Source organism: Tachypleus tridentatus, chromosome 10 (genome assembly GCF_004210375.1).
Source record: "Tachypleus tridentatus isolate NWPU-2018 chromosome 10, ASM421037v1, whole genome shotgun sequence".
Classification (NCBI taxonomy): Eukaryota; Metazoa; Arthropoda; class Merostomata; order Xiphosura; family Limulidae; genus Tachypleus; species Tachypleus tridentatus.
In genome coordinates, this window is record NC_134834.1 from 89,929,023 (window position 1) to 90,001,111 (window position 72,089).

General features: G+C 32.6%; 2 long non-coding RNA genes across 5 annotated transcripts; one reads left to right on the forward strand and one right to left on the reverse strand.

The window, feature by feature from the left end:
* Positions 1-5,289: 5,289 nt before the first annotated feature.
* LOC143229843 (uncharacterized) lies at positions 5,290-54,269 on the forward strand. Of its 4 annotated transcripts, XR_013016092.1 has the most exons (8): positions 5,290-5,789; positions 23,269-23,385; positions 24,357-24,541; positions 29,587-29,694; positions 48,656-48,808; positions 50,366-50,593; positions 52,184-52,331; positions 54,131-54,269. It is a non-coding gene; the product is annotated as an uncharacterized LOC143229843 (long non-coding RNA). The 4 variants fall into 4 exon arrangements; XR_013016095.1 differs by lacking the exon at positions 52,184-52,331; XR_013016093.1 differs by lacking the exon at positions 50,366-50,593.
* On the reverse strand, positions 47,596-48,663 carry LOC143229844 (uncharacterized). The gene is made up of 2 exons (XR_013016096.1): positions 48,176-48,663; positions 47,596-48,039 (listed from the first exon to the last, which is right to left on the reverse strand). It is a non-coding gene; the product is annotated as an uncharacterized LOC143229844 (long non-coding RNA).
* Positions 54,270-72,089: the final 17,820 nt, after the last annotated feature.

Below are 72,089 nucleotides of genomic sequence, written 5' to 3' on the forward strand. Positions count from 1 at the left end.
AACTGTTCCTTCCAGTTACTTCTGAGTTAGAGTGTATAACTCTTCCTTCCAATTTCTTTACACGCAGTGTGTAGAACTCTTCCTTCCAGTTACTTGTTACTTAGAATGTAGAACTCTTCCTTCCAGTTACTTGATAATTAGAGTGTAGAACTCTTCCTTCCAGTTACTTCTGAGATAGAGTGTATAACTCTTCCTTCGAATTTCTTTACACGCAGTGTGTAGAACTCTTCCTTCTAGTTACTTGTTAGTTAGAGTGTAGAACTCATTCTTTCAGTTTCTTTACATGCAGAGTGTAGAACTCCTATTTCTTTTTACTTTTTAGTTGGAGTGTAGAACTCTTCCATCTAGTTTCTTCTCACGCAGAGATAGAACTCTTTCTTCCAGTTCCTTCTTACTTAGGATGAAGAATTCCTCCTTCCATTTACTTCTTATTTTGAGTGTAGAACTCTTCCTTCCAGTTGCTTCAGACGAGAAGTATGGAACCCTTTATTCCAGTTACTTCACAGGTAGTGTAAAACTATTCCTTATAGTTACTTCACACGCATAGTGTAGAACCCTTCCTCTAGTCACTTCACAAGCAGAGTACAGAACTCTTCCTTCCATTTACTTTACACGCAGAATGTAGAACTCTTCTCTCCAGTTACTTCATACGAAAATAATAGAACTCTCTCTTCCAGCTATTTCTTAATTAAAGTGTAGAACTCTTCCATGCATTTTTCTCATGCTAAGTGTGTTTTACTCTTCCTTCCAGTTGCTTCATGCAAAGAGTGTATAACTCTTTCTTCCAGTTACTTGATAATTAGACTGTAGAACTCTTCCCTTAAGTTACTTCACTCGCAGAATGTAGAACTCTTTCTTCCTGTTACTTCTGAGTTAAAGTGTATAACTCTTCCTTCCAATTTCTTTACACGCAGTGTGTAGAACTCTTCCTTCCAGTTACTTGTTAGTCAGAGTGTAGAACTCTACCTTCCTGTTACTTGTTAGTTAGAGTGTAGAACTCTTCCTTCCAGTTACTTCTGAGTTAGAGTGTATAACTCTTCCTTCCAATTTCTTTACATGCAGTGTGTAGAACTCTTCCTTCCAGTTACTTGTTAGTTAGAGTGTAAAACTCTTCCTTCCTGTTACTTCTGAGTTAGAGTGTATAACTCTTCCTTCCAATTTCTTAACACGCTGTGTGTAGAACTCTTCCTTCCAGTTACTTGTTAGTTAGAGTGTAGAACTCTTCCTTTCAGTTACTTGATAATTAGAGTGTAGAACTCTTCCTTCCTATTACTTGTTAGTTAGAGTGTAGAACTCTTCATTCCAGTTACTTCTGAGTTAGAGTGTATAACTCTTCCTTCCAATTTCTTTACACGCAGTGTGTAGAACTCTTCCTTCCAGTTACTTGTTAGTTAGAGTGTAAAACTCTTCCTTCCTGTTACTTCTGAGTTAGAGTGTATAACTCTTCCTTCCAATTTCTTAACACGCTGTGTGTAGAACTTTTCCTTCCAGTTACTTGTTAGTTAGAGTGTAGAACTCTTCCTTCCAGTTACTTGATAATTAGAGTGTAGAACTCTTCCTTCCTGTTACTTGTTAGTTAGAGTGTAAAACTCTTCATTCCAGTTACTTCTGAGTTAGAGTGTATAACTCTTCGTTCCAATTTCTTTACACGCAGTGTGTAGAACTTTTCCTTCCAGTTACTTGTTAGTTAGAGTGTAGAGCTCTTCCTTCCAGTTACGTGTTAGTTAGAGTGTAGAACTCTTCCTTCCAGTTACTTGATAATTAGAGTGTAGAACTCTTCCTTCCAGTTACTTCTGAGATAGAGTGTATAACTCTTCCTTCCAATTTCTTTACACGCAGTGTGTAGAACTCTTCCTTCCAGTTACTTGTTAGTTAGAGTGTAGAACTGTTCCTTCCTGTTACTTGTTAGTTAGAGTGTAGAGCTCTTCCTTCCAGTTACTTGATAATTAGAGTGTTGAACTCTTCCTTCCTGTTACTTGTTAGTTAGAGTGTAGAGCTCTTCCTTCCAGTTACTTGATGATTAGAGTGTATAACTCTTCCTTCCAATTTCTTTACACGCAGTGTGTAGAACTCTTCCTTCCAGTTACTTGTTAGTTAGAGTGTAAAACTCTTCCTTCCTGTTACTTCTGAGTTAGAGTGTATAACTCTTCCTTCCAATTTCTTAACACGCTGTGTGTAGAACTTTTCCTTCCAGTTACTTGTTAGTTAGAGTGTAGAACTCTTCCTTCCAGTTACTTGATAATTAGAGTGTAGAACTCTTCCTTCCTGTTACTTGTTAGTTAGAGTGTAAAACTCTTCATTCCAGTTACTTCTGAGTTAGAGTGTATAACTCTTCGTTCCAATTTCTTTACACGCAGTGTGTAGAACTTTTCCTTCCAGTTACTTGTTAGTTAGAGTGTAGAGCTCTTTCTTCCAGTTACGTGTTAGTTAGAGTGTAGAACTCCTCCTTCCAGTTACTTGATAATTAGAGTGTAGAACTCTTCCTTCCAGTTACTTCTGAGATAGAGTGTATAACTCTTCCTTCCAGTTACTTGTTAGTTAGAGTGTAGAACTGTTCCTTCCTGTTACTTGTTAGTTAGAGTGTAGAGCTCTTCCTTCCAGTTACTTGATAATTAGAGTGTTGAACTCTTCCTTCCTGTTACTTGTTAGTTAGAGTGTAGAGCTCTTCCTTCCAGTTACTTGATAATTAGAGTGTATAACTCTTCCTTCCAATTTCTTTACACGCAGTGTGTAGAACTCTTCCTTTCAGTTACTTGTTAGTTAGAGTGTAAAACTCTTCCTTCCTGTTACTTCTGAGTTAGAGTGTATAACTCTTCCTTCCAATTTCTTAACACGCTGTGTGTAGAACTTTTCCTTCCAGTTACTTGTTAGTTAGAGTGTAGAACTCTTCCTTCCAGTTACTTGATAATTAGAGTGTAGAACTCTTCCTTCCTGTTACTTGTTAGTTAGAGTGTAAAACTCTTCATTCCAGTTACTTCTGAGTTAGAGTGTATAACTCTTCGTTCCAATTTCTTTACACGCAGTGTGTAGAACTTTTCCTTCCAGTTACTTGTTAGTTAGAATGTAGAGCTCTTCCTTTCTGTTACTTGATTATTAGAGTGTAGAACTATTCCTTCTTTTTACTTCTAGAACTATTCCTTCCTTTTACTTCTAGAACTATTCCTTCCTTTTACTTCTAGAACTATTCCTTCCTTTCACTTCTCACTGAGACTGTAAGGCTAGCTCTTCTTTCTGGATACTTCCCACTCAGAGTGTATGATACTTTTTCCAGTAGCTTCTTTCTCAGAGTGTAGGATACTTCTTTCCAGTTTCTTCCTACTTGGAGTATAGGACTGTTACTTCTAGTTACTTCTTACTTGTAGTGTAGTATATTTCTATTCAGTTACTTCCTACTTACAGTATAGGACTGTCCCTACCAGTAGCTTCTTACTTGTAGTGTAGTGTATTTCCTTCCAGTTACTTTCTACTTGGAGTATAGGACTCTTCCTTCCAATAGTTTCTTACTTAGAGTGTAGGACACTTGAGTTCCCTTAATTCCACATATCTTTGACGGTGAAATTCTTCTAACATGAGATAATTAAACAATTTTTAATTATGAAAAAAAATATGTAATATAATTTTGTGAATTTGGATATTTCTTGTTCATAACTGATATGAAATAGCTTTTTAATTTCTAGCCATGGTAATTTTCTTTATGTGCTATTTTTTAATATATATGAGGAACACGATTTCAAGGTTAAGTGTGTCGGATCTTAGTAAAAGTATAGCGGACAGGAAAATTATCAACAGCTTGATGGCTTTTGGCAAATGTTTTGTGGAATTTGACCGATTGAGTCTTAAATAAATTGAAGCTAACATTACTAAAATACCGCAAACACAAAGTAAATACATGTTTTCGAATTCGAGCGATTTTTCCATCCGCCTGAGTAGACACAAATTATACGACTAATTCGAGAAAAGAAATAAATCCATTTTCTCTTGAACTTGTTTTATAATATTTTTGATACTTTTCTGTAGTACTGGTTTCTAAGGTTTTACCCTTTGCAACAAGACGTGTGTACAATATCACATAGATAATTGTTGTTAAGAGAATATATATGATTGTTGCACTTTATTTTAATATTTTGATAAAAGTTCAGAGAAACGACCTTTACATGCCAGTTAAATATAAAAGAATATATTTTTATTCAAACCATGTTTCGCCTTTGCGGCTTCTTCGGAATTAATATACATAATTGAGTGATATTTAAATATTCTTAAAAATTATGAAACTGCTTGTAATGTTCTATTTTACAAGTTTTCTGTGACATGAGTTTAACAATGTGTGAATGTATTATTGTTGTTGTTGTTCTGTTATAGTATTGTTATGATACTAATTACGTAGCTATACAAACACGTAACATATATTACTTTAATAATTTATATGCAATAAAGATTTCCTGTTTCTTTTGACGATTGATTAATTGCGACCGTAACAGATATATAATATGTTACATCTAAAGTCGTATCGTTGATTTTAGTTTTTAAGGATTCGAAATTAAGCATCTAAGCTAACAAATCGCGTTCTTTTTTCTTCTTCTTTTGAAATTCTTTAGTATATAGTTTAGTACCGCTTGTTAGCGTGTAAGTTCATAGACTTATCGCTGAGGCGCTGGGCGAGTGGAAAAGGCAGTTTAAATAATCCAAAAATTGAAGTAATTTTAATAAAATAATAAAAAGTAATTGATGAGCGAAATGAAAGGTAACAGATATTTCTCTTTAGACTAAAACGTTAGTATTTGGTATATAAGTGTTTGTCTCTGTTTGCAATAAAAATGAGTTTTTGTTTGTTCCGAAAATGTGTCTGCACCTACTACCTAAATGCGCATGCGTACAAACCATCATGAGTATACTTTATTATACATTTTAGACAGTAATTTGTTAAATCCTTATAATATTGCTCTACAACCTAACTTTAGATATTTTAAAAATTTTAAGTACAGTAAAGTTTAACAATATTTAAACAACTGTGAAAATGTACACAAGTTAGTGTTAATTAATATATTTATCGAATATAGGCGTACTTAGTAAAGGCCTGATTCGTGTTAAAATTGAACTTTCAACAAATTTAATAATTGCCTTAGAAACTGTACTTTGGTTAGGTATAATTTCTGTGTGGTTGACATATTTTAAACATTTTAGTTTTTGAGTAAAAAATGAAACAATATATACGTGTTTTCGAACTCAAGTTCCTCTCGGTCGCTTGGCTGTTTCCGTGACGTTTTATAACTATGACGTAATACGTGCCAGACACGCTTCGTTGCGCGTCGACCATTTTGTTCCTTTCAGTGCTGGTGTTTTATGTAAATCTATCAGTGCTTTTTTCAGATTACATACTTTGTGAGACTATTTTTGTCTTGATATTGCTACTTTATGTTTGTTTTATGATAACATGGTTTACTGTGTTGCTTATGTATGTAAAAACGGTTCGGCATCGGGCAAAAGCTTCTTTTCGTTTCCGTGCAAGGAGAAGGAACGGCAAGGTGGCGACAGTGGGTAGGAATGGTCAATAGGAAGAACTGGACTCCTTCACACCATGCAAAGCTTTATCAAGATCACTTTGAACGCTTATGTTTTGTATCGGATCCCACTGCTTTGGATTCCGTGTATTTCAAGCCAGGCAGGTTGAGACTGAAAAAAACCATCGGCAGTAGACAGGATCGTCCCCACCATCTGATCTCAGCCTGCAGTGTTCAGGTTCCACCCCTTTGAAGCCATCCCTTGCCATCACGAAAAGAATAAACTTAAAGGTATATGTGCAGTATAAAGTGATAAACAATAACTAGTATAATATAATAATTTAAAAAGTACAAGTTTTTGAAGAATGTAACTAGACATACACATTTCACATTCATGAGCGTGTTTTGCATTTGTGGCACCTTAGTGTCAGTGAAATCTTGATTTCTTAGTCTAGACAGTGGACAAATCTATCCCAAATAGAGTATATTTGAAGTTTAAAAGCTGGTAGATCATTCTGTAGATGTTTTTGTATCATTTTTACACATGGAAAAGTTTGAAGAATACCATTTTTTAAATTTAACATATCAAGATAAATTGAAATAAGACTATGTCTTGAACATGTTGAAGTAATCAAGTACATTTTATGTATTTAAAAAAACAAACATTGTAGACTTGTAAACAATCAAATATAAACTCCATCACATATTTCCATAACTCATCATAATAAAATTAATCTTAACACAGTACTTTGACATTGTCATATTAAATGTAAATCTCATAAACCTCATAAAGCATGTTGTTTTAATATATAATCTTATTTCTTCAGTATCACTCACAGTTCCGCTACTCCTGCTCGTGGAACTGTCCTCATCACTAGAACTTGTCAGATCTGTGTCAAAAGTAACTGTTCTAGGTTCGTTCAGAGTAGGTTCGAATTGATATGGCGCCACTCGACACTGTTCAGAACACGAAGTCAAAACAGACTCCGCCTCTGTTTCTCCGTATGCACTGGCCATGTTTATTTACATTCAACGCGCTGGCGTTGGCAGTTTGTTTGGCAACTATTACACCACAGTATTTTTCCTAGCGGCAAACGTAAAAACTAAAACGTTCGAATTGCCGCTCGGAAAGGGCTCTTTCTGCACCAAGTTATATGTTTCATTTATTAGCACATATGTTTTATAAAAAAATGTGAACCTGCAAAATTAATCAGTATGAGTAGTTCTTTTGATTACAAAGTTTTCTTTTTCTGTAAAATTCACGTTTAAACCGGAGACCAGTGGTCTCCGATTAGAATTGTTTTCTATTATACAAGAAATCCTCTGTTTGAAGAAGTGCTATTGCAGTGAAGACACCAATTTGACCGTTTTAGAGGATGTTTACTATTATATATATTTATGTTGTATAGTTATCAGTTGGCGCACATTTGATGTAGCAAAATATTGTTATATTTGAAATTTATTACTGTCCTAATTAATCTTATTTCACATTCTTAAAAGTATATTAGTTTATATTTATAAATGATTTTTAAAGCATGAAGGCGTCGGGTTATTTTGAAAATGACTTGAGAAGGTCAAAACGTTTTCTGTGTTTTATTATTAAAGTTTTAATACCCATACCAGCCGTTCGTAGATACATTATTAGAAATATCTTTCACGACACGATTCATTCAGACAAGGCCATGTTATATCACAACAAGCGGTGAAGCATAGTAGTAAGTAATGTATACACCCTAATATACCTTAAGGAGTTGATGTTACATTACGTGAACCGTTAATTCAAGTAACTGGTTAACATTTTACACTTTAATAAATACTCAGATGGTTGCTACGTTTATGTAGACCAAGGAATATCTGCGCTAGTTGTCCCTAATTTAACTGTAAGACTAGAGGGAAGGCAGGTAATCATCACCACCCACCGCCAACTCTTGGGCTACTCTTTTATCAACGAAAAGTGGAGTTGACCACACTTTATAACGTTTCCACGGTTGAAAAGGTGAGCATATTAGGTGTGACGGGGATTCGAACCCGTGACCCTAAGATTATGAGTTTAGTACCTTAACCACCTGGCGATGCCGGTACTATAGTAAGTGAGGAGTTAATATTTATTTCGTCCCGAATTTCGTATTAGTATAGCCATGTTTCTCTCTGGATGTATAAAACAGCTCACAGTTACATCATAACACTTCCTTGCTACATTTAGTATTAAAATATTGTGATTGTTCGTAAATATAAAAATAGCCTAAATTTTGAAAATCATTCTTATTCGTTGATTTGAGACTATTTAAAAACATTGTAACCAGGTGGAGTGCTCAAAGACCCCTCATCCTTGACAACTTTATTAATTCTTAGTTACTATAGCACCATTTAGACTTTTCACATGATAGCTGGATATTAAACAATTCTACATGTTGTTTGTGTTTAGCTGAAATTTTAATTGTTTTTTTTATAATCTTTAAATTTATCATTGTTGTTTAATTGATTTATTTCCATATATAAATATTTATACATTCATTGTTTTATTGTTACAGACCTTCGTCATCTATTTCGCTACTTTCTTTTTTGTTCGGCGTTTGTGGATAGTTTTTTCAGGTTTTGTATAAACTCGCCACGAAATAAATGAACCTATAGTTTAATTTTTAAATATAAATCGAATCGTCTGCATCAAACTCGAAGTAATTGGTATTACTTACGCCATTATGGGACACACCAATGATGTGAAACGCAGCTTTAGAATTTACAACCATGACTTGGATGCAGAGATGCCAACCATTATGATTTGAGTGTAATCATTACGATTTTGGTGTATACATTACGACTATACGCTCATACAGACAAATATTACGACTTGTTGCAACTCTCAAATTATTATATATTATATAGGCCTGTACAATAAAGTGATAAATTGTTCCCCCAGGGCTTGAAAGTGGTGAAAAGAAAATTTCTAGTGAGATACAAATAAATTTTGATAATAAATAAAAGACATAGTCCAAATGGCTGCTTGCGATAATCGTGTTTGTGCTTGAAATAATAAAAAATATTTGTATCTCCGACGTTTACCAATACTTTGAGTGCGGTGCTTCTCCATATTGGGTACGTGGGGGAATCCATAGTTACGTCATCAGTGCTTGTTTGCCAATCAGCGCTCGCGTAGATGGGCATTTCTCGTTTTCTATGCGGCATAGAAACACCAATGTGATGATTCACAAGTGAAAAAAAAAAAAAGAGGCCTCGTTCACCAGATTGTCTTGTTTCTGGTAAATCTAAAAAGACTAAAATTGTGAATCAAAAATTTAGGAAAGAGTATAGTGCAAAATATCCGGTCATTGCATCAAAAGTCAGTGACGGTCATGCATTTTGTACAGTTTGTCACATCGATTTTTCTGTGGCACATGGCGGAAAAAACGATTGTTCCAGACATACAAAGTCGGCATCTCACCAATAAAAAACTGAGACAAAGACAAAAACGATGCAAATAACGACATTTATGAGTAAGGATTCAGAATATGAAACCACAAATGCAGAAGTGATGTTACCCCTAGCTTTAGCCTCTCATGCAGGACATCTATTCATCAAAATGTTCCCAGACTCTGATGTAGCGAAAAAATATGGCTGTGCTAGAACCAAAACTACAGCCATTGTACAAATGTTGGGTTGTGAAGATGACAAAATGTTTTGAAGCATACTTACTAACAGTGTTTACAGTTTAGCCACAGATGGATCCACAGACATGGATGACTCAAACTGTATCCAGTGATTGTACGATATCTGTACGGGTTCTGTCTACAATCATTACGCTCAGTCATTTGAAATAGTTGGCATCTCCGTGTATGTGGTCATTATAGTAAGTCCATTTTCTTTCGTATAAACATATTTATTTTGGCTTGAGTTGGGGGAGTATTGAAACCAAAAAGTAATATACACACGTTTCTGTTGCCTTTTCCTTTGATATTTTTTGTTAAATCCGCGTTACCATAACAACATATATCAGCCAACGGTAGATCACATTGTATCTCAATCTCTCGGTCTCCCCTATGTGGAATGAGATTAACTAGTCATGTGTAAAACACTTATCACCATGAATAAATTCGATATATTTATTAAGTAAGAATTGATAGATTTAAGCAATCACGCGTGTTTAACAAGTGCGTTAGTTTACAAGACGAGTTGCTGTTAGAAGAACATTTCTTGATCATTTCACGAATACATTAAGTGACGATGTTCAGTCTAGAAAACAGTAGTACACACCTCACTTTAAATTAACATATGTTGAACTGTAGCCAGTATTGGGTAGGGCAAGCTCGTTTAACTTTTGTTAAAACACGACTGTTCTTTAACACAAATTCGTCCATGACCTTGGCCATGTATTGTATCTATTACTTCTAATAAATCCGTGATGACGAGAAACTCATTTGAAGTAAAACTGTATTTCAGGACGGTGGGTATAAAAAAACAACAACTTTTTTTAGAATGTCAAAACGTTGTCCTGTATTTTATTTTCGAAAAAGTTTAAACACCCAAAACAACCGTCTTGAGATACAGTTCTAACATGTATGCAAACACCAGAAGCTTTATACTCGCCTACGAAATTTTATGACAATTTTCAGTAGTTTATAGGATTACGTAAATCCAGATTAATTGCTATTTTTATTTAAAATTTCGTTAGTTTAACATTATTTTTCCATATAATCAAAACACAAAACTATCACTCTAATGAGAAATAGACAAATCAATATAAACCTTCTCCTGGAACCCACCTGAGTGATTTGATAATTGTAATTCTTGAATGTTGGGTTCGAGTATTTCGGTGGATACAGCTCCTGACAGACCATTCTGTAGCTATTCGCTAAACAAATAAAACAATGAAGTGAAATAACACACCACAAAATAGCTTTACTTAGAGAAACTATCTAGCTACGTTTACTATGCATTTAATATTATAAAAGCCAACTTTTTCTTGGCAATAGCCCATAATAAGTACTGGCAGGTATCGAAAACAACTGACATTATTGTATCTTGTATACATACCGACTTACATAATCTGACATTGTTTTAGCATTAATAATCTCTTGGGAAATTTTATCGGTTATCTTTCAGAGAAGTTAACCAATGCCTTTCTATCTTACCAAGGGTGCGAAAAAGTACTTTTTAATAACCTTCTAAAATACTGTTAAAATATCAAATTTCACACTCAGTGACAGGAAGAAATAACTATTTCAAATTATGAATAATTACTTTAACAGCATTTCAAACTGGAAATTACATTTTTGAAGCTAAAATTTTCTTTTTAACCCATTATGTTGTTTCATATTAATATATTAACAACATAGTAAATAATAGTATAAAATATATTATTTTCCCTAATTTGTAATTGTGAAATACAGTCATGTGAAAAAGTTAGGACACTCTATAAAAGCCTGTGTATTTTTGTAACATTTTTGGATATATAGATATTTAATCTCAAATTCAACAATACTGAGAGATTATAGGAATATAAATAAACAATTAAAACTGAAGAAAAGACTTTTCAAGATCTTCTGTAAATGTAATTCTACAAAAATGCATATTCTAACTGAGGAAAAGTTAGGACACCCTACCCCTTTGGCTGAAATAACTGCAGTGAGACGCTTCTTGTTGCTATCTATTAGTCCCTGACATCGGTCTGAAGATAGTTTGCCCCACTCCACAATGCAGAATTCTGTCAGCTGTGAGATGTTTGAGGGTTTCTTGCATGTACAGCCCGTTTTAAGTCACTCCAAAGCATCTCAATGGGATTAAGATCTGGGCTTTGACTCGGCCATTCCAGGACTCTCCATTTCTTAGTTTTCAGCCAGTCCTTGGTGGATTTACTGGTATGTTTTGGGTCATTCTCGTGTTGCAGGGTCCAGTTCTGCTTCAGCTTTAATTTTCGTACAGATAGACTCACATGTTCCTCAAGTACCCTCTGATACACATTAGAATGCATGGTGGATTCTATGATTGTGAGCTTCCACCTCCATGCTTCACAGTTGGTATGAGGTTCTTTTCCTGGAAGGGTGTATTTGGTTTATGCCAAACATGTCCTCTGTTCTGATGTCCAAATAATTCAAATTTGAACTCATCTGTCCAAAGAACATTATTCCAAAGTCCTGGCCTTTGTCTACATTCTCTCTGGCAAACTTCAGTCTGGCCTTGACGTTTCTCTGAGATAGCAAAGGTTTCCTCCTTGCACACCTCCCATGCAAGTTAAATTTGTGCAGTCTCTTTCTGATTGTAGAGGCATGCACTTTCACATCAAGAGTAGCCAGAGCCTGCTGTAGGTCCCCTAATGACATGTTAGGGTGTTTGGAGACCTCTTTTAGCATCTTGCGGTCTGCTCTCGGGGTGAACTTACTTGAACGACCAGACCTGGGCATGTTGGCAGTTGTTTTGAAAGCCCTTCACTTGTTGACTATATTACGGACAGTGGAATGGCTGATTTCAAAATCCTTTGGGATCTTTTAAAATCCCTTACCAGACTCATAAGCTGCTACAATTTTATTTCTGAAAGACTCAGGCAGCTCTTTGCTCTCACCATGGTGCTCACTCTCACTTCAACAGTCAGGAACACACCAAACTAAATGTCTGAGGTTTAAATAGGGCAAGCCTCATTCAAAATGCTGAGTAACGATCTTCTAATCATGTGCACCTGGTGTAATACACCTGTGTGTGAGTTGACCTATTTTAAGTGGGAATAAATGTGGTGTCCTAACTTTTACTCGGTTAGAATATTTATTTTTGTAGAATTACATTTACAGATTTAGAAAAGTCTTTTCTTCAGTTTTAATTGTTTAGTTATATTCGTATAATCGCTCAGTATTGTTAAAATTGAGATTAAATATCTATATATACAAAACTGTTACAAAAATACACAGGCTTTCATAGGGTGTCCTAATTTTTTCACATGACTGTATGCTGTTAGTTTATTACGAAGTAGTGTACCCTGATGTTGCATACAAGTACATTATACACCACGAACACTAGGTAATCCTTATGGAACCTTAAATACGTAGTAAAGTCTTTAAACACAATCAAGTGTTGTTTACAACAGAAGTATTTAATAGTTTGTAAGAATATGCTTTAAAACCTTCAATATTTACTAAGAAATGTTGCTGTAAAAGTATAGTCTTAGAAACAAAGATGCCTCTCACTTGCTCAGCGGAAGGTTTTTTAAGATTATAACTCTTAAAAACTGTGTTTTGATATTTGTGGTGGGCACAGCACAAATAGCTTATTGTGTAGTTTTATGTTTAACAACAATAACAAAAAAAGACCAAGATTGAATGAGTTAAACTTTTGTTTTGTTTGTAAAATAATGTTAAATGTTGATGATGTTTTCAGACTTCCATTTATTTCTTCATAAGTTTAATAATCAGTTGAGATTAGTGGTTCTACTTTGTTCTTTTAGAGTAAATACACGCACGTCGCTGTACCTTCAGGAATCTTTAGTGTTTTGTCAATAGTAGCAAGTATTACAGTCTACCCTATACATGAAACATTTAACAGCCAATTTCCTTATATAATACTGGAGATAAAAGGACCAGAAGGGCTTCTTATCTCGATTTGTAAGTAAACCATAACAGTGACATGATGAAAAATTAAAAAAATAATTTTAAAAGAATTAAGGAAAAAAAAAAATTTTTCTACTTTGTGAATTGAGAATAATTTTTGCCAAGGTCACGTTTTACTTCCGATATCCAGTTCTAGAACATGTGATAATTTTATTCCGCCTGATTGTTTAGCTGTAAGATTGAAAGCTCGACTTTTGTGGTGAACACAACTCGTATGGCCAGTTGTGTGGATTTACTCTTGAGAAAAGCAAAACAAACCCAAATAAATATAAATTAATCATATAGATTACAATGATAAACACCTTTACAATAGAAAATATCTCATTTTTATTATTACATCATTTCGACTAATACCATCGATACTGTGCACAGAAACGTAATTATTAAAATAAGAACATACCCATTGAATAATTGGTTGCTGTGGTATTTGTTAATCAATTACTAATTTCAGTAGGTTTAACTTTAAACGCACAGTTATAAAGTTTATCTTTTAATTTATATACTTCAACAAATAAAGTTGAACTGTTTGTTAGGATTGTTTCATTATTAAGAGAGTTTTTTGACGTTTTAGTTTAACTAATCTTCCAGTATACTCATATAAAATATTTACAGAAAATGTTTCACTACTTCTATCAGCCACATTGTAATAAAAAGAATGCTTCTGTCACGTGAATTGGCATTCTTTCTTGAGTTGTTAGAGTTAAGAAACTTTATAACCAATGTGGGAAAAATATTTTACCAGAAAAAAAAAAAGTTTTCAAAATTTTAATTTCGACAAGATACTCAGTGTATTCTGTGTTGAAACCACAACTAATATATTTTACATCCTAGTGCTCAGCTGTAAATCTGAAGGTCTATAAAGCCCAAAATCTGGTTTTAGATACATAGAGTTTTGAGGGACATACTAACTGAATCTAGTATCAGTGTTTCTTTTCTCCACTCTCTCTCCCAAGATCTTGTGTACATAAAGTTTGAAACTGTGTTTATATTCTCACTCAAAAGTTATTGAAACTAAACATACCTTATGTGCACAGATATCAATACCATGGTTTAATATCCAAAGCTTTTTTTTTGTATGCATGTGTACTGATCCTACTTATGGTTAAATATAAAATAATTAGATATAATAGTGAAGCTTAATTGATACATTGGGTTGTCTGTGAATCATGAAGGGTCCTAAACTCCACAGATATTTTGTGCAAGCTATATTTAACAAAGGTGTGAGTTTACTTAAATAATGAAGAATAAATCTCTTATGTTTTAAAAAAAGGTTTTTTAATTATTGTACAATTATATGAGGATGCAAAGTACCTTAAAGAAGTTGTGACTGTATTATTCAGTCATAGAAAGATGCTAGTTCTTTTAAAGAAGCCTTGGCTTATTATTATTTAGTTAAAGATAGTTTGAAACATTCTATTCAAGTGCTAAAGTGCCATCTATCTTGTTTTTCAATTATAACCAGGGAATATGTTTGAAAATGTTCTTGAAATATATTATAGTATCTTGCCATTTCTGTTTTGTTTTTTTAATAAATGTGAATTTCGTATTCAAATCTTTTTTTATAGACTGGCCAAATATCAGATAGAAGGTCTAGTTTGAAGAGATTGATCTTCAAGAAACAGTAACAGAATGAAAATAGAGGAATAAAACTATATTAACTTGTGTTTAACAATATATTAAAACTGTTTTATTGACTTATAGTTTAAGAAATATAGTCTGCAGTGATGTTTCCAATATTTATTTAGCATGTAGTAAGAGAAAAGGAAACATGTCAGTAAGTAAAATTAAAAAATATATTATATACCAGACCATAGATCTGAGATTCTGTGGTTCGAGCCCCACTTCTATTTCACTTACAGCAAATTTAATGGGAAAAAATAGTACCATGTATTTCTACAGGGTTGGTGCTAAACACCATTATCGAGTTAGAGTGGCCCATAGGGTGGTGTTGGATTGTTTTTCCTCCCTTCATTCTATAATTTCAAAATTAGGAACAGCAAGAAAACATAGCTCTGAGCAGCTTTAGGGGAAGTTCAATAAGCAACAAACGGAGAACACATCATTGTCAATTATATGAATAGTAAACTATTGCTGCTATATACAAATAAAACTGAAAACAGAAATATCGTAATTTGGGTAAAAAGAAATCTTAATGTACTGGTAAACAACTTTTCTTTTTATCTTGGTTAACGTCATTCCTTTTTGTCTCTCTATCCTTAAATAGAACGCTACACATATCCTTGTAAATGGCTATGTGAGATAGTGGTTTCCATCATACAGTATTATAAATAACAAGTTCATCAAAAAGAATCAGTTACATATTTCAAAAGAAGAAATAGATGTTTTTGAACATTAGTTTAATATTTTGTATAATTATTCACTGGGTGTTGAAACAAGTCAACTAAACACCCAGAACTGTAATTTTATGAGATGTCAAAAGCATTTTATGTGTTTATTTTAAAAATGGTTTGTTAAGTTTCTTATGTTTTTAAATCCTGAATAAACTCGTGAATATTTTTAACCACAGAACAGTTGAGGTTATAGTAATAGTTACAACCGTAATTAATCTAATGTAACAATAAATTTTTTACAATCCATAAGGTGTAATGTATAAACTAACATTGAAACTTAAAACAGGTATTTGAACATTTAAATATTTAACAGAACTAGTTTTATTGTTAAATGATGTTAAATAAATTAATACTTAACCTGTGAGAAAATAATAAATACTTGGTTATTTTTATATTACACATCTAAGTTTCTAAAACATACTAAGCACACTTGTGCTCAAATTCATAAAACATGAAGATGTGTTATGTAACTCAAAGGTTTAATGGTTTTCTTACATTCAGCAAAACTATACATTTATGTTAGAAATATAAGTACAAGTTGTATGTGTTGACCACGAATGTCAGCTGGAACAAACATGAATATATTACGTTATTATACTCATCATACCCATTACAGCTGTATACTTTAGTATTTCAGGTCATGAACATCACTTGATACCTTATGCAAGAATGTGTAGTGTCAAGGAAAGCAGATTTACACACACTATTCAGTATGCAAGCTGTGTACAGTGTAAGGTTTAACAATTTTCAGAAGTGGATAGTGTACGAGTACTCCTGACAAGCCACACAGCAAGTACAGTAGTTGCATATGTTTAGCTCTGTTTTCATCACAAAGGTTGTGTTTAATACACATGCATTATGTATAATATTGTAATAGATGAGGTCATATGAAGTATTACTTACAGAAGTATTGATCATGAACTATATAAATAATCAGTGTTTAATATTAATTATTTTTACCATACTATAACAGATCAGAAGTTTCTTTAAAGTTCACTTTTTAGTATTTGTTGCCATTTAAATAAATCTTGAAGAGCAAGTATAATAGAAACAATGACAACTGACAGTAATAAATATTCTCACAAGGAGCAGAATTAAATTAATTAATTTGAAAAGAATACAATAGAATTACCTACAACTTGTTAACGAGTTGTGTTATTAATAAATTAATCTTAATCAATGAAAGAAATCACTGTAAGTCTATCAAGTTTCTCATCAGTATCATAAATATTAATATTAACAGTTTTAAGTTTATTTCTCTGTACTTCTGTATCATGATGATTCAAACATCTATAAGACAAAAAATAGTTCATGGTGAATATTGTATCTGTTTGAGGTTTGGTTTTTACTGTTTTAGGTTACTGATGATGTCATGATCAGAATATTATTTTTGGGAGCAGTTTGGTGAAATATAAATATTATGATAAATAAAAATGAAGTTAATAATTTGTATTATGTAAGGCAAGACTCATTTGATAGTTATGTAGTAAAGTATGATGACCAAATAAATAGGTTACAAGGTATGAAATGTTTTATGTATATTATTTATTTTAGTAACTGTATATATACTTGTATATCAATGTGACATATTTTATATCACACTTTAATACTTTATTAATCTTCAGTTCCACATGTTTTATTGTGAATGAATCTTGTTGACTTATTTAGTACCAGTTCTCTTTATCAGTCTTTTCATCTAATGTTGCACCAATTCTCTTTATCAGTCTTTTCATCTAATGTTGCACCAATTCTCTTTATCAGTCTTTTCATCTAATGTTGCACCAATTCTCTTTATCAGTCTTTTCATCTAATGTAGTACCAGTTCTCTTTATCAGTCTTTTCATCTAATGTTGCACCAGTTCTCTTTACCAGTCTTTTCATCTAATGTAGTACCAGTTCTCTTTATCAGTCTTTTCACCTAATGTAGTACCAGTTGTCTTTATCAGTCTTTTCATCTAATGTAGTACCAGTTCTCTTTATAAGTCTTTTCATCTAATGTAGTACCAGTTCTCTTTATCATTCTTTTCTTCTAATGTAGTACCAGTTCTCTTTATCATTCTTTTCACCTAATGTAGTACCAGTTCTCTTTATTAGTCTTTTCTCCTAATGTTGTACCATCTTTCATTATTAGTCTTTTCACCTAATGTGTTCCCCGTTAGTAGAGTGGTAAGTATAAAGATCTGCAATGCTAAGATCAGAGGTTTGATTCCCTTCAGTTGATTCAGCAGATGGCCCGATGGTGGCCTTACTAAATGAAAACACACACACACACCAGTTTTCTTGATCAATCTGTTAACCTACTTTTCATTAATTTCTCTATCAGTTTTGTCTATTGATACAGTATTAAGTTTTTATCACTCTTTTGCCTACTCCTTACCAGGTTTTTATTATGCTGTTTTAAAGATGTTAAAGTTCATAAATGTCAGTTTTGTCAACAGAATGAGTAATAGTTTTAGTAAAACATCAGTTATTCTGTGTTCTAAAGTAACTAATTACTTTATTGTTAGTCTAGTTAGCTAGCTGAATACCAGATTTCTTTTGGGTTTTATGGTGTAAATGCTGGCAATCTATGATTATAATTGATTATACTTACCATAAGGCATTAGTAATAGGTCTGTTACAGTTTTAAACACTACATGCTGTACCTAGTCCCTTATTTTCAAGAATTAGTTGAGCATATAATAATAGTATTTCAACCATACTGTGTTCACCATGTATGTTACTAAATATCTAAATATTTTAAGAACACTTCTCATTTCCTTCAGAAGTGTCACACATTTTGAATGTTGACATTACCAGTGTTTATACAGTATTTATACATATAGTGAAAGACTTAAAACTTCCAGTAACCCTGACAACAATTCCCATTAAACATACATGCTGACACTAATATTTGATTAATGGAACTGGTTTTGAAATTGAACTACTTAAATTTTAACAATACCTACAAGTTGAAGTAATCGTACACTAACTGATAGTTTAGACATTTAACCAGTTTCATGGTAGTATTCTAGAGTACAGATAATCAAGTACATGAGACAAGGTGTACTAAATGATAGCTTACATGTTTAACCACTTTTATAGCAGTGTTATAAAGTACAAATAATTGAAGTGACACGAGTCGAGGTGTACTAATTTATAATTCAGATGTTTAACCAGTTTTATGTCAATGGTTAACACACACAATGTTGCTTTTTCTTGGCTGTTGTAAATGGAGAATTTGTTTAGATTTAGCTCTCTTAACATAGATTTGGTTGACTGCTCACATAACATCTTTGTCTTTACTCATTTAAAGTGTTTATAGTTTTGGTACTACTAACTTTTAATGTAGTGTGTGTGTATATATATATATATATATCTATATATATTCAACATATTTGGCAAACTGTTAGTAAACCTTATAAGTGTTTCACGTAGAAAAATTATATTTTTCATTGAAGTACATTTAAAAAAACTGTTATTCTGACTATATTTAGTACTCTTGTCACTAGTCTGTGTGGAAAGTGATGTGAATGTTGAAATTAAAAATAATCCTCTTCATCTCAAAATCACAAATTTCATTGGCTTTATCTCTAAAACCTTTTAAGTACAATTGTTTGTTTTTAGTAAAACTATTTTGTCTGTTATTTTCTCTATACAATGTTGGTCAATTTGACCTATCTCCTGACAACCAAAAGTTAGAAAACCAGAATAGGTGTGGTAATTAAAGGAATTTGTCTGTCTTCTAATACGATTGTTGAATACTCTAGGAGAACTTGTTTACATGTAATACTTTTGTGGTGATTGTGTACAAAGATATCTGCTTTGTTAGCCCTCTTAAATCCTGTAGCTGTGTCATAATAGTTAAATACATACTATAGATGTATGTATCTGTTGTGAGAATACAGTGCTATATTGGAATGTTGTTTATTACTCACTAAGAAAACAAATCACTGGAGCATTTATATTAAACATTTTCAAACCAAATGTATGAATATTTCGAATTATGCTAAACGTTATAGATCCATACTTCAACAAAGTATTACAATAGAGATGGATTCAAGATGTTTTAAGGTCACAACTAGACATATACTAGTACTAGTGATAAATTTATATTTCCTTCATGGTTTAAGTTACTTATAACTACATTAGTAATAAATTTAGTTACAAAATTAATTAGCCTGTAAAACTCTGAGAATCTCATATGAATTATGATCAAGTGGTTTCAAAGAATATCCTTATTTCTGGTTCATATGAAAGTAACAATTAAAAATAAACATTTACAATATTATATTTACAAAATAAATGATAAACTGTAAACTTGAATTCATGGATTAATGTTTACAAACAAGATGTATGTTTTCAAATATTAATGTTTTTACTTAATCTGTTGTAGCACATGCACTTTTGTTTATTTTGGACATCAACATGATGGAATTCATCTGGGTCGAGTTGTTTAACTTCAGAACTATCTAAAATCTATTTTGTAACAATATTACAAAACTTTCAGGCATCGTAAGCAGTATTAAGGAAAAAAATAAAATTTCAAACCTAGAAATATTGTTAGAATCTTAAAAAAGTCAAGGCATGAACAGTTATTATTGTAATGTTTAATTAAATTAAATGATGTATTTGTTTAGAAATAATTAGATTTAAGGGAGGAAGAAACTTATTGTTTGGAATTTTAATTTGTGGCATGTTTTTTTTAATGCACAAAGTTTGTAAAATGTATGGGGCAATATTGGTAAGAATGGGCAGTTATCCTTTTCTACTTTATTTATACTAGTACATGAGTGTATAGTCTGGGATCAACATATTTATGAGGGAAAAACTGCTCTTTTGAAAGTCTTGTGGAACATCCCATCTTGATGTTGTCATTATAAATCTTACAATGCTTGGTGGAGGGCATCCTTTCTAATGCAGGACAAAATTAACCACTTGTGGTACCACTAGCATTAGGTAGAGTTAATTTCCCACAATATTTGAGGAGCTCTGGCTTTACATGAATGAGACAATTCAATTCTAATCCCAGTGGCTCTGATGATTGAATTGATTTTCTGATTGCAGTCTGCAGCTTCATCATTTTGTGTTAGGTGTGCATCTCAATCTGATTGGTTGAGAACATCATTCTTCTAGGACTAGAAGTATGAACATTGGTTTGAACAGTTTGAAGTTGTTGTTGATATCTCAATTATGGTCTGATATGATTTAACCACAGTTGATCAGTGACCTTTTACTGTGAACAGGATATATCGTTCACATTTCTGATGAAGTGGTTCACATGGCATTGTGTGGAGTTGCCCTTTCTTCCATAAATCTTGGACACTTTCTGCTGTTTATCATATGTTCCTCTTTGTTGTTCAGTTAGTGATGCTGATTTTGTCAAGGGTGATCAGTATACCTGTTTCAGATGTGGTGTAGTCTCCCTTTAGTGTATATATTCTTTACAGAGATGTTGATACACTCCATGGGCTCTTTTTTAGATGCATTTTGAAAATGGCTAATCCTGGTAATGTACACCATTCCCTTCACCAGGCCAGAGTGGGATTTTAGTTTTTATATTAGGTAAGGTATCATTTTGCAACATATAATTTTCCTGCCAAGAATATGTATTTCTAATAGATACTTACCACTTTTCACACTTTCTACCCTTCTTTCCCACTTAGTGTTTTTGTATCTGGCATCTAATCTCCAAGTGAGGTTAGACTATACATCAGGGAGAGGTAGTTGCATAAGGAGTGTATGTCACACTTCTGTTGGTAGAGGATTGTTGCATGATTGTATACATGTTACAGTACATCTGAACCACATTAAACATGTAAGGGTTGATGGAAGTATTGAGGCTAGTGGTGAGTGAAATGCCTAAGTGTATAGAGGGTATAATAATTGAGTAAAGTTTTTATGTTAGAGTTGATAAGTATCTATAAGAAGTACATTCTCTGTGCAGAAAAATTATAACATTAGACTGTTGGAAAAAAGATACTTTAAAGGAAATTGGGTTTTAATTTTCTTTGGTGATGTTTTGGGAAAATGCTTTTTTTAAATCTTCAAACAAACTAATGATAAACTACTGTAGGATATTCTGAAGTACATAAGAACAGAATGTAACATGAGACAGAAACACAATAAATAAACCATATAGTAATGACAACAAAACAGAGCTGATATTGCTAATTTAATATTTATGTAATATGTCACAAATTAGCACCATTATTAACTTCTTCTAAATAAATGTTTATCAAGAATGAGCTCTTCATACAATGAGAGGTAGAATAGAAATGTGTTAATCTGGAGATGAATACTGATTTTAGTTCCAATTTTGATATTAGAAATATTAGTTTCAGCTTAGTACATTAACAGGTAGCTAGGATTTCCATATTTAATAAATGAAGAAAAAGCATACTTCTTAAGCTAGTAAAGGAAACACTGGCTTTCGGAGGGTCTTGGCCATGACATAAGACCTGTGCTGACAAAATCTGGGGGTAATAAGGTGCTGTACATGGTGTAAAAGGAACAAAGGGTATTAGCCACAGTATGTTTTCGAACAGACTTAGACACAGATGAAAAATGGTCACTGTCCTATAACAGTATAACGTACAGGTGAATATCTGTAATTATAGTAATAGATTCAGTAATTGTGGATACTATAATAATACAGTGGGTGACATACTAAAACAAATAACGTATTCATACCAGAAGAATGTATAATATGTAAACTAAGTAACAATGCATATGCAGTTACTGTATTTGTTTTTTCATGTCACATTATTTGTTTTTAAAACTTCAGCTTCTGTACGATCTCCACAGACTCAGGTACTAAATAAACAGTAACAATGAACAAATGAAATGTAATGGATCTACATGAAAGATGTATTTATGTCAACTTCAATTTTTATTCAGATACACATACAAGTTATGAATTAGTTGTAATGTGATAACACAGTGTCAAAAACTGTAACCCTTGTTCCATAGTGTAATAACAGCAGCAAATTGCATATCTATCTGATATGAAGATACTACTCTTCAAGAGTGACTCATTTCTGATGAAGTAATAGTGTAGAATTCTAACTCAGTTCATAGTGTATGCTTTATTGTAAAAGTGCTGGTGAGAGTACAGGGAAAAAACATTTTATCATTCTGTTTAGCTATACAAGTTTTGTACATAAAGAAACAAGAATAAAGGTAAACCATTATTAATAGGAATAGATCTGGAGAGAATTGATCGAGATTTATGATTGGGATAAGTTTCATAAACTGTGAAATAGTTTGTGAATGAATGATATCCTAAAATACCAGAGAAAGAAATAAAGACCTGGTTAAATATCATTTGATAAGTTAATTACACATTACTTGTAATCCAATATCAACAGTAATTCTTAATCAAAACAAATGTTGTGTTAATTTTATTTTTGTGCAATTCTGTCAACATTCCTTGAATTAAGGGGTTCAAAATAATCTTTGACTTTCTTTTGAGGGTTACTGGCCAGTTCTGTTGTGTAGATGGATCCATGTGATTAAACCATGGACAAAGGGTCTTTAACTGTGTGGAACATGGTTAAAAACTGAATAAATTCATGGAGAACTTCTTTATATGCACACAAATTACAATAACTTACATAGTATACTTACAAAAAATACTTGTAGACCTTAAATACAATCTGATCCTTTTGTTCACCTTGAGACATTCAAAGATTCCATTTCACAGGAAAGTAGTTAGTCAGTAATATCTACTTATTATTCTGTGTGAAGTTAACTGAACTTTAAACATGAACATTAAATTATACCTTAATCTAGCTTCAAGTAGTTAACAAAGTCTTGGATTCTGTTTTCTTCATGATGTATTCATTTCAGCTTACGTCTTTACACCTATGGATGAATGGTTCAGCTGATGAGTCCAAGCTTGTCGTGTGTGACACTAAAGAGAAAATGTTGCCGAGTTGTTTGAAAGAAGTGTACATGACCATTTGTGTAAGTACTAAATATAATAATAATTAACATTATTCTTTTATGGTTGACACGAAAACATGTAAATTAAAAAAATGCATTTCATTGGTGCAATAAAAATTGCTGTTCATAGTTACCTGTATGAGTACCTTAGTATGTGTACCCACACATTAATATTTACATGTATTCAGATTTGAGTATATAGAACAGGACATTGCTAGGGCTGTTAAATTTATGCAAACATCATTTACAAGTCAGTGAACTTAACTTTGATAATCAACGCCTAAACGTTTTTAATGTTAACTTGTGATAAGTTCTCTAGGTATTATGAAAGTTGTACATAAAGAAAGAAGGCAGTAAAAATGTTACAACAAATTTGTGTAAACTTTAGATTAATCATTTAAATATTTTTATGTGGTCTATAAAACTTTATCAACATGTTTTTATTATATATATAGACATTAGAAATGTTACATGTTAACAGGTGAACGTAGCTGGATTGAGAAACTGTATCATCAGAATTGTTACAATGAACAGGAAAAAAATTATTTCCATAATGTTACATGATCTGTGTTTGATATAATTAAACTGTAAGTATTATCATTTACTAAAGATGTATACTTCTGGAAAACTTATTATTTGTTTTTATTTAGGAAGAAGTAGCACTTTTAAACTAAACCACTACCATTATTTGAATTTTGTGACCAGCTATTAATATATGTTACAGGAAATGACATGATTAACAGTTGTGTAGATGTAATATAGTTTATAAAATACACATATATGTAAATAAGTCTCTAAGTGTGCATTTTAGAAATTATCTAACTATGAAAGGTTGGAGGGTGTTACTGTATCTGAATAATGTTAAGAGAACATAATTAGTAATTATGTTAGCCATAATGGATACAATTTAAGTAAATTAAGGTTTAATGAAAGAGTCTTCAAAATAAGTTGTTCTATTTGTGACAATATACGTTAATGTTTTTCTTCTTTAGTCATCAGCTGTACATTTCTGGTTAGAATATGCACTGTTGGAGGCATGGAAGTGAAAGATAACATGGAAAACATTTGGAATGTTTTTAAATGGACAGTTAGTGCTATAGCTCTCAATGTAACACAAGGTGATATTGTCTGTGAAGTATACAGGGAGTTTGAGGTTACCTTTCTTGGTACTGTACAAGTAAGTGTATAAACTATGTAGACAAAATATAATTCTTGAAAGATCTAATATTATAAAGAGTTTATATATCCCTTGTTGCTTGTTTAAATGCTAGAAAAATTCTCCAAGATGGTAAGAAAAACAAGACCAGATTGGGTTAACATTGACATAAATTGTTGCCAGTTGAGATGTGTAATAATTACTTCTGATATATATACCCAGCTTTGCAATATATGTTGACTTCTGATAATGTTAATTTCTGTTGTTGTAAACATGTTCTTGTAAATGTTTGTCCATTTATACTACTTTTTGGTTGTTCTTTAGCTACTTCCAATATTTGAAATTACTCGTTCTAATTCTTATTGTTAGGTAAGCTTTATAGTTTACCATGTGTGTGTGTGTGTATTGTCTTTATTAACATTACAAAATGAAAAGTAATTTATTATGTAACATTAACAATTATTTAAACTAGTATTGAAACATCCCAACATCTCTATACTATAGTTGTATCTATAGGGTTGTCAAATGATAACTTTTTGTGAACAGTATTGTCAGTGGATATGTGTACTCACAACTAATTGTAATGTGATATGAATAATGAGTAACATTTGAGAACAAGAACCAGAACCAGTTTACCATTTTAAGTTTAACTAACACTTTATATTTGTGATAAATGTAATCACGGGTTTTAAGTTGAGAAGGTTTTATTCCATTGCTGCAGTCTGATATGCTTGTTATCAGAATCTTAGTATAAAATACACTTAATACACCATAAAAATATATCAAAAAATAACTTTACTAAGTTCATTCAAAAATACATTTTATATTTATCAATTCAACTCACTTGTTACTTATCTTCAGCTAACACTGATTAAATAAGTTTGTGTACAGAAAAAGTTAAAAAAAAGTGTAGTACAGGTAATTGCATTGAAACTAGAACATAATATTATCATAAATTACCATGACTGCCTCAGAGACAAATATATCAGAGCCATTCTGTTTACTCAGGTTCATATGTTAGGTTAGGTTGGTTCAGTGCATTAATGAGAACTTGTACATGCTTCTTAAAAAATAACATAAAACAAAGTTAATCATATGAAACAATAATTTATTAGTAGAATGTACAAATAAACTAATGTATAACATAACATTATTCAAGTGTTATGAAGCTACAGTAGTAATAACTGAAGTTTTATTTCACAAAATGCTGATTGTTGGATCTAGTTGTAATAATTCTTCATTCAGATGATAAACACACAATTCATCAAGGAGGAACAATAGATTCTTAATGTTCTACATACTGGTGTTATCATTTGATGTTAAATATGGATGTGGTAATTATTTGTTCAGATGATATGCACAATGTTTCTAAAGAGAAACAGCAGATGCTTACAGTTCTACTTACTACTGTGGTTTTAAGAGAAATTGGGATAGAATGTAACATTTTTAGAAAAATACTGAACAACCATTAAAACCATTATTATAGAACTTTGAGTCACAAAAAACACAAACTCAAGAAGTCTTGATACAAAATGATACTAATTTTTATTCCCAGCTTTTTGAAAGTGCTTTGGTTATAGGGTTTTTATCACTTTATAGAGTTTTGAGTTTATTATTTAAATTACTATTTCGTAAATTGACAAACATCAGTTAAATAAGCAACAGTTATAAACATTTATCATAAAAATTTTAACACATCTTTAATTTAGAAATCCATGTGACATATTCCAAAATAACAATTATTATTTTACAATTGTTCATAGTCTCAAGAAAAATAACTATTTCTATGCATGTGGCTTGTAAATCTGACACTGAATTAGTGTGTACAGTTACAGACTTCACAATGTGTGTATACATTGGTGCAAACACATTAGAAAGTGAAAAGTAATGTATTCTAAAACTGTTTTTGGTACAGTATTTATATTTGTAAGTAACATTATTTTAATTTAACTTTACATTGATACATACTAAAGATATTTGTATAAAATACATGTGCAAATATTCTTGTAGACAGTCATTTGTTGTGTTTGAAATTAGTTTTTTAAAAATACACTAAACATTCCTGAGGCTGGTACTGTTTTGAACACTGTAAACTTTATGTTCCTTAGATCAATATTTTAAATGTTTATATTTAAACAGATTTCTAAATATTGGCTTTTGTGTGTTATGGCATATACTGGATGCTTATTTGGTTTAAATTATATGTGTGTGATGTTCAAAGGCAAAAATCTGTCAGTTCCTTAAGAAATAGAATTTCAAATTACCAATATTCACATGCTAGAATATAAAACAAGAACTTCCTGTTATCTATTTTCCTAGATATATTTGTCTTTGGAAATGTTTGTTTACATATACTTTCTTCACTGTATGAAGTGTTTATAACCAGAGAAAACTCAGAATTTCCCTTACATGATTTTTTAGCTTTTATTAAGTGTCTTCATAAATAAACCCATTTTTGTGTTGCAGACATGAAATAATTATTTTGTTTTACATATTACACTTGCACAACTCAAGAGGCTTAGCAGATTGTGACATGTAAGTACAACTTACGTAAATAGAGAATGTCATTGTTTTCTATATTTATTTATTTATTGTTCTGTGTTTCAAGACAAGTAATTGAAATTGAAATTTTAAAATTTATTTCTAAACAGTAATAATGTATTACATATGCAATGTATTAGAACTCAAATGTGATTGCATTCTACAAAACACTGGTTCCTTAGAACAAAGGAAAGACAGTTGCACTTATTAAAGGTCAGTTTTATGCTATTTTATACCAACTGTGGTTACACGTGACTCACTGATTTTATTATTATACTTTGGATATTTAACTACAGTGGAAACTCACAATTATAATCAGTTGAAATACACAACACTGTATTATTATACTTTGGATGTTTAACTTAGTTGTAAACTTACAATTATAATCACTTAAATTACATGATGAGGTTTGTCACATTGACTTATCATTTTTTATAAACTTTATTGGCTTATGTTGATTTAAATATTGTTTACTAGTATATAACATTACATCTTCAGATACCACATGTCTACTGACTAACCTAGATATCATGATACTTATTTCAGTTTCTGTGACTCAGCAATAAAGACTACATTATAAAAGTTTACTTATTACACACAATATTTTATTAAGGCTTGTTTGACTGTTTGTTTCATCAATACCTGTAGTACAAGACATACTCAAGTTGATGGGTTAGTATGAGCTGATAATTTGTGTTTTGTATGTACAGTGGAACTTGTTTGTGTAAACAATTAGGAAGCTTTCATTGTGACTTAACACTGTGGTGTGTGTTGTATTTTTGCTCATTTTAATCTTAAATAGAAATACTTTCTCCAGCAATCAGAACTTGATTTTTCAAAACATGGAAACAAAGCTGATAATGAATAGTAGAGCCATGGCAACATATGTAAACATCTGTAATGAATGTTTTGAATTACACATATTTCATCTTCAACAAATCAATAAAGTTAATGAATTAAACAATCTTTAGTATAAATATTAATATAAAAATACAATAAACAGTGTTATAAATATTAATATAAACATATAATAAACAGTGTTACAAATCTTTCAATATAGAAAGAAAAAATGCAAGGGGAATGAGTTTGAATTTATATTGGGAGTTGAACTTTCTTTCATCAACAGTTTGTGATCATTACATCCATAAGTTATGATTAAGCATCTTTCAAGGAAATGGGTGGTGATGATGATGTTTCATTGTTGAGACTATATAGGAAAGTTAGGTGGAGTTTGAATTTTAACTACAGTTCTGTGTTCCAGGGTATGTATTGATAAGTGATGGGAAGTCTTATCTCTGTAGGTAGTTTTACATCTACAATCCCAGTTAGTTGTTAGTGGTATGATAAATAAGATTTCAGGTTATATCTACAGATATTTACTAGAAATAATTCAGTCTTTTATAAGATTGAATGAAACATCACAGAACTTTATCACTTTATTTGATGCTGTAGTTTATAAGTTATATAAACTTATATTAACACTGCACCTAAAATTGAAAATTGTGAAGTCTGTAATGTATATTAAAAGCTATGCCAACAACTATTTTTTCAATTGTTATAACTAGCCTGTTATAAGGTTGTATGTATGTGGAATTTTCAGCCAAACACAATATAGATATTTGCTGTGCCAAGTTGTTTGCCTATTAGCCTGTTTGATGTTAGATTTTATATATATGTAGGATATTTGTTGTGCCAAATAGGTTGTTTACTGGACTGTTTGCTTCTGAATGTTGGGTGTTCTTTAGGTATTGGCTATGCTAGGTAATTTATCAGTTTGGTCTGTTAGATTTTACACATTAGGTAGGTATGTTTACTTGAACAGTTTACCAACCAGGCTATTTGCTGTTCAATTTTACATATATGGTAGATATCAGCTGTTTAATATAGTTTTTCTACCAGGCTATTTGCTATTAAATTTTATATACTCAGTAGATCCTTGTGGTTGTACCTTGTTATTGATTGTACAGTTTTTCTAACGTTAATAGCTAATTATGAATAGTGATTTGTATATATTTTTATAATGTGTTTTTAACCACAACATAGCAGCTCACAGAACGACTTTGAGTTTTTTTTTGTTTTGTCAAGTACAAAATTTTAGCTCATATCTCCAGCATATCTTTACCAATATGAGATCTAAATATATGTTCAGTTTCAGGAGGACAAACCCTTTCAATTGATATATTTGACCATATCCAAGGTCATGTAGATTAATTTATTCTAATCCTGCATGATGAGTAATAAAATTGAACTGAGTATACATGTGTGTCATGCCTGATATTACTGGTGCACAAAAATATAGCTAACAGAAATGGGAAAAAATGGTTTCTTAGATTAATTTACTCCAATCCTGCCCGAACGAATTTCAAGTGCCAGGGCTGTAGAGGATGCCTTCTTGTTATTGGTTACCAAAGATTACTTATCTGTAGCAAAATGTAATATTTAAAGTAAGAACCTTCATAAGATGTTTATTGAAAATATTGATCTTGTATTTAATGTACTTTCAACTATTCATTTTCTTTATTCAGGCTGCATAGAGATGGCAAGCAATATCAAAGGATATTCTTATGTGGACTGTATTGAGCCACTGAAAGAAACAATATGAGAAAAATTTGTTAATTTTGAGAGGGAAGAAGGTATGTAACTTGCCACTTGCAAACACACAAGACTGGTCTTTTATGTTAATTCTAACTTATTTGTAACATTTTTGATATATATCAAAAACTGTATTTCTGACATCACTGGACGTTAGTGAACCTTACTGATTTTAATTGGTGACTGTATTGTTCATTCACTTATATGAACATGATTTCAATGTCTTTGTAAAATGTTTTTTAAACAGCTGCTACACCAATATACTACATGTACACAATGAATACATCTTGTATGTTAAGTGGGACAAATACTGTCTCTTTGTATTATATTTGATACATCAGATAATGTTTTTAACTGAACTAATTCTTTTAACAGTGATCTGACATAGAGTCCTTAGCCTAACTGATTTTATATGCATGAAGACTGACTGATGGTTAGCTATTACAAAGAGGCATATAAAACAACCTGGTAAATAGCTATGTTGCATAGTGATTTCCATCATACAGTATTATAAATAACAAGTTCATCAAAAAGAATCAGTTACATATTTGAACATAAGAAATAGATCTTAGGTATTTGAACATTACTTTAACATTTTGTATAATTACTCACTAGGTGTTGAAACAAGTCAACCAAACACTCAGAACTGTAAGCTTATAAGATATCTAAAGAATTGTTAAAAGCATTTTATGTGTTTATTTTTAAAATTGTTTGTTAAGTTTATTATGTTTTAAAAATCCTGAATAAACTCATGAATATTTTTAACCACAGAACAGTTGAGTTTCTAGTAATAGTTACAACTGTAATCTAATGTAACAGTAAATTTCTTATAATCCATAAGGTGTAATATATAAACTAACATTGAAACTTGAAACAGGTATTTAAATATTTAATATAACTACTTTTAATTCTAAATTTATTTAATATATCTTTACAGAAATATGGTACACTTTTAGTAAATATATTGTATACAAAAGAAATTTAGAATTTTTAACAAAGTATTTCTACTAAATATTTGTCTTTGAATTTGATCAGCCTCATGCACATTTTAATTAGACTGATTACATAACTTCTGGAACCTTCTAAATTATTATAAAAGATATTTAATGTCCAAACCTATATTTTATCTGCTGTTTTCTCAACCCTAATACAAAATGAGCTTGGTTCCTTTGACCAACCTTGTAACCACCACAAAAAATGAAGCAAGTTTAAGTTACCCTTTGTTTCTTCTTGAATGACTACAGATTGCTATAGAAGATTATAATTATTTATCTTAAGCAGCCTTAGGCTTGTATATTTAACACCTATTATCATTGAATTTTTTTATAATTTTTATTGTTTTTCGAACTGTTTGGCTATTAACCCTGCTTAACAGAATGAGAAACCACTTACCAAAGACATGGCTCAAGCTAAGATAAACTGTTGACATACATAATTCAAGTACAGCTCTTTTGCTTATCTTGGTGAGAAATTGTTTTATTTTGTTTTCTATTTAATTCTTGTTTTCTTACATAACTTGCTATACTCCAGTTTTTACATTTTATATATTTTTATAACAATAAGTAAAAAACATACATAAAAATGAATTTAGTGCTTACATGTGGGCCATGTACGTTTTTTATTAGCATCTGAAGGTTGATAAAAAGTTACTCATAATTTTGGCATGATCGTGGTTGGCACTGTACTGAATTTCAAATATTCAAATTTAGAACACAAAATATCAACATACACAAATAATACAATGTCCTGTAACTATTGTAATTTAACAGTCCTTTGAAATAAACTATAAGTGCTTTAAAATGTCCAAACCATTTTTAAGGTGAATGCAGTGATATCATCTGTGACTCTGTAGACTGAACAATTTAAAAGCTATTACCACAATGAGATAACATTATACACTATGCAATAAATTTAAACTTTCTGTTGATATTGTTGTTAATAATGTTGTAGCAAACATTATTTTTGTGAAAGACAGGATATGATAGAAGGGTTTGACTTTATGATTTATATTTCTGTATATCAAGATGATTGGAAGCTTTAAAATTGTCTCAATAATATATTTAGCAGAAATTTTAATTTTTATTAAATATAAGGAGCTCAGATAGGGTTTGAGAATGTTTAAATGAGCAATTTTGAGCAAACCAGAGTCATGTGATACATAGAAGCAAAGGTTAAGAATTTATTTAAATATTTTCTTTTAAAATTGAGAAATTAATTCTTCTGTAATATTAAAAATTAACTTCTTAAGTAATGTTTTTACACCACATTTATTAACATAAATTGATAATAATGTTTTTAATTAAATTTTAAATGTAACTCTGTAAAACCTCATGATATGTGAAATCCATCTTTACACATAGGCTTAAAAACTGTTATAAATATATTATTATTATTTCAAGTGTTAAGTGGAGTGTTACAAATACACACATTAAACTAAAAATAGTCATTTTAAATTCATATTTGGAATTAATGTTCAATAATGAGTAGGACTATAACTTTCATGGAACAACCTAGCCATAGTCTCTCTTAGTTTGTATTATGTATAACAAGCAAATATAAATTCAGTGTAAAAACTTAATGCAAGATTATTAATCATGCCTTATAGATTCAGGTTAATATTTAGGCTATATCTTGATGTTTAATTGACATAAAAGGCAATCAAAATAAAACTTATTACTTTAACATTATTATGTTGTATTAAAATATCTACTTTTGTATCATGTTGGTCAACGTGTACATTTCACAACTCTTTGCAGTGTTATGTGTTCAAAATTTAAATCATTTATGGTATTGTCAATGGACATGAAAATGTGATGTCAAAACATAATTAATAAATAAAATATGAAGAATATACAAGTTTTAAGTTCTTATTCTCATAAAGAAATATTTAAAATATAAAGAAATATTACTTTCAGTATCTACTTTTATTTTGTTTATCACAGTTCTTTTATTAGTTTGCAATAACCACCAAAGAATTTTGAAATTTAATAGAATTGATTGTAGCACATCTACTTCTTTCAAATCAGAAACAGAATACATCTGAAATTTCTAATGTTTTACAGAGAAATATTGAAGGTGATAAATGAATAGAAGGAGCGGTTGTATCATGATTTAAGATTTCTGCATCTGTATAAAGTAGTTGTGACAGTTTTTCTTGTATTTCTTATAAAGTATAATTAAGTTTTTTTATTTTTCACAAGATATTTTTACTCATTTATAGCTGTCATGATAATTTTCACATCATCCTGAATATTTAAAATACATTGATTTCAATATTAAAGAAGGAGACCCATTAAGAATCTAGTGTGTTTATTAATGAACACAAGCTGACAACTGTCTTACTCCAGGCATATGGAGGTATTATATTAAATACTCAGTGAGTTTCTTTTAAGTTAAACCTGGAAAGAAAGGTTTTTTTATAAGTAGAATGTTCAATAGACACAAAAGTAATAGCAAAAGAAATCAATTAAAAAACAAATTCTGATGAAATTTTAATGTAGTTGCTTTATTCAGTAAATTATTTTGAAATATATGCACTTTAGAATGATATTCTTGCTTGCTTTGAATTGTTATATGTTTAGATATATATATATATATATGTGTGTATATAATGCATAATTAGACATTTAGAAAACATTGCTGGTTATTAAATTTTCTATGGAGGCTTACAGTTTTGTTTTAAATGTGTTCACTTCAGAATGATATTCTTGCTTGCTTTGAGTTATCCTAGGGAAATACTGCTTGAAAAACTACATTGGCTCTATATACCACTTTTCTAAAGGTAAATGGTGGTCCATCCACATGTTTGTTAGTCTAAGACCAGAGTGCAAGTATTAATTTGACACACTTGATGTTTGGCTTTGATTTTTTTCTCAAATAAATTCAAATTGTATATAAATAAATTAGGTGTTTTTTGTATTTATTGTGTTGCTTTCTCTGTAAATTCTGGTACTATAGTACATCAGACAAAAGTTAACTGTTGTAAATCCATATCAACCTATTTATTATTCAAGTGTATTATTTTCTTAATAATTAAGTTTTTGTTTTGGGCTTTTCTATTAGAATAGAATATTTCAAATAATTAAGATATTTAAACAGTATAAAAGTGTATAATAAACTTGCAACAAATGTGGAAATAGAAGGTCACTAGCTATGCCTCTCTGATTACAATATGCTCTATTGGTAGCATGAAGGTAAAAGATGACATAAAAAATGTTTGGAGTGTTTTTGAATGGGTAGTTAGTGCTGTAGGTCTCCATGTTACACAAGGTGATATCATCTGTGAAGCATACAGGGAGTTTGATAACTTTCTTGGTGCTGTACAAGTAAGTGTATAGACTGTGCAGCCAAAATATAATTCTATATAATATTAGACTATTCAGGAATTTATATATCCATTATTGCTTACTTAAATGCTAGAAAGTTCTCCAGTATCAGTATCTTAATGATCATTTGTACATGCATCTTATTAAGTATCATGAAGCTGCCATAGTAATACTTCTTTGAAGTTTTCTTTCATAAAAGGCCCCTCGGTGTGAATGTTGTGAGGGGACCAACCAGGGAAGGATTTGTACTTTCAGTTTACCTCCTCTGGGATCTAAATATCCACCCATGTGTTTGCTGTGTGGGGTGACCCATAAAGGGGAGGAGAGGACTCTGGTGGTTGAGAGGTCCAAGCCTCAAACACTATTTTAACTTTGAATTCCTGTAAGTAGGCAGCTTTGGGGTGGTCCACCTTGGGTCAATTGGCTGGTCCACTTGGGCTTGGGTCAACCAAGAGCCAATGCTGGATGTTCTTAACAGGTGTTGTGGATATTGTATCTGATGCTGTTGTTTGAGTATAATGCTCACAAAACCCTAGCATTGCTGCAGTGTCCTTATTTGGCATTGTAGTGCATACCCTCATAGGGCTCCATGGTGGGTGAGGTCAGTGGGCACTGATATATTCTTTTTTTATTATGGATCCTCCAAATAAAAACTTGAATAAAACAGTGAAAAAACAGTCCCTAGGTAAATGGCATGCTCCCTGATATTACAGTGGTAAGTCTAAGGATTTACGATGCTAAAATCAGGAGTTTGATTCCCCTCAGTGGGCTCAGCAGATAGCCTGATGTGGCTTTGCTATAAGAAAATACACACATAGGTAAATGACCATGACTTGAAGATTCTGAGCAGCAATCTTCAACATCTGTAACACCTGTACCTCATTTTCTCATACTACATTCTCTTTCATACAAATCTTTAGGGCAAATGTCTCCCTTTTTCATTCAGAAGGGACTAGAGAGACTTTCTGGCTCTCCAGAGTTAGTCAAAAAGCTCAACACAGTGAACTCCTCTTGCATTCAAAGGTGATTTGGGATATACCTATTGAGGTTACACCTCATGCTACTTTGAATTTGTCACACGGAGTTATTGTTGAGAGGTATTTGAAGAACATCCTGAGTCAGAGATTCTCACTGGTTTCTCCACCCAAGTAGTTTCTGCAGTGAGGCATATCTCGACTCGCAAAGATGGGATTATGATGCTGACCAATGTCCTAATTTAAACATTTACATCACTGCATCCACCTGCCACAATCAAGGCAGGTTATCTTAATTGCAAGGTATGGCCATACATTCTAGACCCTCTCAGATGTTTCCAGTGTCAGCAATTCAGTCACTTGAAGATATCATGTCATGGTTCCTTGACATGCGCTCTTTGTGGTGGCAAGGCAATGTGAAATGCACCAGTTGCAATGGCTCTCACTGTACTACTTTCATTCTTTCCCTAAATGGTTGGAAGAAAAAGAGGTGCAGCATTTGAAAATGATTCAAAACATTACTTATCCTGAGGCTTGAAAGTTGCTGTCCACCACTTCATCTCAAACGTATGCTGCTGCACTTCCTTCCACTACTACAGTAGAAGTGCAGACAGATTTCTCTGTGCCTCCAAAAGAATCATTCTCAAACCAAATGAAAAGTCTTTTGACCTCTGTGGTTAAAAAAGTTGATGAATCAATGTCAACACCCATCTCTGCCCCCTAACATATATTCCAGCAAACCCCAAGATCCATTTCCTTTGGTTCTGAGTACAGGTATTTCCTCAGGTACATCTTTTTATCCTACCTCAAGATGCAAAATGATCCTTCATTCATGCCCTCAGTCACTGGAAACCTCTTCCAGCAACAAAGACATGCCCATTCGACCCAGGGCAGGATCTATGGAGGTCGACAGAACTCCCTCGAATAAAGACAATAAAGAACAAAAACGTGGTCATAAACAGAAGGGCTCTCCACTCAATTCACCTACACATAAATAAAAATGGTCACCTTGATACAATGAAACTGTTGAGGCTTACGTTCTAATGTGGATGACATTAAAGCACTGATTGCTTCCTACCATCCTATATGTGTTTTCTTACAGGAAACATTTCTGAAACCTGCTGATACAGTCACCTTTTGGTAGTTTTCTTTGTACAGAAATGGCAGACTGTGTGATGGAAGAGTACATGGAGGGGTGGCACTGTTGGCTTATCAGCATGTGCCCATCCTGTCCTTCCCACTTGACACACCCTTGGAGTACCATCACTATTTGTTCTCTCTACCTGTCTCCTGGAGAGACCTATGATCAATCAGCCCTTGATGCTCTCATTGAACAGTTTCCGTCTCCCTTTTTAACACTGGGCGACTTAAATGGACATCATCCCTTCTGGAGAAATACTGATACTGATGAGAGGGGTTGCTCCTGAGAGTGTATGATGTCTGATCACAACCTTTCTCTTTTTAATACTGGTTATTATTCTTATTTTCATGCATCTAGTCAGTCCTTTACTGTTGTTGATTTCTCAATTTGCTCCCCTTCACTATTCTCCCACTTTTTATGGATGGTTAACAATAACCCAAAAGGCAGTGATAATTTTCCTATAATTTTGAGAGAGATTGGATGTGGTCAATGCCACCTGCCCCACGTACCCCAGTGGAAGCTGTATGATGTGAACTGCCATTGTCTTTAAGCCATCAGTAGACCACTGTGTGGCAGCAGTAACTGACTGTATTATACAGGCAGCTGCTCATTGTATTCCTAAAACCTCGACACATTTTCCATGATATCCTCATTCATGGTGGAATCCTGCCTGCCACATGGCACAGAAGGCTCAAAGATGGGCTTGGGATATTTTTAGGTATTCCACACTGAATCACAGCAGGCCTGTGCACATACTTGGCAGGTAAGATGTCGAAATCAGAAGGAATCTTGAATTAAATTCACAACCAGCATCTCTTCTACCACCAGTTCCAAAGCCTTATGGGACAAGATTCAAAAGGTCAGTGGGTAATATAATTCTGTCTCCTTCTTGATCTTGCTCTCTGATGGCCAAGAATTAGCTGACACCTGGGAGCATTGACGATACTCTAGGTGAAAGCTTTTGCCAGGTATCTAGCACTTCTGCTTCATCCTCCACATTCTTAGCCATTAAGACTCTGGCAGAGTAGTCACCTCTTTCCTTTCAAGCTGATTATCTGTATGATTATACTTGCCCCTTTACATTGCTAGAACTCAAAATGACCCTTCATCGGTTGGACCTGACAATGTACACTATGAATTGCTGTGCCATTTATCTCCTACTTCTCTTGCTTTTCTTCTGATTGTTTTAAACTGGATCTGGCAGAAGAATGTTTTTTTCTGATGCCTGGTGCCAGGCTATTGTCCTACCTTTCTTTAAGCCTGGGAAGGATCCCAAGATTCCCTCAAACTACCATCCAACTGCTTTGACGAGCTGTCTCTGTAAGACCTTAGAAAGGATGGTTAATGCTCGTGTGGTTTGGTTCCTTGAATGAAACAGTCTACTCTCACCCACCCAGCATGGGTTCCGATGACAGCATTCCACCATGGACCACCTGATTTGAATTGAAATGTCAAGCAGAGAAGCCTTTCTCAAATAACAACATCTTGTATCAATATTCTTTGACATTGAGAAGACTCATGATACAACATTTATATGGGTTACCTTGCCATTTGTCCATTTTTATTAATTTTTAATGAACAGATGATTCCATGTTTGTGTGGGTTTTACACTTTTCCGTTCTTTTCTACAAGAATGTGGAGTCCCTCAGGTCTGTCTTTTGAATGACACACTTTTCAGAATAAAGATTAATGCCGTCACTGAACAACTCCCTCTTACTGTTGCAAACGGGCTCTATTTCGAAAACTTTAACATCTCATGTCAGTCGTCGAACATGAGGTACATTCAGCTTCTCTCTTTCTAAAACCGTTTGCATGCACTTTTGCCACCAATGGGCTTATTTTTGAAGTTATTCTTACTAGACTACTCATTGGTCACAGTTTTTTAACTCATTGTTTTCTTTTATCTGGGACTGATGCACCAATGTGTTGTCTGTGTAACACTCAGGTCACAATAAGCCACATTTTACTGTCTTGCCATTGTTATGACTCTCATCAACAGCACCATTTTAAACATGTTTTGTCCCAAGGTTTATTCGTAACATTATACAGTGTTATTGGTGATGGTGACACTGTACACTTTAGAAATATTTTTAGTTTTTTAAAGGCCATTGATCTTTTTAATGCTATTTAAGTTTTTTTAATTTATACACTAGATCTTTTTTAATGTGATTCCCTTTTAAGATTCAAAGTACACCTAGTTCGATTTGAAATTGGAAAATGGCCATTAAGTCAAATAACTTGAAACCAGGACTGGAAAGGCCAACCTTAGGTGACTAACGCTGGTGTTTGAACTTACCCATTAGTCATCCTGGTGAGTTATGATAATTACAATTATGCTACAGAAATTCTTGTGCAACTTGTAGTACTGTGATTTTTCTCTCACTGTTGTAGACTAGATGTAAAATTGGATTTAGTGTTATTTATGTTTTTAATTAAAAAATTGAACTTTGTTTTGTTTTGCCTTAATTTCCTTTTATGAATTTTAATAATTTTACTTTAATTTTAACTTTTTACCAGATGTTTGGTGCAGATAGCCTGGTTGCTTTGCACCATAAAACACCAAACCAAACAACCAACTTTTATAAAAGGATGATTCTTGGATTAAGTTGTGTTAATTCTTTGTTCAGATGATAACACATAATTCATCAAGGAGGAGTAATAAATTCATATACTTCTTTGTACTGGTAATATTGTTTGTTTAATTAATCTAGGTGTCATAATTATTTGTTCAGATGTCACCAAAGAGAAACAGCAGATCTTTACAGTTTTGTTAACTAGTGTGGTAATCTGATTGTTGAATCAGTTGTGTTAATGCTTTGTTTGGATTAAAAAGAAGCAACAGATACTTACAGTTCTACATATTAATGTAGTTTTAAGAGAAATGAGGATAGACTAATAATTTTAGCAAAATACTGAACAGCTATTAACACCATTATTATAGAACTTTGAGTGAGAAAAACACAGGCTTAAGAAGTTTTGATATAAAATATTAATTTTGGTTCTCAGTTTGCTACTGAAGAAGGAAGGTCCACCTTTTGAAAGTGCTTGGGTTATAGGTTTTTATCATTTTATATAGCTTTGAGATTATTATTTAAATTACTGTTCTGTATATTTAGAATCATCAGTTAAGTATATCACAGTTATGAACATTTATCATAAAATCTGTAACACCTCTTAAACTTAAAAAATTGTTATTTGTTGTATTTAAAATCAGTTTTCAAAATAAACTAAACATGCTTCTAGCTGATACTGTCATGAACACTGAAAACATTATATTCCTGAAGTTTACAAATTAAATGTTAATATAAAACATATTTCTAAATAATTTTTTCTGTCATGTGATATACCGGATACTTATTTTGTTTAAAAGTATTTCTTTGTGATGTCCAAACACAATGTTTGTGGTATTTTAAGAAATAGAAATTCAAATTTACAACATTAGCAAGCTAGAATATAAAATAAGAACCTCCTATTTTATGTATTGTCTGAGATATATTTAGAAAATCAAACAAGTTGGTTCTGCCACCTCTGTATGAAGTATTTATAACCAATCAAAAGTTCAGAATTTACCTTACATGATTTTTCAGCTTTTGGAAAGTGTCTTGATGAGTAAACCCATTTTTCTGTTGTAGACATTAAAAAAAATTATGTTGTTTTACATATTACATTTGCACAACTCAAAAGACTTAACAGATTGTGGCAAGTGAGTACAAATTTTGTAAGTAGAAAAGATCATTGTTTTCTGTATTTCTTTATATACTGTTCTGAAATTTAAAGATTTATTTGTAAATAGTAATAATAATATATATACATGTGTAATATATTACAACTGAAATATAATTGTATTCTACAAAACACTGGTCCTCTAGAACAACGGAAAGATAGTTGCAATTATTAAAGGCCAGTTTTATACTCTTTAAAACCAGCTGCGGTTGCATGTGGCTCACTGATTTGTGTATTAAAAATTGTTGTAACATAACACACTCAACCCTTTGTATTATTATACTTTGGATATTTAACTTAGTTGAAAAATGGCAGTTATAATAAGTTAAACTACTTTATGAGGTTTGAGGTACATTTGATATTTTTATTGTCTTACAGAGAAATATTGAAGGTGATAAATGAATAGAAGGAGCGGTTGTATCATGATTTAAGATTTCTGCATCTGTATAAAGTAGTTGTGACAGTTTTTCTTGTATTTCTTATAAAGTATAATTAAGTTTTTTTATTTTTCACAGGATATCTTTTACTCATTTATAGCTATCATGGTAATGATCACATCATCCTGAATATTTAAAATACATTGATTTCAATATTAAAGAAGGAGACCCAATAAGATACTAGTGTGTTAGTTAACGAACACAAGCTGACAATTGTCTTGTTTAATTGCATATTGCAGGTATTTGTATCTGTTGTGAGAATATAATATTATCTTGTAATGTTTTACATTTATTATTTACCTTTGAAACATGTTACTGGAGTGATTACATTAAACATTTGTAAACACATGAATATTTCAAATTTTGTTAAAAGTTATAGATCCAAAGTCTGAGAAATTGTTACTCAGGACAGAGACAGATTCAAGATGTTGTAAGGTTACAACTAGATCTTTACTAGCACTGGTGATAAATTTATATTATTTTCATGGTTTAATTTACCTATAACTACACTACTATTAACTTCAATAACAAAAGACTACCAGTAGCTCATTTGAGTTGTGATAAGTGGTTTGAAATGCTTTGTCCTTATTTCTGTTAATATTAAAGTGATTTATATAGAAAATAACAGTTTATGATACACATTTAAAATTTATACTTACAAAACAATGATAAACTCTACACTACATGTTTTCATTTATTAATGCCTTCACTTATACTGATGTAGCACTTGCATTTTTGCTCATCTTGATAATCAACAAAATAAAAAATCATCTAATAAGTAATCTAACTTCAAAACTATGAAAAATTGATTCTGTAACAATGTTATAAAAGCCACAAGTTTCACAAACAATATTAACTAATGAAAAACAAAATATCAAAGTCTGGACAAATTGTTAGTGCCTAAAAAAAAACCAAGCCTTGAAAATTTACACTGTCAATGTTTAATTAATGTTCTATTTGTTTATAAATAATTAGTTACAATGGTAAATACTTATTCTTCACACATACAACATGTTTATCTTTACCATTAAATACAATATTTTTATAATATTAAGAAATAGAGAAGTGTGAAGGTGATGAAAACTTTCATTACGATACTTCTGCTCACGTAAAACTTTTCTTTATTATTACTGATCTGTATATGCTCAAGGATTTTACTTTCCACTATCTTCCATACTTTCACCTTTGTTCATGTGTCTAACATGGTTGAGCTATGCTGTATCATGTAAATAATCATGCAACAACCTTCTACTGATAGGAATGTGACACCCACTTATGCAGGTAGCACTTCCTGATTTATAGTTTAACTTCTCATTAATTTGTCACTCAAGTGTTTAGACTTATTACTTGCCATGCTTTGAATTTTCAAATTTTGCTTAACTTTGTTCATAGTTTTGAACTTAAGTGTTTGGTATTTAACTTGCAACTTTCAAAGTCTAAAAGCACTAATGTGAGAATTGAATTTACTTCATGAAATTCTTTGATTACCAAGATTTTTCATTTTGAATTATGTACTCATTTCATATTCAGTTATGAACTTACACTTTATTGTTATGACTTCTTCAACTGGTACTAGTATTTGTACCCACAGGTGACCTTTATTGACAGAACATTTGGTACTCAGTGAAATAAAGTCATTCCTGCAGTGTAGGGGTTCTGCTGACTATCAGTCTTTCTTCCTTAATCCAGGATGTTAGATTAGAGGATGAAGACATGACAGGCTTTTTATGTTTTGTACTTTCATTTTTATATGACACACATCCTTTTTCTGAATACTGTATGTCCTCTCCCATTCATGTAATCTTAAATGCCCATACTTTGGTCTGTCATTCAGATTCAAATTCTGTAGATTCTTTAATCCAAGTTTGGTTTCAGACATAGATATTTCATATGTAGAGTATATCCATCTTTGTTTATCTTTAATCACCTGCAAATGTTACTTCACATTTTCAATTTGTCTGATGCTATCTATCATTCCTCTGAGAGGTTTTTGAAAGGTGGTCATTCTCTTTTGTTTTTTGTGGTAGCCCATTTGTTTTCTTTAGCTCCTATGTTGTTTGGATTTGTTGGGTAGATACATCCTCTTGACATGTATGAATTCACTATAGATTTACACACTTTTGTTCTTCAATCTGAATCAATTACAAGATATTTTGTTTTTCATTTGCTGGGCCACCTCCGTTTTTCTGTTGGGTGGTCAGAGCTTTTGATAGATTCTCCACTCCAAGGAAGTATAGTTACATTAATACAAGGACAAATCACATTCTCTAGCTCCATCATGGACAGTAGCCTCCTGGCACACTCAACTGTTTGTTGACAGTAGATATGTTTCATTTGACTCCAACTCAATGTTTGGTTGATACTGAGGTTTTTTAAACTCCTACTTCAACTGTTTCCAGTTCGTCTCCAGTCCATGAGACCATCAGTTTAAAAAGCACAATCCTGCTTGAAAGGTTCTGTTACATTTGGGGACTTGTTTTGGAAACTCTTATCCCCCAAGATCTGGCCCACATGATAATTCTTTATGAATTAAATATAATTAATAGCAACTTGCTAGAGAGCCCTTGGATTCTCCTATTTCCCTTTTCTTCCTTCTTCAAACAGAACTTAATGGCTAAACAGACAACACCACAGTTGGAGTACCTCTTCTACCTACTAGACTAGATTTACAACTTTTTACAGGTCAGGTTGGAGGGGTTGACCTGGATGCATGAAAATTATCTGGTCAGTTGTCCAAGGTCAAGTCCAAGTTTCATATCATTCTCCTGGAACAGAGATATAGTGTATAGGCTCTCTTTAGATGCATTCTGAAAAGAACTAATCTTGGCAATGTTACACCAGATCAGCATGTGATTCCAGCTTTATGTTAGGGGAGGTAAGGTATCATGTTAGAAATTATAATTTTCTTGTGGAGTAAATATGTTTCCAATAAATAGTTACCTCTCTTTACACTTCCCACCCTTCATTCCCACTTGGTGCTTTTTGTTATTGGTACCAAATCTCCAGGGAGAGGAAGTTGCCTGAGAAGGGTATGTCACACTCCTGTTGGAAGAGGGTATTTATATGATTGTTTACATACTACAGCACAGCTGATTCACATTAAACATGTAGGGGTAGATGGGAGTATTAAGACTAGTGGTGAATGAAACATTTGAGCATGTGGAGGGTAATAATAATTGAGAAAAGTCTTTATGTTAGAGTAGGTAAGTATCTATAAGAAGTACATTAACTGTACAGGAAAATCAAACAAGATGGTTCTGTTCATCTCTTCTGTCTTTGAAAATGCTTGTTTACATTTACTTACTTCACTCTATGATGTGTTTATAACCAATTGAAAGCTCAGATTTTCTCCTACATGATTTTTTTTGTTTTTGAAAAGTGTCTTCATAAGTAAGCCCATTTATGTTGTTGTAGACATTCAGTGAAAGGTAAGATGAATAGTGTTTGAAAAAATAGTTTTAAAGGTACAAATACAGTTCAATTAATAAGAACAGTTATTTACAGTGGTACTGATATAGTAACTTATAATATTCTTTACTTCAAAATGTGTATATAAAATTGTTTACATACTCCACTTGTAAGATTTGGTAAGGCTTAGGAAATTGTTGCAAGTGAGCACACATTTTGAAAGTAGGAGAAATCATTGTTCTCTATATTTCTTTACTGTTCAGTGTTTTAAGAGAACTAGAAATTTTAAGATACATTTGTAAATAATAATAATACACACATGTGTAATGTATTGCAACTGAAATGTAATCTTATTCTACAAAATAATAGTCCTCTACAACATAGGAAAATAGTTTCACTTATTAAAGGCCAATTTTATATTTTATATCAGTTGTGGTTGCATGTGACTCATGGATTTGTGTATTAAAATTGTTGTAATTGTATTATTATACTTTGGACATTTAACTTAGTTGGAAATTGGCAATTATAATAAGTTAAACTAGGTTATGAGGTTTGTCACATTGACTTATCAATGACTTATGTTGATTTAAATATTATACACTAAACCAGTAGTTAAAAAAGGAAATTTCAAACACTAAGGTGTTGAAATTACATCTTCAGATACCACATGTCTACTGAGTGACCTAAGTATCATGATACTCATTTCAATTTCTGTGACTTGAGGCTAGATTAGAAAATTTTATTAATTACACAATATTTTATTCAGGCTTGTTTGATTGTTTGTGTCATTATTACTTGTAATACAAGACATACTTCAAGATTAGGGATTGGTGTGAGCTGATAATTTGTGTTTAGTATGTACAATAGAACTTGTTGGTTTAAGTAATTAGGAAGCTTTCATTGTGACTTAACATTGTGATGTGTGTTGTATTTTGGCTCATTTTCATTTTGCATACAAATACTTTTTCAAGCAATTAGAACATGGAAATAAAACTGACAATGAATAGTAGAATCATGGCAGCATATGTAAACCTCTGTAGTGAATGTTTTTGAATTACATGTACACTGCTGGCCAAAACCTTAAGGTTAATGAACATAAAGAAAAAATATGCATTTTGCATTGTTAGACTCAACCACTTATTTGAGTAGAGCTTCGAAAGGTGAAAATAAGAAAAGGGATAACTAAAAACCTTTTTTAACATTTAATAGGGAAAATATGAATACCATGCAATTAACCAAAATACTAGCTGGTCAAACATGTAAGACATACCAAAAAGAAGTCCTAAACAGGGTAGGAAATGCCCAACAAAAGGTCTTAGCAGTGAGTTGCATGGACGTCATTGAGAATAACTTCAAACATTCCCTTTGGCATGGTCGATATAAACATTTGCAGAAGGCTGGCTGGAATTTTATTCCAAGTGGTGTAGATGGCTTTACAAAGATCATACATTTTTTGGAATTGACATCCATTTCTATGGACTTTCCTTATCAACCACCCCCAAACATTTTAAATGGGGTTCAGCTAGGGCAAACACGCTGGATGGTCCAAAAGAATCACGTTATTAGCCATGAAAAAGTCCTTTGGCCTGCAGGCTGCAGCATTGTCCTGCTGAAAGATCCAGTCATTTCCACACAAGTAAGGGCCTTCAGCCAATAAGAATGCTCTCTCTAACATGCCAATGTGGCCAGCTGCTGTTTGATGCCCCTGTATAACCTGATGCTCCATTGTTCCATGGAAGGAGAAAGCACCCCAGATGATGATGAAACCTCCTCCACTGTGTCATGTAGAAAATGTCTCTGGTGAGATATCCTTATCGTGCCAGTAATGTTGGAAGCCATCTGGACCATCCATGTTATATTTTTTCTCATCAGAGAACAAAACCTTCGTCCACTTTTCTACATCCCATTTTTGGTTCTTTTCAGCAAAGTTTAACCAAGCTGTTTTATGGTGTGGAAGAAAGCGTGGCCTTTCAAGACGTTTACGGTTTATAAAGCCTTTCTTTCGTAGATGCCATCTTATTGTTTTTGAGCTGCATTCTGTGTCCATAAGGGCCTTAATCTGGTTAGATGATCAGCTGGTGTCTTGCTGGACAACCTGTCGAATCCTCCTGCTCAACACCAGCAAAATTTTCGTGGGCCTACCACTTGAAATTCTCATTCCGTATCCCTCAGGGTCTTTTAAGAAATTTGCCAAAGCAGTTTCACTATGCCCAATCTCACTAGCGATGGTACATTGAGAGAGATCTTGCTTTTGCAGCTCGACAATTCTGCCACATTCAGACTCAGTCAAGTTTTTAGCCTTTGCCATGTTTTTACCCAATGTAACACAGGAGATGTCAGTGGGATGTGTTGACAACACTAATATTTGAACACAAATGACTAAATTGCATTACCTATTTACTGATTAAGGCTTTGTTTCAGTATGGTCTTAAAATTTTGACCAGCTAGTATTTAGGCTAATTTCATAGTCTTCACATTTTCCCTATTTTTCTTTAGTACTAGATGAGTCAATAGATGTTAGCGACACAGCACAGTTGATATTTGGGTTTGATATGTAACTTCAGATCTTCAAGTGAGGGAAGAAATACTTGGCCTTTGTGGATTACATGATCGAACATGTGGAAAAACATATCTGAAAAATTTCTTGAAATGTGAAAAAAATTCAATCTGGATTTAAAAAACTGGTTTCTGTCACAACAGGCAGTGCTCCTGCAATGATTGGGGCAAAATTAGGATTTATTTATCTTCTGAAGCAGCATTTAATTGAAAATAATGTGAAGTCCATGCTGCCATTCTTTCCATTGCATTTTGCAACAAAAATTTATGTGCTCAGATCTATAAAAGTGATTGAAAATTTTGATGGACATTGTTGTAAAAATCATGAATTGTATTAGAAGTGGAAGCTCTCTCATCCATCGACAGTTTGTTGAGTCTGAAGAAAAGCAGTGACTGTAATTTTGATCATCTTACTGATTTTGCAGATTTGAGATGGTTAAGTAGAGGAAAAGTTTTTGAATGATTTACTTCCTCATTTCCTCAAACAAAATAGCATCTTGTCAAAAAGGGTAAGATTGAAAATTTCCCTGAAATTGAAACTTTGTCATGGCAGTGTGATTTGCACTTTCTGTGCAACATGATGGTTAACTTGAATAATTTGAATACAAATCTTCAGGAAAGAGGTAAAATAATAAGTGAGCAATCACAGTCTATTCAAGAATTTTATTAAAGCTGAACCTCCTTGCAGAACAATTATAAAAGAATGATTTGACACATTTTGCAAATTTGAATAGTTTTCTAGAAGATAGTAAGGGCTATGATTTCTCTGATGCTAAACTGGATCAAAATTCTATCTTAAAATTTTGAATCACGTTTCTCTGCACATAAAAATTTGAAATTGATATTTGAATTTTTGCATAATCAATTTCAATTTGACTTACGAAATTTCATCTTTATTGTCTTTGAATAAGTGTGGATTTAAAGACGAGATACTTACTCTGCAAAATGTAGAACACATAAAAGGTAAACAAAAATGTTCTATCAGAGAGATGTGCCTTACTATTCTGATAAATGAGAGTCTTCCAAATTTAAAGATAGCAATTTCAAAATTATTTTCCACGTTTGGATCGATATGGGTATGTGAATCAACATTTTCTATGCTAGATTTTGTCAAGTCTGGATACAGATCTTGGCTTACTGACATAAATTTAGAGGCAGAGCTAAGATACTCACTGAGCATAGATATTAAGCCAAATTTCATGAAACTTGATGATGAAACCCCATCAATTTTCACAATGAAGGTTAGTTGAAATGCAATTATTTTGATTAAACTGATATCTTTTTTTTTTTAATAGTGTTGCAAACGTTGTTTTCATTAGCCACAGTTGTGGCCACTATGAAAAATAAGTTGCCCACTCCTGCTCTAGAGTACCATATAATCTTACAATTTGTTTTTTATTAGGGATAGTAAACTTGAAAATACACAAATAGATACTGTTAAAAAACAATCTAATCATAAAATATTAATGTGGTTCACTCTATTTTAATATTTCGTATAATACAAATATATAATATATATATATCAACAGACGAGAAATATGACTTGTCACATCTGAAACTTGTTACTCTGAGATCTACACCAACAAACCATTATACAAGTGATCGCGAAGAACGACCCTTTATTTACACGCTATGTACAATTCCTTAACAAAGTTTAAAAGATAAATTTTCATTTTTATTACATTACTTTTAACATCTGACTTTTCCCACTGTTAACCCTCACTTATAAGTTTTATATTTCTGCCATTTTCCTTCTCTCGCTTTCGTCATTTCATTACGACAATTGATTCACCAGTATTGTTACACCTCCAACCAATAAAAACTGTGAAAAGCAAGATTAAAATAGAATTATAATATTATTGAATATTTGTGTATAATAACTAAGGAGTTAAGTTATTGAAGTATAAACGGAACTGTGGGAAGAAAAAAACAAAATGTTATAGTAGAAAGTTTCTCACCTTACATTCTACGGGTACTTCGACCAGTATAAATTTAGGTATAAAGTTTTGTATAAATATTTTAATTGTAAATTCATATAAGGTCATTCGATAAATCTGAATTAAATTATTGAAATCAGAAACAAAAGTTAGACAATTAGTATATATCATTTACGTTACTCTAAACCCTGCGAGAGGCTTAGTAATTAGTGTTAGTAATTTAGATAGCGTTATTCTGAAAACTTAGAAAAAGTGAAGGTTTTCTGAGAAAAAAGAAAGATTCTTTTTACATCAAGTACTGCAGGGGAAAAGTGTTCGGATTGTGCTGATACAAACTAATTTTTTTATCTATTAAATATGGTACTTTTTATTGAAAAAAGTTTTTCTTTTAAACTTTATTTCTTAAAACTATATACATTGGATTTAAGTGGTGGAAAAGAGAAATGAAGACCTTTAACTAGGACTAATTTATACTGATTATTTATGTTACAATGAACTTAGGTTAACAATCAGGTCGCTAGGAATGAACGCTATTAGTCAATCAATTCAGCCTCAAATTTTGAACATGTTCACGTCGAGGAATTTGTCTTCGGTCCATTGGTTCCTCTTGTTTAGTACATCGATATAATCAACGCTGTTAACAACGATCTTAAGGTAAGTAGAGTACACATTGAACTGTTTCAGTAAGTTGTCTGTTCTGTCGATGTTTCGTTCGAAATGCTTAATCCAACGCTTTGCTCCACCAAACATGTTCGCCCACTATTCGTTTTTTTTTGTTTTTTTGTAGATGAGTGGTTGGTGTGTCGTGATCTTTAATGCCTGTATTCTTTCACTGCTAAATAACGGACGTCAAGCGTAGATAACCCTCGTGTAGCTTAGAGCCAAATTTAAAACAAACCAATAGTCTCTTTAGAGAAATTTGATAAGCTAACGAAAATTTCGGTTTAGTTCTTTAAATTGGAGAAACTTTGGAATAACCTAGAAGCTTGCATTCTGAAAGAAAGCAAATGTTAAGGTTTACTTTTTAAGTCCCATTTTGCAGAGGCACGACCTACAGGCAACAGTTCTTTTACTTATGGTCAAGTCAGGGCATTAGCAATCGGTGTGCTCGAAGGAAAACGATGTATGACGATTAATAGGATAACTATATTGGAGATGAAGAAACAATTTCATGTAACAACAGGAACAGAGATAAAGTTTACGGAATTCTACAGATTCCATCTTCATTACTTTAAAGCAAAATAAAAAAAAAAAATACATCATTTCTAACTGAAAAACTAAAATACATTGCTGAAACAACGATAATTTAATCAATACAAAAATACATAGAAAGTAAATTACTAACAATAAAACATGTACATATTTTAAGTGGTACAATTTTAATGAAGGTAACATGATATTCGGTGTTGGTTAAAGTTGTTTGATGTGGATGGTTTCTTTAAGTACTAATTCCAGATCAGTGTTATCCCTGCAAAGAACATTGATATTTTATAGTTCGTGTCCTGTTTCTTCACTATGTTGGTGTATAATCGAAAACCATGTGTTACTCAACTCTATGTGTATTTTCATGAACAAACCATATTCTATTAACTTTTACTACTAGATGGCGTTGGGTTGTATCAATGCAACAGCAATTATAGTATTCACACATGAAAATATGGAGAAGCCATGAACAAAGATAGATACAGATGTCTTTTTAGTCAGAAGAATTACCATGTACATGATATAGGGTTAAACATCAACTGGAACTAAAACATAATTTGTGAGTTATAAGAAAAAAGCAACTACCTGTCACCATATTGCTCTGTGCTCTTCGTTTTTTAACCTATCATTTTACTTCAGTTTTTTTTTATCCTACCATGACTTATAAGCATCTATCAGATGTTGAGTGCACACTCACCTATCAAATTTTAGACTTTAAGTAAAAATAATTATAAATCTATACAAACAGTTTTACTCAGAATTTATAATTTTGTAACATTTATTCAGTGTAAGTCACAAAGAAGTATGAAATTCATTCAGACTTTCATGTTTGTTTTCATGTGAACTTTGACCAGATTCTACAGTAGACAATTTACTTATTCATTTTTAACGTTTAATCCCAAAGCATGTGGATGTGTTTGTTAACAGTGGTCAATTTATTATTGATTTTTAACCCCTAATCCCAAAGCATATAGATGTGTTTGTTAACAAATCTTTATTGCTTGATAGACTGAACAACCACCAATGAAGACCAACTTTCAAAGTAGCTGTAGTCAACATCTGAATGTGATTGGACAGAGAACATTATGTACTTTTTTTTATGTATACTGTGAACCTTGTTGTCTGCCCATCCGTTCATCTGTCTCCTGTTTATGACGGCCACTTTTCGTGTTGAGTGTGAAAAGCTACTGATGAAGGCAAAGTTGAACATTAACTATTTAGATAACAGTAGAACAGGTATGAATAATGTTGACAACAAACAGGATATTCGACACTAACTTGTTATGAATTAATAACTCTATTATTCACATGGCCAAGCGTGTTAAGGTGTGCGACTCGTAATATGAGGGTCGCGGATTCACATCCCCGTCGCACCAAACATGCTCGCCCTTTTAGCCATGGGGTCATTATAATGTGATGATCTATTTGTTGGTAAAAGAGTAGCCCAAGAGTTGGCGGTGGGTGGTGATGACTAGCTGCCTTCCTTTTAGTCTTACACTGATAAATTAGGGACGGCTAGAGCAGATAGCCCTCGAGTAGCTTTGCGTGAAATTCAAAAACAAACATCATTCACATATCAACATGTGACAGTAACAGTATGTTACTGTTGAGTGGTTCTTATACAAATGTGGAACATCAAACAGAAAACCAAAACCCATTTAACACACTTACTCTAGAGTGTCACACTATCTTACAGTTTGTTTTTATCACTGCTAGTAAATTATTATCCTTTTAACTTTAAATGTTTGTTTCTCAACAGCATCTATTTGTGTACTTTAACCTAATTATAAAACATTTTGTGGTTCTTTCTATTTTTATATTTCATGTAAATCTTCAGATGACCAGTACGACTTTTCTCATCTCAAACTTGTTGCTCTGAGATCTACATTAACAAACTGTTATACACGTGAGCGTAAAGAACAACCCTTTATTTACACTATGTACAACTTCTTAACTATGTTTAAAGGAGGAATTTTCGTTTTTATAACTCTTCTTTTAACATCTTCTAACTTTTCACACTGTTATCCCTCACTTTTCAGTTTTATATTTCTGTCATTTTCATTCTATTTCGCTTATGTCATTTTTTTACAAAACTGATTCACCAGTATTGTTACACCTCCAATCAATACAAACTGTGAAAGACAACAATAAAATGGAACTACAATATTAGTGAATATTTTAACAAGACAATGTTAAGTAATTAACATTTTATATATGATAAACAAAGGAATGTTATACGTATCGTATTAATTTTTATAATTGTCTGAATCTAAAATACCAAAAGTGGGAATTTTTAAATAGATTTTTGTTTGTGGTGCCATTTGATAAATATGCCATAATGTATTTATTGTTTCAGTAGATAGATATAGATATAAACGCCATATTATAGTAAGATTAGAAAATATGACGTAATTCTATATATTGGATTTACAAAAAAATATATATCTTCATCATTATATCATGCTACAGTTGTTAATACATAGCCTATATTATGTTGTTGTATTATTAATTAACTTTGCTTTTTGTTCGTTATTTTATTAAAGTTTGTTAATTATAATTATATAACCCACAACAACAACTTAATATACTGTGATGGTTCACCTTGTGTCGTATCATCATTACTAAAATGTTTACGACAATTCATTTTCTAAATTCTCTCAGCTGTGTTTGGAACATTTTCTCACGTTGGATGACACTCAGTTAAGGAGCATTGATAATGTGGTGGAGTTTACAAGAATATGCAATATTTTGATTAAGTAGTCATTTTAGTTAAAATAACAATTTTAGGTAGGACTAATTTACACTATTTATGTTATAATTATATAGGTTGACAATCTGGTCACTAGGATGAAACTAGGATTAAATGCTGTTAGTCAATTCAGTCGCAAATTTTGGACATGTTCACGTCGAACAATTTGTCTTCGTTTCATTGGTTCCACTTGTTTAGTACATCGGTGTTAACAACGATCTTATGGTAAGTAGAGTACACATTGAACTGTTTCAGTAAGTTGTCTGTTCTGTTGATGTTTCGTTCGAAATTCTTGATCCAACGTTTGCTTTACCAAACATGCTCTCCCTTTATGATGCGTGACAGGGCGGTATACTGTTGCGGTCAATCCAATTATTTCCTTGTAAAACAGTGGTTGGTGAGTGGTGATCACTAGGTACTTTTCATCTTCTTCCAATGCTAAATAACCGACGGCTATAGCAGATAGCCCTCGTGTGGCATTTAGCCAAATTCAAACAAACCAATAGTTTTTTTAGACAAATCTGATAAGCTGACGAATTTTTCAAAATTTGGTTTTCTTCACTAAAATGGAGAAACTTTGGAATGATCTATCGAAATTTGCATTCTGAAAGAAAGCAAATTTCAAGGTTGACTTTTTTAACTTTAATGCCCCATTTTTCAGAGTCACAGCATACAGGCAACAATTCATTTACACATGGTCATAACAAAACATCAGCAATCAGTGTATTGAAGGAAAATGATGTTTGACGATTACTAGTATAACTATATATGAAGATGAAGAAATACTTTGATATAACAGAAGGGGACAGATATAAAGTTTTCAATATTTTACAGATTCCATCTTCAGTATTCAAAGCAAAATAAAAATACATAATTTCTAACTAACTAAAATACATAGAAAGTAAATTATTGACAATAAAAAAATGCTGAACATATTTCAAAATGTCTATTTTAATGACGACTGCATGATATTTGGTGTTGGTTAAAGTTGTTTGATGTGTATGGTTTCTTTATGTACTAATTCCAGATCAGTGTTATGCCTACAAAGAATATTTATATTTTAAAGTTTGTGGCCTGTTTCTTCACGATTTTGCTTTATAAACGAAAATCATTTCATGAACATTCCAATAATTTATTAACTCGTACAACTAGATGGCTTTCGGTTTTTGAATATAACAGACTTTACCGTCTTCACTCATGAAATATGGACAAGCCATGATTTTGTTTTGAATTTCGCACAAAGCTACTCGAGGTCTATCAAATCTAGTCGTCCCTAATTTAGCAGTGTAAGACAAGAGGGAAAGCAACTATTCATCACCACCCACCGCCAACTCTTGGGCTACTCTTTTATCAACGAATAATGGGATTGACCATCACATTATAACACTACCATCGCTGAAGGGGCGAGCATGTTTGGTGCGACCGGGATTCGAACCCGCAATCCTCGGAATTACGAGTCGGACACCTTAACACACTTATAAGTCAAGAAAAATCCCTTGCATATGATATGGTGTTAAACTAATCTGGAACTATAACATAATTTATGAGTTATAAAAAAGCAATTAACTATCACATATTGCTTTGTGCTTTTTGTTTTTTAATCTCTCTTTCTAACAGCCTCTTTCTTAACCCAACCTCGATTTGGGAGCACCTTTCAGATGTTGGGTGCACAATCTACATATCAAATTTTAAACTTTAAGTAAAACATAATACTAAATGTATAGTAACAGTTTCACTCAGAAATGTTTTAGACTCTTCAGTTTTGTAACATTCATTCAGTGCATGTCACAAAGAAGAATTGAAATCAATCTAGACTTTCATGTTTGTTACCTTCTAAACTCTGACGAGTTTCTCCAGTAGACAATCTACCTATTTTTTTTTTTACTAATCCCGAATCCTATTATTGTATTTGTTAACTAATTTTCATTTCTTTACATACTAATTACTCATGTCTCGTTTTTTGTACAATTTTCTTAGTGGTTTACCAACAACAATCATTTTATTTTACTCTTGTATGATATTAGAGAATGGATCTGCACAACAACCAATGAAGGCTGGCTTTGAAAGTAGCTTCAGACAATATTTGAATGTGATTAGACAGAGAACATTATGTATTACTTGCTTTATATATATCGTGAACAGTGGTGTCTCTCCATCAGTTTATCTCCTGTTTATGGTGGCCTTTCCTCCTGCTGAATTTGAAAAAGCGGATGAAGTCAAAGTTCAACATCAACTATTTAAAGAATGGTATAACGGGTATGAATATTGTTGGTAACAAACAGGATATTCTACACTAACTTGTTATGAATTAATAACACAGTAATTCACATATCAACATGATGTAACGGTATGGTATTGTTGAGTGGCTCTTAGCAGAACACTTTCTATACAAACATGGAACATCAAACATAGAAATCCAAAATCTTTTTAACACACTTTACTTGTATTTTTATTCTAACTTAGTTATTATTACTTGCATTATCTGGATTTAGAGACTTTGGAATATTTGTGGCATATTTGGAAAGCTGACCAATTGAGTTCAGTTCAGCTGCTCAGCACACAGTTATCCTGTCTATTTCTGACCTTTCACTGTATACTGCCTTACCTTTTGTCTCACCAGAACACTACAAATATGAGTTTTCAGTAACCAGAAGTCCCACTAGAGAACTCTAAACACGAGTTATAAGCAACCAAAACACTACAAACATGAGTTTTCACTGACCAAAAGTCTCACCAGAACACTACAAACATTAGTGTTCAGTTACCAGAAGTCCCACTAGAGAACTTCAATCATGGGTTATCAGTAAGCAGAAATCTCACCAGAGTAACACTATAACATGAGTTATCAGCAGAACACGATGAACATAATTTTTCAGTAACCAAAAGTGTCGCCACAACACTACAAACATGAGTTTTAGTAACGAGAAGTCCCACCAGAGAACTACAGGGATGATATATTAGTAATCGGAAGTACTACCAGAACACTACAAACATGAGTTATCAATAACCAGAATTTTCACCAGAACTCTTGAAACATGACTAATCAGTAACAAGAAGTCTCAACAGAACACATCAAACATGAGTTTTCAGCAACGAGAAGTCTCAGCAGCATACTTATCAAGTGATAAAACTTTAACTGAAATTGAAGATCAAGAATGTTGAAAGAGTCAGCAAAAGTGAAGACCAACAATGTGAAATCAGTCACTGAAAGTGAAGATCAACAGTGTGAAAACAGTCACTGAAACTGAAGACCAAGAGTGTTGAAACAGTCAGTGAAGTGAATACCAATAGTGTTGAAAGAGAAATTGAAACTAAAGACCAATAGTGTTGACACAGACAGACAAACATAACCAATAGTTTTGGAACACAGTGAAATTGAAGAACAGCAGTGAAGAAACAGTCAGTAAAAAGTGAAGATCAACATTGCTGAAATACTCAGTGAAAGTGAAGACCGACAGTATGAAAACATTTAGTGAAAGTGAAGACCAACACTGCTGAAACAGACAGTGAAACAGAAGAACAACAGTGTGAAAACAGTCAGTGGAAGTGAACCCTGAGTGTTAAAAGAGACATTGAAATTGAAGACCAATGGTGTTGGAGCAGACAGTGAAATTCAAGACCAACAGTGTGTAGACAGTCAGTGAAACTGAAGATGAAATGTGTTAAAGAGTCAATGAAACTGAAGACCAACAGTGTACACACATAAATAAAATTGAAGACCAGTACTACTAAAATAGACAGTGAAATTGAATGCCAACAGTATTGAAAGAGACAATGAAACTGCAGTTTAGTAGTGTTAAAACAGTGAGTTGAAGACCAACAATGTTCAAACAGAATGGAAATTGAGGACCAAAAGAAATAAAACTGAAGATCAGTAGTATTAAACAGACAGTGAAATATAACACCAACAGTGTGAAAGTTGCCAGTGAAACTGCAGTCCAGTTGTGTTAAAACACTGAAATTGAGACCAACAGTGTTGAAAGAGTCAGTGAAATTGAAGTCCAATAGCATTGAAACACTCAGTGAAAGTAAAGACCAACAAGGTAAAACAGTCAGTGAAATTGAAGACTAATAGTGTGAAAACAGATAAAATGAAAGTCAAAACTGAGGAAACAATCAATGAAACTGAAGATCAATACCACTGAAACAGACAGTGACATTTAAAACCTACACTATTGAAACAAAATGAAATCGAAGAACAACACTGTTCAAACAGTGAGTGAAACTGACGACCAGTGGTGTTAATACCGACAGTAAACTTGAAGATATACAATGTTGAAATATTCAGTGAAAGTGAAGACCAACACTGTTGAAACAGACCGTAAAATTGATTACCTACACACTTGAAACAGTCATTGAAAGTGAAGACCAGTTGTGTTATAATAGGATAAAAGTGACCACAAACACTGTTGAAAGACACAGTCAACACTGTTGAAACAGGCATTGAAACTGAAAAGTAACACTGCTTAAACTGATAGTGAAATTGAAGAGGTACAGTATTGAAAGTCATTGAAATGAAGACCAACACTGGTGGAACACAGTGAGATTGAACACCAACACTGTGCAAACCATCAGTGAGACTGAAGACAAATAGTGTTTATAAAGTCAGTAAAATTGAAGACGTACACTTTTGAAACATTCAGTGAAAATCAAGACCAACACTATTGAAACAGTCATTGAAATTGAAAACCAGTAGTGTTAAAATATAGTGAAACTGAAGATCAACTCTGTTGAAATAGACTGCAAATTAAGACTACACTGTCGAAACAGATTGAAATTCAAGAACGTTAGTGTTTAAACACACAGTGAAACAGAAGAACAACAGTGTTGAAACAGACAGTGAAATTGAAGACCAACAATGTTGAAAGAGACAGTGAAAGTGAAGACCAACAGTGTGAAAACAGTAAGCAGAAGTCAACACCAATAGTGTTCAAATGGAAGTGAAAGGCAAAACTAATAGTGTTGAAACAGTCAGTGAAAGTGAAGACCAACTATGTGGAAACAGTGGAATTGAAGACCAACAGTGTTGAAACAGAAGTGAAAGTGACGACCAACAGTGTGAAACAGGCAGTGAAACTGAAGAGCACTTATTGTTGAAACACACCTTAAAACGGAAGACCATCAGTGTGAAATCAGTCAGTGAAACTGAACACCAATGGTGTTGAAAGAGAAGTGAAAGACGAAGAGAATGCAGACAGACTGTAAAATTGAAAACCAGTAGTATTGAAATACACAGTGAAATTAAACACCAACAGTGTTGGAATAGAACGTGAAAGTGAAGACCAGCATTGTTGAAACAGATCAAAAAAGTGAAGAAGTAGAGAGTGAAAACAGTAGTGAAACTGAACACCAATAGTGTTGAAAGAGACAGTGAAATTGAAGACCAACACTGTTGAAACAGTTTGTGAAACTGAAGACCAACAGTGTAAAAACAGTCAGTGAAATTCAAGACCAATAGTGTTGAAACACAAGTGACAGTGAAGATAAGCAGTGTTTAAACAGACAGTGAAACTGAAAACCAACAGTGTTGGAAGAGACAGTGAAATGAAGACCAACAGTGGAATTTGAGACCAGTAGTGTTGAAACAGAAGTAAAAGTGATAACGGATTTTAAAGCCTTTCTCTCGTAGATACTGCCATTGATCTTGAGCTGCATTTTGCGTCTGTAAGGGCCTTAATCTGGTTCGACGATCAGCTGGTGTCTTGCTGGACAACCCATCGAATCCTCTTGCTCAATGCCAGCGAAATTTTAATGGGCCGACCACTTGAAATTCTCATTCCATATCCCTCTGGGTCTTTTAAGAAATTTGCAACAGCAATTTTACTATGCCCAATCTTACCAGCGATGGCATGTTGAGAGAGACCTTGCTTTTGCAGCTAGACAATTCTTCCACATTCAAACTCTGTCAACTTTTTAGCATTTGCCATGTTTTTACCTAATGTAACACAGGAGATGTTAGTGGGAGATGTTGACAACGCTAATGCTTGAACACACTTGACTAAATTTCATTACATGTTAATCGATTAACGCTTTGTTTCATTATGGTCTTAAACTTTTGACCAACTAGTATTTAGGTTAATTTCATAGTGTTCTCATTTTTCCTATTAACTTCTAAATTTTTTTTATTTTTTTTTCCCCTTTTCTTATATTCATCTTTCAAAGCTATACTCAAATAAGTGGTTGAGTCTAACAACGCAAAATGCATATTTTTTCTTTATGTTCATTAGCCTTAAGATTTTGGCCAGCACTGTGTTATAAATAACATTTTATGAGATAGTACAAAAGTGATAAAGAAAACTGTGAGGTGGTTCACTGTGTTGAAGACTTGACAAGCTTGTGTTTTTGGTACTCTTGGATTTATACTTTTTTGTCATTGTTATAGTTGTTAATGTGGTACTGTGTGATGTTACAGGCTGATTTATAAGGAAACATTCCAAACTCAGATACTTGTCCAATACAAACAGTTATCCAGTAAATCTGGTGACTGAGCACCTTCCTTATATTATTAGCTTGAGGACAATACAGTTTTAGAAATCATATCTGTGTATCATGATATATTCTAAAACATGTACATCTTCACTCATATGTTTTGATAATCACATACTAAACAGAAGTATATTTTTCTTTTCATCAGTGTCATTCAATTAATTTCATTTAAAAAGTGCCAATGTATTTAGTTTTGCACATTAGAAAATGAAACAAACACTTCGTTAATTATAATTAATGAGGGATTACAGAGGTATTAGTTGTAGTTAGCAGAGTTTTAATTTCAGCTTAATGAAAGCTATTAACACTGATAACATTAGATAGATGGAGTTTTGTTTTAGAAACAGTTATTGGTACAATTATGTGAAAAAGTTAGAACACCCTATGAAGCCTGTGTATTTTTGTAACATTTTTGGATATATAGATATTTCATCTCAATTTCAACAATAATGAGAGATTATAGGAATATAACTAAACAATTAAAACTGAAGAAAAGACATTTCAAGATCTTCTGCAAAAGTCATGCAACAAAAATTAATATTCTAGTTGAGGAAAAAGTTAGTACACCCTACCCCCTAATATCTAGTGTTACCCCCTTTGGTTGAAGTAACTGCAGTGAAAAACCTCTTGTAGCCATCTACCAGTCTATGGCATCGGTCTGAAGAAAGTTTGTCCCACTCCTCAATGCAGAATTCTGTCAGCTGTGAGATGTTTGAGGGGTTTCTACAGCCCGTTTAAAATCACGCTACAGCATCTCAATGGGATTAAGATCTGGGCTTTGACTTGGCCATTCCAGGACTCTCCATTTCTTACTTTTCAGCCAGTCCTTGATGGATTTACTGGTATGTTTTGGGTCATTGTCGTGTTGCAGGGTCCAGTTCTGCTTCAGCTTGAATTTTCTTACAGATGGTCTCACATGATCCTCAAGCTCCCTCTGATACACAGTAGAATTCATGGTGGATTCTATGATTATGAGCTGTACAGGTCCTGCTGCAGCAAAGCAACCCCAAACCATGACACTTCCACCTCCATGCTTCACAGTTGGTATGGGGTTCTTTTCCTGGAATGCTGTATTTGGTTTACGCCAAACGTGTCCTCTGTCCTGGTGTCCAAATAATTCAATTTTGGACTCATCTGTCCAAAGAACATTATTCCAGAAGTCCTGGTTTTTGTATACATTCTCTCTGGCAAACTTCAATCTGGCCTTGATGTTTCTCTTAGAGAGCAAAGGTTTCCTCCTTGCACACATTCCATGCAATTTGATCTTGTGCAGTCTCTTTCTGATTGTAGAGGCATGCACTTTCACATCAACAGTATCCAAAGCCTGCTGTAGGCCCCGTAATGACATGTTAGGGTGTTTGGAGACCTCTTTTAGCATCTTGCGGTCTGCTCTCGGGGTGAACTTGCTTGGACAACCAGACCTGGGAATGTTGGCAGTTGTTTTGAAAGCCCTCCACGTGTTGACTATTTTACAGACAGTGGAATGGCTGATTTCAAAATCCTTTGGGTTCTTTTTAAATCCCTTACGAGACTCATAAGCTGCTACAATTTTCTTTCTGAAGGCTTCAGACAGCTCTTTTGCTCTCACCATGGTGCTCACTCTCACTTCAACAGTCATGAGCACACCAAACTAAATGTCTGAGGTTTAAATAGGGCAAGCCTCATTCAAAATGCTGAGTAACGATCTTCTAATCATGTGCACCTGGTGTGATACACCCGTGTGTGAGTTGAGCCATTTTAAGTGGGAATAAATGTGGGGGTGTCCTAACTTTTTCCTCAGTTGGAATATGTAGTTTTGTAGAATTACATTTAGAGAAGATCTTGAAAAATCTTTTCTTCAGTTTTAATTGTTTAGTTATATTCCTATAATCTCTCAGTATTGTTAAAATTGAGATTAAATATCTATATACCCAAAAACGTTACAAAAATACACAGGCTTTCATTGAGTGTCCTACCTTTTTCACATGACTTTGGAAATGTCGTCTCCTTTCATATTCTCAACTATATATAAGTTATATTTCGAATTGAAAAGTGTTCTCATATCTAAAATAAACATAAGCAGGAAATGTGCATTTCTTAAATTTTTTAGCAGACACATACATAAAACATAAAATCCAAACCTTTTCTAAAAGGAACAAAGTAACTCGTGTTTAGAATACCTAATACTCACTTAATGAACTGTAAACTGAATAACAAGTTGGATAAATTATATTGTTTGCAGGTGTCTATACCAGTTGGTATCAATCATTTTATTTTATTCCAGCCACCAGCTGTTACCCTCCATAGATACATGTACATTCATAACCTACTACAAATAGACATCATAACTGACAATATCTCTTTGTAAGACGTTGGTTAAAGCAAAGTAGCCAAGATATTTAAAATAACAATCCATGATGGCGAGAAAACCCACTTGCAGAGAAAATTATACATGTAAAAACAGTTTGTATAGGTAGAGAAAGCACTATGTAGAGGAGCAAACAATGTTTCAACCTTCTTCGGTCATCGTCAGGCTCACAAAGAAAGAAAGAGGTAACTGACAGACAGCTGACCACATGTTTCAAGGGGGTTGTGTAATTGAGTGTAGGAATTAAGAGGGCGTGCTTAGATGTTTGATTATATTTATTAATATAGGTATAAAGGTGTTTCTTTGTATTGGCTTATTTTGGGCTTGAGTTGTTGTATAAGTAACTCTATATATCCCAACATTAACTTCACATGTGAACAAGAAGAAAGCAATCAAATATCATTTCTTAACCTCAAAATTACAAGAACCAATACACAATTTAATCACAACTTTTTACAAACAAATGGCCTAAGCATGAGCAATCCAGTATCACCTATTAATATAGGTATTAAGGTGTTCCTTTGTATTGGTTTCTTTTGGACTTGAATTGTTGTATAAGTAAGGCTTCTTTAATTTTGTGTTTGTTTCTTTATTTAGTATTTGGGTATTTTCTGTGGTTATGTTGTGTTTATTTGACTTGCAGTGTTCGAAAACGTGTGAAGGTGACTTTTTGTGTTCTTTGAATTTGGTTTCCATTTTTCTACTTGTTTCTACAATATAGAAGTCGTGGCAGTTATCACATTGTATTTTATAAATAATGTTGGTGTGGTGTTTGTCAGTGTAGTTTTTATATAATATAGACCTTAGTTTTGTGCTTGGTTTTTGAATAAGTTTGGTATTAACTGGAATGTCATATTTTGTAAATAGTTTTTCCGAATGTTGGTTATTTTTTTGTTGATGTTGAGAATATATGGCATGCAGCAGTATATGGTTTCATGTTTTTTTTAAATCACAGGATATATTTACTTTTGTTAGTTGAATTTGCTTTTTGTCTAGGTGTGTGCGTATAATGTTTTCTAAGGTTGTGGAGGAAACGTGTTGATGTTGATGAAGTATTGTTTTATTTTGTCTAACTTGTCGTTAATTTTATCTGGTGAGCATAATTTTATGGGTCTGTTTATTTGGTTTCTTAGTATGTTCAGTTTTGTTTCATGCGCTGAGTTTCAAGGAATGTATAGTCCAGTATGGGTGATTAATTGGTTGATTTCTGTTTTAAATTGTGTATCGGTTCTTGTGATTTTGAGGTTAAGAAATGATATTTGATTGCTTTTTTCCTGTTCACATGTGAAGTTAATGTTAGGATGTATAGAGTTAATGTGATTGAACAAATTAAGTGCATGTTCTGTATAGGTGAATTCTGCAATCATGTCATCTACATATCTGTACCAGTACAGTAGTGGATGTAATGCTGTGTTAATTGCTTTTTCAACTTGTGTCATAAAAATATTGGCTAGTATTAGTGATACTGGATTGCCCATGCTTAGGCCATTTGTTTCTATATAGATGTGATTGTTGAACATGAAGTTTGTCTTCATCGTGGTGAATTCTATGAGGGTTGCTGTGAATGTCTATTGATGGGTTAAGGTCCCAAATATAGAGTTCTAAGGCTATCTTACAGGCTTAAGTGGTTGGTACTTCTGTAAAAAGGGTTATAACATCGAAACTGGCCATTAAGGCTTTATGATTAAGTTGATTTAGATTAGACTTGAAATTAAAAGAGTCTTTGATAAATGAGCTGGCTAATGTTACATATTTGGAGAATGCCCATGCTATGTATTTACCAAGATTGTAATTAAACGATTCATATGTGAACATTATTGGCCGTAGTGGACAATCTGGTTTATGAGATTTGGGGAAGCCATGTATTTGTGGCGTTTCCTTTATCCGCTTTTAGAATTATAATGTTTTTGTCTTGTTTTCGGTTTTTAATGGAATTAATGTCTCTTTTTGTAAGGTTGTGTTTTAGTTTTCTGTTTTGTGAAATTATGTTGATCGGTTTGTGAGAAAATTCTCTGAAAAATCGTTTAAGATGTTGTTCTTAGGTGTTTCTGGAAAATATAAATTTTAATTTTTTTCTGGGAAGTTTGGCCGTTGGATCTCAATAGAATTGTCGAAGTTGTCTTCTTTCTGTTGGTTGTTTTTGTTTTCTGTGGAACAAGTCTCCTGGTTAAGTCTTCTAAATATGCTTTAATTTCTAAGGTTGGAATGTACCTAGGTGCTATTGCGAAGATGATTTCTTTTTTAAGTAGATGTATCTCGTCTGTGTTTAATTGTTGGTCGGATCTGTTAATTATGAGGTTAGTCAGTGGTTTGTTGTGGTGGTGTATTTTCTGTTGTTTGCATCCTAGTTTTTCTATTTTTTTGTTGTTGTGAGAGATCTTTTTGTCTTTCGTTCCTAGTGTTGATTGGGTTTATGTTTCGTTGTATAAGTCCTTAAATCTCTGGTTTATTGCAGCATGTCAGTTGATGGTCTAGGTACATTTTTTGTTTCCGTAAGTCATATAGTTAAGATCTTGTTTAGTAAATCATGTAAACATGAGATTTAATTTATACAAAGTTTCTGCATTAAAGAAATAGAAACAACAGTAACTAATGATAGTCAGGTCTAGTATACTTCAACAAGAACAGATGTGACTTAAACCTACATTATCAAGTATAGCCCTATAGAGATATTAATTTACCAAAAGAAATTTTGATACAGACTGTATATGAATTCAAGAACACTAAACAGATGAATGAAAATGTGTGTAATATGTTTGTAATGAGTAAGTGTGTGTGTGTGTGTGTTTATATAAAATAACAGAACAGTGTGAAGGTTAATGAAATAAATTAAACTCTGTGTTTAATTATTTTAAATTTGGTTTTATTTTCATGTAATGTTTTAAACAAATATTCTTTTTCAAGCCAGAAACAAGCTTGTTGGTTAATGACGGGAAATTTTGAATCTAATACAACAGATTAGAAAATAATATTTTAGGAGATAGAAACATGAGTATTAATAATAACAATGTCAAAGAAAGTATTAACAAGGTGTTGAATAAAGCTAAGGAAATAAAAATATTATTATAAGAAATATGAAAAACACAGTTAATATAAGAAGTTTAAAAATAAATTTAACAATTTTAGAAAATATAGAAAAATATGTTGTTTTAATTTATAAAAGTCTAAACTATTTGTTAATACTAAACTGACTTATACAACCTCACATACAATATCCTTTTTGATTCTGGTATTTGAGGTGTAATGTTGTAGAGAAATTATCTTTAAATTCTCAACTGAAATGCTATATAAGTCTTCACATTTGCATTTAGTGATTATATGACTGGTTTTTGGGTTATATTTTCACACATATACAATAAATTAAACGATGTACAGGTGGACAGCTAATAACAGTAAGTTGACCTAAGACTAGATGTTCAATGATAAGTGTAACGACAAGTGTTGCATCAGTTTTTCTAACAACTGTACATACCAATCTAAGTATCAGATGACGGTTGTATGCTGTTTTAAATTTGACTGATTATGTTTTTAAGTTAGTGTCTGATTTATATAAAAGAGGTTTCTTATGAGAGGTGGCTGATATTACTGTCATATTCTGTAATATAAGTTGTCAAGTAATATATGAGTTATTAGTATGTTTAATAGGTGATATGTAATGGAAGGTAAATGTATTTGTAGTCAACGACAGTAAAAGTGTGTTGGTTTAGGTGAGGTTGGACATATGATTAAGATCTGTAAGTTCTCTGTGTGAGTGATCACATCTGGTAAGATAAATGGCATCAGTAAAGTAGCCACATTTTAAACAAAAGGAGCTTCTGAACAGAACTTAATTATAGTCCACTAATTTTTTCCTTACACAAACTGACGAGGAACTATTACTTACAACTGACTTATCTGAAGAAGTACCATCTGAAACCTCACTTCAAGGTTAAGGATATTCTCAAGCAATGTTCTGTACAATAAAACTATTTCTATATGTAATGATATTTGATATTAAAGAAGTGAAATAGGAAATTGAATGAAAGCTAAAAAATAAAGTATAAAATATTTTCAGATCTGAAAACAACTAAAAAGTAATTAGGAACATGGTAGATGATTACATCAATTTTAACAGTTAAGAATAGGTGAAGTGATGTGGTATTAGCTTGCGTTTTTCATCAGTGGCATCATTAGCTCTAAACACGTTACCAGTCGATGTCATGAAACTTTTATTTGTAATTTCCAAGAGTGTTATAGATTTTTTTCTTCAGAGCACTTTATTGATGAGTAATATAATGCATTTCAAGTAACATTTTGACTTGTAAGCTTATTTTCATAAAAGGCTTTAATTATGTATAATTCTTGTAGAAACGCATTTATAGGAAGGGAAAACGATATATTTTAATGCGAATTACTAGGAGTCTTCGAAACGATTACAGATTCAGAGAATTCAACAGTAAAGTTAGCTGATAGATTCTCAAAAATCCAAAATGTCAAATCGTTTGCATACGTAATAAAGAGGTAGAGAGTTAAAACATACCTTCCCCAGATGAGGCTCAAACTCACAACCCTGGCATATCCCACAAGTACTGTCTTATAAGTATGTGTGTTATTGTTGTTTATTTATGTGTGTGCATTTAATTTTTTCCTCGGTTTTTTGAGGAAATTTGTTGATGAAGTGTTGTTTTATTTTGTTGATTTCATCAGGTGAGCAAAGTTTTGTGGTTGTGTTTATTTGGTTTCTTGAGTTTTTGTTTTGTTTCATGTGCTGAGTCCCAGATTTTTATGTGAATTTCTGGTTTGAATTGTGTAAAAGTTCTAGTGATCTTGAAGTTAAGAAATGCTATTTGGTTCGGTTTTTTTCCTGTTCACAAGTGAACTTAATGTTGGAGTGTATCGAGTGTGTGTTTTTCTTGTAGCAAAGCCACATCGGGCTATCTGCTGTGCCAACCGAGGGGAATCGAACCCTTGTTATTAGCGTTGTAAATCCGTGGACTTACCACTGTACAAGCGGGGGTTAGGAGGGGGTATCAAGTTAACATAATCGAAAAACTAAGTTTGGATCTGTAGATGTGAATTTAGCAATTGTATCATCAACATATCTGTACCAGTACAGTGGGGGGTGTAAGACTGAATTGATTGCTTGAGATTCAGTCTGTGTTATAAAAATGTTGGCTAGAACTGGTGACACGGGATTCCCCCATACTTAGGCGATTTATTTGTAGGTAGTTTTGGTTATTGAACATAAAGTTAGTTTTGGTGGTAGTGAATTCTATAGAGGTTGCTAATTGGTTGCTGGAGATGTGTATCAATCCCGTACCCGTTTATACTCTTGTCCCGAAGACATTTGCACGGCAACAGCCAGTTGAAAACTTGATATTAACCAGAATTTGACCTAGGAAGGTGGAAACGTTATTCTCTGTTTATCAATAAAAGTGTCAATACCCACAGCAGTCGTTGTGAGATACACATTTATTTCAGTTGAGTTTCTTGTCATTAAGAGTTCTTTTGTATATTTTCACTTATCTTTCTGATTGGAACGAGATAGAGTTGTCACGTATATTTTATTCTTTTTTATTTTGTTTATTTCTATGATGTTTTTCTTTCACTCTGGGTCCATCTATCGGTGAACGTTTGTCACTAGATCATGTATCCGTGTTACAAACACTCCTGAAACTATCAAAATAATATATATACATTAGTTGTAAGATATTTGTAGTGATGTTTTTTTGTTAGTGCGTCTATCTACCGGACTAAAAGTTATGTAAGAATACCTAACTTTCTTTGTTCGACGATGTTAGTGAGGTTACACAGGAATACGAAATAGCTTGAAAAAATATTGTCTATATAAGGAAGCAAAATGCTTGAAGATTTAGAGCGCAGTAACCAGTTAAAATCCTTCTTCCATTATATTATTTTATTCTCGTTAATGTTTCTACAGTTACAGCTAGTTAAACTGATGATTTTTCTTAATAATAATCTTTATCATTTTCTATAAGTAAGGATTTCCCAATCTAGTTGGGCCCGGCATGGCCAAGCGTGTTAAGGCGTTCGACTCCTAATCCGAGAGTCGCAGGTTCGAATCCCGGTCGCACCAAACATGCTCGCCCTTCCAGCTATGGGGGAGTTATAATGTGACGGTCAATCCCACTATTCGTTGCTAAAAGAGTAGCCCAAGAGTTGGCAGTGGATGGTGATGACTAGCTGCCTTCCCTCTAGTCTCACACTGCTAAATTAGGGACGGCTAGCGCAGATAGCCCTCGTGTAGCTTTGCACGAAATTAAAAAGAAACAAAAAAAAACTAGTTATGCTTTAAGAGTGACAGTCAAATCCTACTTATTATCTCAGAAAACAGTTAGTTGTTGGTGGTTGATATTCAGTAACTAACTTCCATGTAGTTTATCAGTTTCAAATTTGAAACTGCTCTGCGCAGGTATCCTATCCGTGGCTTTGAGTGAAATATATGCTGAAATTAAATTGATCAATATGCTACGACAATTTGGTGTAAATCTGTGTGTGTGTGTGTGCCTGTGCGTGTTTAGTCTTAACAAATGTTTGGTTAAGGCCCGGCATGGCCAAGCACGTTAAAGCGTGCGACTCGTAATCTGAGGGTCGCGGGTTCGCATCCGCGTCGCGCCAAACATGCTCGCCCTCCCAGCCGTGGGGGCGTTATAATGTGATGGTGAATCCCACTATTCGTTGGTAAAAGAGTAGCCCAAAAGTTGGCGGTGAGTGGTGATGACTAGCTGCCTTCCCTCTAGTCTTACACTGCTAAATTAGGGACGGCTAGCACAGATAGCCCTTGAGTAGCTTTGTGCGAAATTCCAAAACAAACAAACTCACCGTTAAGTTTGGCTTAGTTTGTTTTAAATTTTGCTCGAAATTACAGGTGGACTCTCTGCGCTAACTTTTTCAGGTGTTATAGAATTGCGGGAAGGCACCTAGTCAACACCAACCAACGTCGGTTATTGGGTTGCTCATTTGTCAACAAATAGTGACTTTGACCGTAATATTTCAGTCCTTCCCCACTGCTAAATGGGTGAGTTTGTTTGGTGTGACGGGAGTTCAAATCAGCGTCCCACAGATTGTGAGTAGAGCTCCCTGACAACCACTTAGCTAAGAGTCAGGATTTACTTCAGAATGCATACCCTTTGGATATCACAACCTCTGGAGAAATTTAATGACATTCCTGTAGATCGCACAGGGTGTTGCTCTAAAATAAAATGCTGATTTATACAAATTTAAATAGCATCTAAATTAACTTTGCTTTGACATCTAGTAAGGAATTTGCTAGACTAAATAATTAAATTCAAAATACAATAACATTAACTTCTACACTAGGTAACTTCTTACTTTTAATAATTAGATCGTATGGACCTTTGGTAAGACATCATCATCAGTTCAAAATTGTTATTATTGTAACTTAAAATTAAAAGTTACCTTATTTTATGTAGGGTTATGTCATATTTATCTCGATAATTTTGTTTTCCCCTTGAATGAACTAAAGTGAAAATAATAAACTGAAAACATCATCTTTAGTTAGATTTGCAGTCATGAAATATATTAATAAACTCGATGTTTGATGAATGATCCTCTAACGTGTTTTGTTTCAAGAGCATATAAGAAGAAATTGAAGAGAAACATTTTTGTTTCTTGGTTTTCAAGTTCATATGCCATGCTGTGTTGTATCCTACAGATTGTATAATTATTATCGTGATTCATGGCATGTGCACGTTTTACTAACGTCATGGCAATACAAACTGCAATGTTAAGTGTCCCTTGTATGATAACTTCTATAAAAACTAATTTCTCTTTGAGGTCGCAGAGAGTGTTATTGATTGCCCTAGGAAGAGATGTGTTATACACACAGAATCCCATACGAATGTATTAAGAAATATAATGGGCAAATATTACATTTCTTTTAAATACAACATAAAAATAATATTTTATGTTTTCAGGAACATCATGGTTGGTTTTGTCTGGTATTAAACCTGAAGAGGAAAGATTATAAAGCTGTTTTCTTTAATAACTTGACTTCATAAGAAGCTTCTAACTAATATCTTTACGAATTATTCCATGTTATACACACAGATATATTTAAATACATGTAAATAAGATATGAAGTGAAGGATTATTTTTTGATTTTGGTGAGAGAACCTTAAATTCACAAACTCACTATTACATTTTATTATAACATTGTACCCACAAAGAAGACTTCGAAATGGAATGGACTACTTAGAAAATGTAGTGCTATCAAGAGGATTAGCCCAAGCATCATATAGAGGACTTTTATTAAAGGTCAAAACCTTACAAAGTATGATATTAACATATAATATTGTTCAACCGACATACCATTTTGTGTCATTTTCTAATGAAATTCCTAGCCTCTTTAATAACTTATACATAGACGTATACATAGAATCCCATACGAATGTATTAAGAAATATAATGGGTAAATATTACATTTCTTTTAAATACAACATAAAAATAATATAAAGGTCAAGCCCCCCCCCCCCAGTGGCTCAGCGGTATGTCTGCGGACTTACAACGTTAAAAACCGGGTCTCGATACCTGTGGTGGGCAGAGCACAGATAGCCTATTGCGCAGCTTTGTGCTTAATTTAAAATAACAAAACAACAACAACATATAAAGGTCATATTAGTAGAGATAAATTCCAGATGCCTTTTTAACATGCCATACATTTGAACCTGGTCACAAAATACTTTGCAACTAAAATTTCTCCTACGCTATCCTGAAACTAAAAAAATAAAATATATTGTTTAGAAAAACTATAGAGATCATCAAACCGAACTTTGTTTCTGTGAACTGTGACAATATCTCTTGCAACACTGACCATAGACTTGACTAGCCTTGACCTTTATCCATAACCCTGTCATCTGGTGAAAACATTTCTTTTACTGTGGATTATTGTGTCTCTTGTCTTTGTACTCATATATAAACCATGTACTGCTAACCTAAAGACTACATCTTAGGAACACAGAACAATATTCTTTTGAAAAATGTTATATTTGCTCCCAAAAGTAAATCAGTTAGTTATATTTATACATCGTTGTTTGTCAGTTGATTGTTATACTAGCCTATTGTGCTTCTTTACTCAACCATTAAAAGGAATGTTACTTGCGCCTTATGTTACAGGTTTAATTAGTATGTTTATTAATGTATTGAAAATCAACAAATAAGGGCCGGCATCGGCAAGTGGTTAAGGCACTTGACTCGTAATTTGAGGGTCGCGCGTTCGAATCCCGGTCACGTCAAATATGTTCGCCCTATCATCCATGTGAGTGTTATAAAGTGAAGGTCAATCCAACTATTCGTTGGTAAAAGAATAGTCCAAGAGTTGGGAATGGGTGGTGATGACGAGGTGTCTTCCCGCTCGTCTTACGCTGCCAATCTTACGCTGCCAAATTTAGGGACAGCTAGCGCAGATAACGTTCGTGTAGCTTTGCGCAATATTCAAAACAAACCAATCAACAAATGCGTTATCCTATATGTAAATCGATAAAGCAGATTTTAAAAAGCAACACAGTGTTAACAGAAAAAAATCTGAGATTTATAAATTTGAGTTTTAATGTGGAAGAAACTGTAAATGATAGACGAAACATTATCTAAAATATCGTTTACGTTAGGTATGTAGAAGAAACAAAAATATTGAAAATTTGGCCAAAATATACAAAAAAAACATAGCATAAAATGTTATGAGAAGAAGTAGTCATTTTTGGCTCAACTATAAGGTATTAGAGCCAATGATATATGTGAACCATTGGAAATAATAAAGAGTAAATAAATTTAATGAATTATGAAACAGAGATGCATTTCTTTGTAAGAATATGTCAAAACTTCTCATAATTTTTGTTTTATCTGAGATATGTTTATTAAACACGGTACGGCGATGTTTATAAATATTAAAAGTGTAAGAACTCAACATGGTGTTCACACATATTACAGTTTGGTGTTTTGTTTAGAATAATGAATAGAAGCACGTGAAGGCGATTTTTAATCCGAGTGTTCGTTGAGATGTACAACTTATTTAGGGAAAAAGTGACGTAAGGGATTTCTCTTATGATTTCATTTTTCTTTAATCCTTTATTACCCGACCGTGGTGTTGTAAATTGATAATTCAACTTAGTCTGCAGAATGAATTGGCTGTAATGTGAAATTCAATTTTTGTCTTTTTGTAGTCTATTCCATTTGACAGATTATTGTATATTCCGTCATAAGGGGACGATATGTCATGCTCGAATAAAATATAGTCCGACAGATTTTGATTTGTTTCCAATTATTCTAAGGAAACATGTCTGCTAGATTGCTACAATATCCTGAACAAGATTTTCCTTCGTCTTCAATATTTTTGGTCTGTAATAAATAAGGTTTGCTTTGTATGTTTTGATGCTTTATAAATAGCACTGGTTTGGTTAGAACTTGGTTAGGTGTATAGAATTATAAGATATGTATTAATTTTCTAAAGCCTAGAATTTTCTGATGGTTCTGTATAACTATGGTTTGAAATATTAGGCTCATTTAGTCTTTCTTTACTTTGACAAGAAAAGGGTTTCAGGATGTGTATTTACTATTTCTACATGATCAGTCGCTTTTATCCGATGAATATTCCGAGTATATATTAGGTTTTCAATTAAATTAAACCTGACTTTTGCCATATTTTTCATTAACTATTGAAAACCATTATTAACTGATGATAATGTTGCTTTACCTCTAAAACTGTTCCACCAGTTATTTAAATGTTATAGATGTATAACAGCCAGAAAGGGAATTTTGTTGTAACGATTGTTCTCAATTAAATCATTTGAAACTACTTTTTGAGTTTAATATACATGTACAAACAGCTCGTTTGGGATGAGAAAATCTTTTACGTAGAGTTCAGTTTTACGTCAGATTTGCCTGACAATGACCGAAGAAGGTCGAAACGTTCACTCCTCTACGTAAAAAAATTTCCCAACCCAAACGAGCCGTTTCTACATGTATATTTTTCTATACAAGTGGGTTTTTTCGACATCACTGGTTACGTTTTGGTTTATTCCATCCTGGTGGATATGATACTGGAAGTTATACACGATCTGCACAAAGTATATAATAATTGTCATCATCACGACATGTAGGTTAATTAATTAAAAGTTTGAAACAAAACTCAGGTT